Below are 60948 nucleotides of genomic sequence, written 5' to 3'. Positions count from 1 at the left end.
CGAGAGATTTATCAGAACTTCAAATAAAAAAAATGACAACACTAGCTCATAATTTACATTGTTCACATTACTGCAGCAAAATTATTCCAGTAACATTAACAAGTTGTTGGAGAACATTTGCAAATCCACCTCAAAACGCTAGAAATCATTCAGATCCCCGTCGCAGTCTTTATGACGTCATATATACTCGTTTGAAGCAGAATAAAAGTACTCGGTGAATCAGATTTCATTTTCACAACAAAAATGCTTCACAAGGGAACTTACAACAGAACAAAGAATGAAATAAAAACTATACAAATAATTGAAAATGAAATTAAAACAACAAATATAAGTTCTTATATTATTTAAAATGACGCACGCGCGCACACAAATTACATGCCAAATTTTATGCAGGTCCCCCTCGTGCCGGCAAAACAGCGCAAACTGAGAAATTTGGGAATGGGAAAGGTTTCCTATTTCAGGTTCTGGTCCTCAACAATTATTGGCATGCAGATTTTTTTTTAGCATTCTACAAAATCATGTTTTTGAGTGTACTAAACTGAACAATAATGTATATAGGCTAAAACCCAAAAAATAAAAACCTACTTTTTGTAAAAAAATAAATGAAAGTGTTATAATAGCAATTACATAAATATTTTACTTTAAAAAAAAAAAAAAAGACAGCTGAAGTGAATCATTTCCTTGAACTGGTTCATTTGCAGTATATGATTCATCCGAACAAAACTATTTACTAAAATGAATGGGACAATTCAAAGCTACCAAATCAGTGTTGGGAGGGTTACTTTTGAAATGTACTCCCCTGCAGATACATGCTATAAAATATCATTTGTAGTGTATTCCATTAGATTACTCCAATGTAATCTAAATACTTTGGATTACTTCTTCAGCACTGGTAGATTTTTTTTCACTTGTTTGGACTATAAAAACTGTCAGTACAGTAAGACAGAAGACACATGTTAAAAATACATTCTCTGAAACACCAAATATCTTATGCAGTGTTCCTAAAACAAGATTAATCAAATTGATCTTGTTTTAAGGATTTTTAGATATTTTTACAGGAAAACAATACAAAAATGATCAAGAATGTGATTTTTGCTCCAATATCAAAAGGTTTTACTAGAAAAAAAAAAAAATGTATGATCCAACGTGAATTTTCTTGATAAAATATGATCGTGTCTGGTAACATGTGCATGTATAATGGCTAGAAATAGCATTTTAGCTTAGCGTAAAGCTGACAATTACACAAGGTTTATTTCCATTTCTTCTGCTCCAAACTTACTTCTTTGTACAGAGGAAGCAGAGCGTCTTTTGCTTTGCTCATGTGGTAATTACTACAAGCATGGTGACAAGCTTTGTCGGCTACTCTCTCACCAAACTGCTAATCATTTTATAAATCTGATTGTAAAGTCTTGTGGAATGCTAACGTCTGACCCAGTGGAAATAAACAACATTCAAATCCTATTCCTCATACGAATTTACTCCAGTATTTTACTCCAAGCTGGCCCCATTACTTCGGTCTGTATATGAGTAATCACTAGAATGAGGCATGCTCCCACTTACACTGAGACAAGCGTGCGACTCTGTTGCTAAAAGATGCCTCCACACACGCTAGGTCTCCACAGTAATGTGCTCAACAAGTCACATGATAAGATGCGCGGATTGATGGGCTAAGAACTGAGATTCGTCCTCCACCACCCGGATTGAGGAGTGGCGCTATGCCACCACGAGGACTTGGGAATTCCAAAATGGGGAATTTTTTTTCCATAATTATGGCCAATATGGTTGGGTTAGGTGGGAAGGGGAGTGAGAGTTTGGGATGGGGTGTGTTAAAAGCATATATTTTGTAGTTTACGCTGTCCTGAGTATTCAGAAGTGTTCAATAAAAATACCATGGTACAAAAAGGCTTTAATACATAAGAATATAGCCATAGGAAAACATTTAGGTAATTCCTTTTAGTGAGAGCAGAAAGAGGAATGAAAAATTCTGAAAAAGCCAATTAAAGCAATATCGGCTGACTGAACTTAACCAACCAGTAGGCTAATAGTTTTCTATTGATCCTAGCCTACTGTCATTCAACAGCTTACGGTCATTTGACCGCTTTTATGGCAAGTATGTTCTGTAAAATATTGTTAATGCATAAGATTGGATCCATGAGAATAAATGATTATAATTCCATAGTGACAGAAGGGAGCAAAATTCTGAGCTTTGTAAATAGATTTATGAGATTAAAAATCTTCATAAATCTGACAGTTGTCAATGGATCCTGCCATTTGCCAAAGCGGCTGGTCACGTGACCTGCCAACAGCTGGCTGCCTCCTGCCAGTATGGACTGGCAGGTCTTAAGCGGCCACTGTCGTCTCCCCAGCTGCCAGTGGTTGGTGGCAGGTCACATGATCCACAAGTGGTGGCTCCAGCAACCCAGTAAGAGATTAAACCCCTACTGCAAAATTAAGACCTGCCATGAGGTGAAAACGGTTATGGTGTCTTAACTATTTATAAAGTGTCTTTGTACATTTGCAAACATGCAAATTCCATTTATGTTGCTTTGTTGGGCTTTTAAAGACTGACTTAAATGCGAGCCAACAGCATTCGAGAGCGCATGTGAAGGTTTGACCTCTGGTTTGCATGTCACTCACATGTAAGCCAATGCAGCAACCAGAAACACATTTCTGTGATTATATAATGTAGCCCTTTATGATTATCCCAACACTGCGTGTACTGTGAGGTATGGAGGAGGTTAATAACCACAAGATTGTGGCGAGATGAGTTTTATTTATTAAAGAGCATATGAAGTAATTACAAATCACAATACAAGAGCATATGTATGAGGTACTTATTAAATCACAAGATTTTAGGGAGGCACAGAGGTGTTTAGGTTTCTTCAGAGGGAATCCTGAAAAAAAAATAAAAAAATAACTGCATGTGACGAAAATAAAATAATTCATTCCTGACATAAGAGAAAAATATCAGCATAATCTAAAGACATCACTATTTATAGAACATTATGAATTCATGTTCAGTTCATTATAAAGAGACAAACCTTCGAGTGGCATGTAGACTCACGGGAGGGTCACAACCCAGGAACGCTCTGTTATCATGAGAGTACTGCAGTAAGGCACTGAAACATGGGTCCTGTACACACACACACACACACACACACACACACACACACACTCTTTTCTAACTATGTAGGCCAGCAGTCATCATGCACTCTTGACCAGGTCTGGTGCTAAAATAACAGTACTCATGATACAGTTTTTTGTTTTCCTGAAATCCCAATTCAACAAGTTTATTTACATGTTATCAATAAATAAATGAACTCATTAAAACTTTAAATCAAATGAAAATAGAACAATTCATTTTCAACATATTATATTATTTTTTCAATTTAAGTGCTTTTATACTGAACATCACAGCACAATCCAAAATGGGAGTTCTTTTTGTCAAAAAGGTGTTGCATAACAGACCATCACAGATGCAAGATAAATAATGAGCTTTAATAATAATAATACAATTACTATTGATTTATTATTATTAGTAGTAGTAGTAGTATTATAGTGAATATTCCATAACTACACAGTAGTGATCTACCTTTGTTATTAAAAACAAAATGGCATTAAATGGCACTTTTATTTTGGCAGAAGCTTTTATTTTGAAAGTGAAATCCTTTCAGTTGTGTATTTTTGACGAGACCTGCTGGCTTCACAAATCCACTTTGAAGCTGAATGCTTAGGCAATGACATTCGTACATCAGATGTTATTTGGTTTTTGGTATTTGAGCATTTTTTTTTTTTACGAGTAAAAAGCATAGGCACAGTATCGGACCGGATTCCGATACCAGTCTCGGGACATCCCTAGTTCTCAACCTTTTTGACTCCATGGTCCAATTACATCGCCAAATAAGTTTATGCTTAAAACATTAAAGTCCCCAGATACATAAGTCAGGCGTATGTCACTTAGATTCTGAACTTTTCATATAAACACCATTTCTGAATTTGTTATAATAAATAAAAAAATAAGACCTGAAATCATCCTCATCATAAATAAGCACCACCTTGAGGTCATGTGGAAGAAATATTAATAAGAATATATAAAGTCTTTCAAATAGCACTTAAAAGGATTATTTCACCCAAAAATGTAAATCCTCTCATTATGCACTTAACTTTCTTCAGCAAAACACAAATAACGACTTTTAGAAGAACATAGATCGTCAGTGAGTTCACATGAGAATTCGAAAGCAGCTCTTATTTACAATAGAAGAACGAATGTCACGTGAGAGTTCGGCCATTGCAAACAGCATCAGAGCCCTGGATGGAAGCGCCAATTTAATGTTAAAAACATTTTAAATATCGACTTGTTTCTTACATAAACGTATCGATTCGCTTCAGAAGACATTCATCGATCGAGTCGTGTGGATTACTTTTATGCTGCCTAAATGTGACTTTTGGACCGTCAAAGTGCTGGCACCAGTTTACTTTGATAATAAGGACCTGACAGAGACCAATATTCTTCTAAAAATCTTCATTTGTGTTCTGCTGAAGAAAGACAGTCATACATCAGGGGAAGTGAATAATGAGAACATTTTCATTTTGGGTGAACTATACCTTTAAATGGGTAAATAGGCTTAACTAGGGAGGTCATATATCAAATGAAAGCTCTCATTCTCAGGAATACAACTATAGTTTTTTTGTTGCCCTAATACCACAGTTTAATATGTTTTTTTCTAAGGAATCACAAAGTAAAATTTCTGTAAGACATCAAATACAAACGTCTCTTTTATATGCGGATCACAATCAATCAATCTTTATTTATAAAGCACATTTAAAAACGACCATGGTTGACCAAAGTGCTGTACAAGGTAAAATGGTTATTACAGGAAATAAAATAAAAAAAAAGATAAAACCAGTCACAATATTTAAAGAATATTGAAAGCTAAAGAGCAAAATATATGTCTTCAGAGAAGACTTAAGTTGAAATTGAGGGAGCTAATCTTATATATAGAGGTAGACTATTTCATAGTTTCGGTCCAGTGACTCTCTAGGCAAAGAGAGTAAACCAAAATCTAAAGATCTCAGAGTTCTAGAAGGAATAATATATGGCTGAAGCAAGTTTGACAGATACTTGTGGGCCAAATTATGTAGTGCTTTGTAAACAAAGAGTACAATTTTGAAGTCAATTCTGTACTTGACAGGAAGCCAATGCAAAGCAATTCGAATAGGTGTAACTGACTCGTACTTGCGAGTCCCCGTGATAAGTCTGGCAGCAGCATTCTGTACCAGCTGTAGATGAGAGAGTGAAGACTGAGACACCGTAGTAAAGCGAGTCACAATAATCTAATAAACGAGTTGTTACCAAAGCATGAATCACAGTTTGAAAGTTGCATGTAGATAAAAAAGGTTTTACTTTTGTGAGAAGGCGAAGATGATAAAAGCATGACTTTACAACCACTCTAATTTTTTATCAAATTTAAAATTGTTATCAAATTGTACACCCAGGTTTCTGGTGCTTTGTGTTTTATATGGGGCAAGAGAACCTAGGTCGAGGTCAGCAGCACAATTTTCCTTGGGCCCAAATAAAATCAATTCTGTTTTACCTTCATTTAGATTCAAGAAGTTATTTGCAAGCCATAGCTTAAACTCTAGTAGACAATCCAACAAGGGTTGTAAGGCTGATTTATCATTATGTTTTAGGAAGATAGGATCACTGCTGTTGTAAGCCCAAAAAAGCTACAATCTATATATCTGCGCTTACCTAAGGCAGTTTTCTACAAAATGAGCAATTATTATTTGTCTGAGCTTTCTGTGAATAATTTTATATCTTGGATGTCTAGAACAAAATATGCAGTCCAGAAGTAAAAGCATGCTAAAGAAACCATTGGAAAAACATGTTATTGAAAACTGATCATAAAAATGTATTGTATACATATTATTGCAAAGGGGATGATCTAGATCAGTGGTTCTCAACCAGGGGGGCACGAGTAGGCTACAATGGAAGGGGAAAAAAAACTGGAAAAAAAAGTTTTTTGAGCACATTTTTTTAATCACTAAACTACTGTCATAAAAAGTTATAGTTTTGGATATACATAACTCCTGAATAAAAATTAAAATGTGTTTGGACTGATTTAAAAAAATCAGTTTGTGGATAGTGAGCGCAAATCCAGGTGATAAGCATAAGCGGTTTCATTAAGCGAGTCATTGAGTCGTTCATTCAAACGATTCGTTCAAACGGCCGATTCATCAAGAATGAGACAGATGTTTGTAAATGGGTCATTGAATCTTTGACTCAACCGATTCGTTCACAACACTGAATCATTCAAAACACGATTGAGTATTGCTGTGAGATGTGCTATGCTAAATAAATAACAATACATTGTTGTAACAGCAATATCTCCAAGTTTTGTTTTTCACTTTTTTTTGTCAAAAGCGACAAATCCAGCGACTTTTACTGGTGTTTTTGGAGACTTTTGTGGTGTTTGGAGACTCGAAAGCACGAATCACTCTGCAGTTAGGCCTACGAACAGCAGGTCCTGCCGTGAGCCCCTCTCCCGTCCAAAAGCACTCACAGGCGGTCAGTCTCTCAGTAGCCTCGCGCAGCAGTCAGAGCAGAGAGGAGACACACACCCCTCCGCGCCCAGGCTGCAAATGAATCGCGCATGCGCATGGCCGCCGCTGTTCCCGCCCTGGCTTAGAGCGGGGTATAAATGTAAATGTTCACTCACTCTCACACAAAAATAAATCACTGCATTTAAATTGACTCACGACATAGCTTTCCATTCACTCTAGTCTAGTCTCTTGCCAAGTTCGCGTGTGCCAGCTCTCGCTAGTCTTATCAATCTCGATTTACATAGGCCTTTACTAAAAAAAAAACCATTCTTTTTAAGGACTAAACCCACAAACATTCTTTTTTAAGATTAGATCAAATCTCAGCCCTAGCCAGTATTTTTTTTTTTAACTGCTAGGCAGTAGCTACACTTAGCTAAAACTACCCACACTAAGACACACACACACGCACACACACACACACACACACACACACACACACACACACACACACACTGACGAGGACTACAATCGTTAAGTATTAAAATAAAATCTTAATTGTCTGCAAAATAATTATTTTGTTTGTTTAATTAAAGATTGTGCCTAAGTCTCGACTGATTAGCCCCTGATACGTCTCTCAACATACACCACACACACAGTTACATATTGCCTAAACTTTATTGAAAACACATCAAAATGGAGAAATTTCTTGTGAGGACCAACAAGCCAACCGACGCACCACCAGCTGCAAAAAAGCTTCGAAGGTACGATGAAGCATACCTGCAATTTGGGTTTACAGTCACGGCTGATCTGAGACCTCAGTGTGTCGTGTGTGCCGAGGTGCTGGCAAACGACAGTATGCAGCCCTGCAAATTAAAAAGGCACCTCGAAACAAAGCATGCTGGCATTAAAAATAAACCAGCTGAATATTTTAAAAGAAAGCTTGATGGCCTCCATCAGCAACAAGCAACCATTTCAGTGCACAGCACTGTGTCTAAACAGTGTTTGGAGGCATCGTATGTAGTGGCCAAAAGGATCGGTAAACTGGGTAAACCGCATACAATCGCCGAGACTCATTTTGCCGGCAGCGCAAGACGTGCAGAATAATGATAGGCGATAGTGCAGCAGCCAAACTCGGTGCAGTACCACTGTCCAATGACACAGTCGCTAGGAGAATTGTAGACATGTCCAATGATATCAGAGAGCAACTGATAGAGTTCGTAAAAAAAAAAAAAAAGTCCTTTAGGGAGGCACAGAGGTGTTTAGGTTTCTTCAGAGGGAATCCTGAAAAAAAGTAAAAAAATAACTGCATGTGATGAAAATAAAATAATTCATTCCTGACATTAGATTATGCTGATATTTTTCTCTTAAGACATCACTATTCGTCCTTACTACGCGCTGCAGCTGGACGAATCCACTGATATTGCTGGGCAGGCACAGCTCCTCACCTATGTCAGTCGCACACTACAGGAGAAGCCATTTTCAATGTCCTTGATATTTTTATCCGTGAAAATGGTTTGGCTTGGGACCGATGCGTTGGCCTATGCACGGATGGTGCGCAGGCAATGACGGGGCGTGAGCGTCGCCTAGCTGCTCGCGTTCAGCAAGTAGCTCCACTTGTGAAATGGACACATTGCATGGTCCATCGTGAAGCACTAGCTGCTAAAAAAATGCCGGTTCTCTTTGACTCCGTACTGAACCAATCCGTGAAAATAATAAATCTCATAAAATCACGGCCGCTAAACTCTCGCTTGTTTGGGGTCCTCTGCCAGGAGATGGGGTCAGGGCACGAACAGCTGCTTCTGCACACTGAAGTTCGCTGGCTCTCCAGGGGGCGGGTGTTACCACGTTGTATGAGCTGCGAGAGGAGGTGAAGTTGTTTTCATATTTTGAAACTCAAATATCGCGAAACTCATATTTTGCTCCTTGCAGACAAAGTGCACGCCTTCACACAAAAGTCGAGGGAACTGCGACATGTTCCCCAGCCTTGCAGACTTTATCACTGATGCAGGCACGTCACGCGATTTCTCCTCCCTATTTCAATCAGCGTCTGAGCACCTGTCAGCAATGAGAAAACAATTTGCGACGTACTTTAAAGAGGATTATCGCTCTTTTGCATGGGTTTGAGATCCGTTTGTGTGCACAGCAAACGAGCTATCAATTGATATGCAGGAACAGCTTATTGAGCTGAAGAGTGACAGTAGACTGAAGGAACTCTTTAGCTCCTGCCCTCTTTCGTCATTCTGGGCAGCATTGATGCAGGAATACCCTGAACTCTGTGACGTCGCCTTGAAGATTCTCCTTCCTTTCGCGTCGACATATTTGTGTGAGGCAGGATTCTCAAAAATGACTGCACTCAAAACGAAATACCGCAATCGTGCACAAATCGAGGATGATTTGAGGCTATGTTTATCAAACATTGAGCCAAGAATTGAGGATCTTTGCAAGGCAAAGCAGGCTCAGGTCTCACATTAACATCACCTACAAGCAAGCTTCTGTAAAAAATGCAGATGATGCCTACTATTAGGCCTAGTAATAATAACAATAATAAAGCATAAATTAATATCAGAGGTCTGGTGCCAATTCCCAATTATAGCAATAGCCTAGTAATGATAATAGGCCTACTGATGATAACAACAACAATAAAGCATGTAACCTCATATAATTATATAGCTATAGCCTAGTAATGATGATAGGCCTACTACTACTCATAATAATAATGCCTGCAAGCTCACATTAGAAGTCTGGTGCTACTGCCAACAACAACAACAAAGCATGGGGCGGGGGGCACTGGGGCCCCAACTGCAGTGAACCAGCTTTGGGGGGGCCCAGCTTGCAAAAGGTTGAGAACCCCTGATCTAGATTGAGCTTCTAGTCCACTCAGAGGCCGAGATATTAGACGAAAATATTGGGGTGATTCATGAACTGAAAATTAGACTTAATATCTATGGACCAGCACATCTGTGAGGGCTGAGATGCGTTAGAGCAACACCTACATTTCAGATCTGCATATTGTGATGGAAGGTGATAAGTTCTAGTACTAGCTGCCAACAAGTGGAACAAAAGACTTACAGAACCAGAATTACATGCTAACAAATTTAGGACAATTTTAGTTTCTATTCATCATAATATTGTTAATTTATTTAATCCTTTTTTCAAATGGGGGTTGTTTTTGAAGAATGAGATACATTTTTTTGCAATTAGTCCACAGTACGTCTGAATGGTTGTCTTTTAAATTTGAGTGTGAAAAACTGCAGGTGGCAACCAAAAATGCTCAAGTATTTTCATTTTGGAAAAATGAATGATGTTTGATTCGTGATGAAACGATTCTTCATGAAACGACTTAAATTATAAAAATAAATTTCCTCAATAAAATGATTGAGGCACCTTGTGATTCAGACTGATCTGGTCGCAGAGCTTTTCAAGTAAACAACTCACTGACTTGATGCTGTCGAGACTGGCCTCAAATTAGCAACTCTCTCAATTGATCTCTCAGTGTTGGCCGACTCTTAGTGAGCGGAGAACCTGGAGTAATATGATACTCGGAGCTTGAATATATGAAGGATTTGACTAATAGCCAAGTAATAAATTACAAATACTCACATTACTGTAATTAAGTATTTTTTCCACAGAAATTGTACTTTTTAATTAAAATTTTTTATACTTTTACTCAAGTAAATTTTAAGTGCTGTAACTGTACTTTTACTGCACTATTTTCCCTCAATCTGTGTTCAATATTTCCCTGTCCTGATTTTATTTTGATTATCAACATGATTGACTAGGGAGTCTCGTGACCCCGTCATATCAAATCACATGTATAAAAGAACGGCAGCAGTAGATCGGATGCCAACTGTAATGGATGTGGAGAATGCCAGTTTACAGCTGAACATCACGGCTGCACCTGGAAGGGCTTTTCACAGTGGAAAAAGTCCAATTGCTTGTTTGTGTCATGTGAGTTTAACTTGCTCAAGCCAGATATCAGCATTAATCCTGCCTCTAATTTGAAGAAACGTATCGAGATGCATTTAATATTTCTTCTTACTAGTTTGTGTCTATAATGTAGCCTGTAAATGAACTCTCTATGAATGAGATTTTTGGGTTGATATGATAGATTCATGTAATGTTATCAATAAGGCTGGGCAAGAAAATCTTGATGTTTATCTGAAAAGAAAAAGAAAGAAAGAAAGAAAAGAAAGAAAAGAGAGAGTCCAGTATCAATGTCCTCGATACTGATGATAAACTTTTGAGCCTCCGTTTACATCTAGAACAAAAAGTACAATCCCATTCAGAAATAAGCGAAATTTAGACCCTGCACAAACTAAATTTAATGTAATTGTTTCATACATTATATTGAAAATAACTTATCGTTTCTGTAATCATGTTGCCCTTTTATTTTATTAAATCAGATTTTACAGTATCATAGATAAGTGATTTAATTTAAAAGTTGTCAGTCACAAACACCTATAAAATACCTATATTTGTTATTCTTTCTGGCAAACGTAGGGAATGTAAATTATGGTATGTGTGCAGCCGTGGCCAAAAGTATTGGCAGTGACATAAATTGTGTGCTTTGCAAAGTTTGCTGCTTCAGTGTTTGTAGATAATTTTTTCACATGTTTCTATGGTATACTGGAAAACAATGATAACTATTTCATAAGTTTGAAAGGCTTTTATTGGCAAAAACATTCAATATATGCAGAGAGTCAATATTTAGTGTTGACCCTTGTTCTTCATAACCTCTGCAATTCACTCTGGCATGCTGGACATCAGCTTCTGGGTCAAATCTTGACTGATGGAGATCCATTCTCACCTTATTAGTGCTCGGAGTTGCAACTTGTGGGCTTCTGCTTGTCCACTCGCCTTTTGAGGATTGACCACAGGGTTCTCTATGGAATAAAGATCCAAAAAGTTCCCTGGTCACATCCAAAATGTCAATTTAATGATCTTTGAGCCACTTCATTTTCACTCTTGCCTTGTGACATGGTGCTCCATCATGCTGGAAAATGCACGGATCATCACCAAATTTCTCATGGATTGTTGGGAGAAGTTGCTATTGCAGGACGTTTTGATACCATTCTTTATTCATGCCAGTGTTTTTGTGCAGAATTGTGAGAGGTCCCACTCTCTTGGCTGAAAAGAAACCCCACACATGGATGGTCTCAGGATGGTTTCACTGTTGACACGACACATGACTCATGGTAGCATTTACCTTTTCTTCTCCGGACAATTGATTTTCCAGAAGTCAATTTCCTTGCATGTGAGGACATTTTGATGCAAAGCGATGATGGCTGCACATCTTTCTTTAGAGGTAATCATTGCTAACAAGAACACAATGATTGGAAGCACTTCTTCCCTCCTTTTATAGCAATCTGTCTGCTCTTATAATCCATTCATAAGGATAGAGTGATTTCACCTGACTAGTACTCGTTCACACTTTCTCAGGTGCTGCTGATATGATTAGTGAAATGATGTTAGCTGGTCATTTTGAGCCAGGACCAAAAAAATCTATTTATATGTGTGATAAAGTACATTTGTTTTGGCCAATGAAATTATTTAAAATGCATCTGATCACTCTGCACAATAATCTAGAAACAATGTGAATCATCACCACAACAACTGAAGCAGGAAAATGTGTGAAACACAAAATTCATGTCAATAAATGTAAATACATTTTTTATTATAAAGGGGCATAGCTTTCGCAACTCTGCACTCAATACTCACTACTAATGAGTACTTTCAAATGAGCTACTCTTTTACTCTTATTTGAGTAGTTTTCAGGACAGGTACTTTTACTCTACTCAGACTACATTTTTTAAGTACTCTTTCCATACCTGGTTACTATTAGGATACATTTAGGTGCTTTTTTTTTTTAGACATTGACAGCCCTTGTCCTTATACAGTTCCATTATATGGATTTTTTTAAATGTAATTTTTGTTCCACAGCAGAAAGTGATTCAGGTTTGGAATGACAGAAGGGTGACTAAAAATGAAACATTTTTATTTTGGGGTGAAGTTTTCAGTTATTTAAATATTTAACTAAATTGGGCCTTAAATCTCACCTTGATCAGCACATGTGGGTTTCCAACAATGATGAGGAGCGCTTTGGCTCGTGTGATGGCAACGTTAAAACGTTTGGGGTTGCAGAGAAATCCCAGGATGTTTTGCAGATCTTCATTCAGCAAGGCCTCATTGGAACGGACCTGCAATATTTTACAATCTGTTTTTTCATCTGTGAGAACTACATCAATTGTCTATAACTGAACCCACTTTTTAAGACCACCATTTCTATAGAACAACATGGCAAGCTTAGTATGGGGTGTACTGATTTAAATGTTTATCATGCACCTTAATTCATGGATCGTTTTTTGCTTGATTTTTGTTGGTCAATCTTTTATCTTCGTTTTTGAGAAATGCCATTTAAATAAGGTTTAATTTATAACTATTCGACCCCCTCTCAATCAGAGATTTCTGGCTCCCAGGTGTCTTTATACAGGTAACGAGCTGAGACTCTTAAAGGGAGTGCTCCTAATATCAGTTTGTTACCTGTATAAAAGACACCTGTTCACAGAAGCAATCAATCAATCAGATTCCAAAATCTCCACCATGGCCAAGACCAAAGAGCTGTCCAAGGATGTCAGGGACAAGATTGTAGATCTACACAAGGCTGGAATGGATTACAAGACCATCACCAAGCAGCTTGGTGAGAAGGTGACAACAGTCGATGCGATTATTCACAAATGGAAGAAACACAAAAGAAGTCAATTTCCTCGGTCTGGGGCTCCATGCAGGATCTCACGATGTGGAGTTGCAATGATCACGAGAACGGTGAGGAATCAGCCCAGAACTACACGGGAGGATCTTGTCAATGATCTTAAGGCAGCTGGGACCATAGTCACCAAGAAAACAATTGGTAACACACTACGCCATGAAGGACTGAAATCCTGCAGCGCCCGCAAGGTACCCCTGCTCAAGAAAGCACATGTACAGGCCCGTCTGCAGTTCGCCAATGAACATCTGAATGATTCAGAGGAGAACTGGGTGGAAGTGTTGTGGTCAGATGAGACCAAAATCTAGCTCTTTGGCATCAATTCGCCGTGTTTGGAGGAGGAGGAATGCTGCCTATGACTCCAAGAACACCATCCCCACCGTCAAACATTGAGGTGGAAGCATTATGCTTTGGGGGTGTTTTTCTGCTAAGGGGACAGGACAACTTCACCGCATCAAAAGGGATGATGGACGGGGCCATGTACCGTCAAATCTTGGGTGAGAACCTCCTTCCCTCAGCCAGGGTATTGAAAATGGGTCATGGATGGGTATTCTAGCATGACAATGACCCAAAACACACGGCCAAGGCAACAAAGATGTGGCTCAAGAAGAAGCACATTAAGGTCCTGGAGTGGCCTAGCCAGTCTTCAGACCTTAATCCCATTGAAAATCTGTGGAGGGAGCTGAAGGTTAGAGTTGCCAAACGTCAGCCTCGAAACCTTAATGACTTGGAGAAGATCTGCAAAGAGAAGTGGGACAAAATCCCTCCTGAGATGTGTGCAAACCTGGTGGCCAACTATAAGATGTCTGACCTCTGTGATTGCCAACAAGGGTTTTACCACAAGTACCAAGTCATGTTTTGCAGAGGGGTTGAATACTTATTTCCCGCATTAAAATGCAATTCAATTTATAACATTTTTGACATGTGTTTTTCTGGATTTTTTTGTTGTTATTCTGTCTCTCACTGTTCAAATTAACCTACCATTAAAATTATAGACTGATCATTTGTTTGTCAGTGGGCAAACGTACTATATCAGCAGGGGATAAAATACTTTTTTCCCCTCACTGTAATTGCAAATTTTTTGATATTCTATCTAGGCCAGGAGCAAGCATGGTCACCCCAAGTCAGGTCTGTACAGTTTTGCCTGCATTACTGATTACAAATATAAATAGCAAATACTAATTTAGCCCATTCGCATATGTTAATTTTATTTCTGCCAAAAAACAGTTACAAAGAACATACAATGGGCCTCATTCATGAAACTTTTGTCAAATTGTGTAAATTGGGAGTAATTTCAGGTAAAAATTGACCTTCCCAAAAACATTCTGCTGGATTCATGAACTCTGCATACATCCCAGATTTGTTTGTTAAATCGGTTCTTATTAGAGAATCGCAAACATTCGTTAATATGCAACACATGAACGCTCATTCACAGTGATCATAGTCCACACCCATGAAAACACCATTTGAGAAAGGCATCAGACTCGATGGTAAATAGCATCAGTGCCAACGTGTCTAGCGTTTCTTGCTAAAGGACACAAAACAAATGGAGCACAATTTTGACCTCAGCAAGCTACAATTAAACATCCCAGTTGCTCATAACTCTAAACATTGATGGATGTACCCTTTTCCACAATTCACAGAATTCACTAGTTACCGTAGACAGGATGACGACAAGGTACTCCTGACCCTGGAACTCCTCCACCGAGCCCACCTTCACCTCCGCCAGCCCCACCCGGTGCAGCAGCACTCGGATCTTCTCCACCTGACAACATAGATGGACAGATGGATGGATGCAAATGCAGAGACTCAGTGGATTGTCTTAAATGCTTCTACCACTTTCACAAAAGATCTTGTGAGTCTCAAAAGACTGAAACCTGGATTATTGTGAGAATACGGAACAAGATGTGACCCAAATGAGTCAAGGTGAGGAAGAACTTGTTAGTGGGCTAAACGCAAAGCAGACAATTAGAATAGAGTCAACACATCTTCCATAATGTTTGTTTTCTCATTTTGAGTCTTTTAAGTGTCACAATGCAATTTATTATAAAGCAATTTGTAAACCTTTTGGAATTTTGTAAAAAATTTAAAAGCTTGCTAGTGAATCCATTCCATTTTGAAAACACTGGTTTCTGTTTTTATGCGTAGCGCATCTATTTGCTAAAGAAAACCTTCAAAGTTCAATGAGTCACGCTTTCTGCTTCACTCTGGTCCATTGCGGACCCTGGCAAAGGAGGCATATTCAAGAGCAGCACAGTTTTCTCGAAGAGCATGAGACATGGTGACTCCAATTTTAGTGTTGCCCAACCTCTAAAATCCCAATTTCACCCCTGCCTATCAAATATATCAACCAGTTTTTTGTTGATTTCCTGCACTAATAACTATATTGTGTTATACTATTAATGTAATATAAATATTTGGTCATATTGCCATAAAAATATGTACTAGATATGGTTTATACATTATTTGTAAATGGAAGCATGAATAAAGTAACTAGACTCATCTGACATTTCCACATTAAAAGGAATATTCCAGGTTCAATACAAGTTAAGCTCAATTGACAGCATTTGTTGAAATATATTGATTACCACAAAAATGAATTCAGACTCATCCCTCCTTTTCTTAAAAAAAAAAAAAAAAAAAAAACTATCTGGGTCACAGTGAGACACAATGGAGGCAATTTTTGGACTTTAAAATGCTCAACATTTCAAAAGTTGCACCACAAGACGTAAAAATTGAGAGTAGGTGATTTAATCATATTCAAACCGCATCTGTGTAAAGTTATGGACAATTTTACAACTTCATTACCATGATGATGTAATGTCAACAAACCAGTTGAAATAAACATCTCAGTTTTACCAGAATAATTAATGAGTGCTTTTATAAAAATTGTAAGATTCACATTTCTGCATTTAAACTCTCCAAAAATTGGTCACATTGACTTCCATTGAAAGTGTCTCACTGTAACCTCGATTATTGCTTTTTTAAAGGAGGGACAAGTCAAATTGTATGTTTGTGGTTATTAACATCATGTCACAAAGCTTAACTTGTATTGAACCCAGAACAGTCCTTTAATTGCATCTGTGCCACGTGCAAAGGCTTACCTGTTTTCTATAGGGGGCAATGATGCCGATGTCTGTGGCTGGTATAGGGTTGTACAGTCTTTTTGCTAGCTGGCAACAGTACAGCATCACTTGCACTGCCTCAGCAGGATTAAACCAGGATGGATTACTGCCCTCTCTCATCTCAGTTCCCTTCCACAGATAATCCACAGAATACATTAGACAAAAACACACGGCATGAAGGCAAATACATGGCACTCGAGTCTGCACTCACTCGGACTCCATGAAAGATCAGCGGGAAGCCTTTAGTAGGAAGTCTGTTCCAGTGGCATAGCGCGTCCACAACAGCTCTCTGGGAGCGCACACACAGCTCACCGGCATAAAACAGACGCGACGGCAACTCCAGCAAAGCCTCGTGGGATCGGTAGTTATACACCAGCTTTGTCACCTGCAGAATGTTCTGGCTTAGAACAGTAGTTGATAAAAGGGATGCTACGCTCAAGTCATTTACAATGAAATAAAGAATCACTGATGGCAGACAAGGGGAGTGTTCAGAAGATCTATGTGAAAATGTATTCTGTGTGTTATTTTAGCATTTGCTCAACAGCCCTAAAAGGAAATTCTGTTTGGAACAACCAACGCATGGATCGTGCTCTCTTCAAAGTGCCCAGAGAAGCCATCATCTGCGCTGGTGAGAATATGGGGGAAGGGTATGTTCTCGTTCTAAAAAGCATTTGATTCGACAATTTCGTGAAGCTCTGTGAAGTCATGAACTTTCCTGGAACTGCAGATTTGAAATGCACACATATCTGCTGAAAGTCAATTTTGTCAAACTTAAGTACACCATCATATAGATGACCTTAAGTAACGAAACAAAGGGGAGAGCAGGTTTGGTTTATTGACTGGACTGAAGGCGATCTTGTCTCCTCACCACTAATGGATTATAGCCTCGCTCACTGTAGCTGTACAGTTGAGTTCCCATCAGTCTCTCAAGAAATGAAACTCCCAGTCCAAACGCAGCCGCCAGTTTGGACTTCATCACTGGCCCAAGCTGCTTCGGATCACCAGCCAATACAATCTACAGTGGAATGCAAGCGAAGATATTTTGATGGTGATATAATGTAAATATTTAAAAGCAGTGCAAGTCAATGGGGTCCAACACTTTCAAGCTCCAAAAAGGACAGAGGTAACATTTGGTTCATGCAAAAATATTCTGCCTAACATCTCCTTTTGTGATAAAAGGATTTTCATTTTTGAGAATTATACCTTGAACAGAAACATGGTTGGGTATTACCTGCCCACTTTCTTCTGAGAGTAATCCCAGAGGAATCAGAGTTTCAGGTTCGGTAGCCTGACCAGCTTCATCCAGAAACACATGAGTAAAATGACCAACACTAAAAAAAAACAGAAAATACACATGTACTTAAATAGTGGCACATAGTAGTATTTAGACCTTTAAACTATTGTTGCATTAGATTAAAAAAAATTGTATTCTAAGCATGTGCCATTTAAGCACTTAAATAGCAAGACCTTTTGACATTCAATAACATGAAGAATGAGAACTACAATTACATTTTCACACATTAAAATGCAAATCTTGATATCAGTAAGTAACTATATCTACATTAGTAAAACGCTTTCATTCTTGATGTGATAAATATACTTTTCAATTAGTAAAAAATAAGTAATTCTATTTCTGATATCAGGAATGGACAATTAATATCATTTTTGAAACCTAAAACTAAACCTAGTACAACCTCAATATATTTGGGAATGTTGCAAAATGCTGATAAAACCAAAAAGTTGTGATTTGTAAATGCGGTTCACCCTGTGCTATATTGAAAGCAGTACAACCATTTATTTCATGTTTTACCTTGTGGATTTAATGGTCATTTTGAAAATATTCTATAATATCATTTCAAATCTGATGATTGTAACACACCCCCAAAAAGTTGACATGGTCTGGATGAAAATTAGGCTCCAATTTGTACATATCCCTCACAGACGTGAGTTCCCACTGTGAAAACACAGTTCTACTTTAAGTTGGCAGTGATTCTGAACATTGTTGATATATGGCTTCTCCTTTGCATAGTTAAGCATTCAGTGGTTTTCGGTCTTGCCCTTTATGAACGTTCTTGTGTACCGAGGGTGAAATGCCCAAAATCCTTCCAATTTGTCTTTGGGAAACATTGATCTCAAAGCGCTGGATTATTTGCAAGCCTCGTCCCATCACTGCTCTTTAAGTACTAGGCTTTATTTGAAGGCTCCTTCAAAAACTGTAAGATGATTGCCTGTTTAACATCTCCTGTTTCTCATTGTCTTATTTCAAATTGAGCTGGGCTTGTACATTTCTAATATGTGAAAGTGGAATTTCAACTAGCATAAAATTTAGTCTGGAGATCTGTAATTGTGTTTTGAACAGGAGTGAATGACAAATCATTATGAAATTCTACTATTGAAAATGCAATTACAGATTTCAATAATTATGTTTTTTGCCAAAATCACAAATGGGTATTTTCCACAGTAATTACATCATTTTTGACATCAAGAATTAGCACTAGTAGTAATTCCATTGCAGATATCAATAATGACCATTTTAACAAGTGAACATGTACTTGTAGAGGTCTAGAATTAATATCCTGCAAAAGAATAAATGGTGGAAAGGCTTGTAATACATGCACACTTTTCAACATTTCACTAAAAGACGTTTGTTGGGTTTTAAATGATAAAACAATATTGACACATTATGGTTGTTGAACATTAGAGGAACAAGTTCACAGTTAACTGATTACACCTGTGGTGACTCGTCTAGTTTAAACTTGAGGGGAAATGACTTCATACTTCCACTAAAAATCACATCGACTCTAGTTGCTTAGGTCATTGCATGTTTGATATTTTTTAATTTAATGCCACAAATATAGTATATTTTTTTGAGAATTTAAGGGAGTTCACCCAAAAATGAAAATTCTCTTATCATTTACTCACCCTCATGGCATCCCAGATGTGTATGACTTTCTTCTGCTGAACACAATCGAAGACTTTTAGAAGAATATCTCAGCTCTGTAGGTCCAAACAATGTGAATGGGTGCCAAACATTTTTTAACTCCAAAATCCACATAAGGGCAACATAAAAGTTCTCCATACGACTCCAGTGGCTAAATCCATGTTCAGAAATGATATATGAGAAGATATATGTGTGGGTGAGAAACAGATCAACAAGATTTAACCACTGGAGTTGTATGGAGAACTTTTATGTTGCCCTTATGTGGATTTTGGAGTTTCAAAATTTCAGCACCCATTCACATGCATTATATGAACCAAAATAGCTGAAATATTCTTCCAAAAATTCTTTAAAACAGTAAATGATGAGAGAATTTCCTTTAAAATGTGCTATATTTAATATTTTTACTGTACTAAATCATAAAATGACCATAATATGTCATTTGTGAATTTGGAAAGTTTAAATAAGCCAAGTATAAATATTGGCTTCTCCGATAACAAGGCTACAGCCAGTATATTCTACTTGAAGTTTCCATTCTGGGCCAGACTTTCCATTTATGTTTTGGCCCGCCCACTCACCAATAGTATTTCGACACAGCCGGGTTGCCAGATTTGAATAAGTTTGCAGGCAAACAACACTGCGTGCTGCAGCCATGGAATCCAGCAAACTAACTGGATCAGCGAGAACAGATTCCACCCGACCTAAAAAGCCTCACCATCTGTCTAAAAACCACCATGACCAGAGGTGTAGTAAAACAAGGATAAATACTGGAGATGCATTTGGAAGTTGGAGACAGCTTAAAGCCCAAATATCTTTTAAAACAGATGCCGAGTTGGCTAATTTGCATGTCAACATTCTGGCAACCCACATGAGCTCAGAGTCTGGGGCGGGGCAGACAACTCACCAATATTTTGAATTTGGACTGCAGTAACCATTTCAAATGCTTGTCGTCAATATTACATATAGCACCTTTAAGTGTCCAAATACATTTTGGGGGGCCACTGTACATGTGCAATATTTTATAAAGTATAGTTGTGAATAAAAGCATGAAGTATATCAACATCAACATGTAATTCATTAATTTTATTTGATATTCAAAATGCTGCAGATTTGAACTTAACTGACAGTCTGATGAACGTAATAAAGCATGAATAGTTGATATCTCACCGCAGGCCGATCTGGTAGAACATTCCAGCGCTGGAACAAGTGCTGACAACAATACGATGAAAACTGGCATTTCGAATATCTTCTCCAGCTCTGGCATACTGACGCAACTCCTCTTGCATGGACTGCACAACACAACACAAATATCACCATTACAAATGCCTCTTAGGTGTTGTAATGAATTACATTATGTAATAACTCAAGGACCAGGCAATTATCTTTTTCTAACTTATGCGTTCCCCCGATGAAATATTGGCACTCCCTCTCAAAAAGCTACATTTGCATTTTCACCAGACATTCTGTGGGTCGTGGTGTGTTCATTTCAATGACTCACTCATAAAACACTCACTTGTCACCACCTACTGGCGTAATTCTAATCACTGCATCTTCTCACTTTTCTTATGTAAAATGCACTGGCAAATTGCAAATGTGACGGTCCACAGAGCATTCAAGTGCAGGAATTTACGAGAGCACTCGGAAGTAAAAACAAAGCTTTTAAAACTTTTTCTAAAACAAAGTGATAAAAGCAACAATTTGTTTATTTTTTCCTCCATCACCACATTCCCTAATAGGTGCTCATTACTCAGCCATATAAGAACACAAGCTTTTAAAGAGAACCGTTATGCCATTACACAACCTGCATCACTAGAAAATCTAATTATTGATTCAAGTTCATCGAGTACGTTCACATTTCTGATATAAAAAAAAAAGCACTTATCAAACTCAAACACCTTGTAAACAATCTGTTTTCCGACAGCCTGATAAAAGACCTGCTGTTTGCTTTTACTCTCGGACATTTCATCAAACCAGCAAATCAAATGATTATCTTTAGTAAGTGAAAGTGAGCGGCTACAATGACAGACAGTACAGCACCTCCTCTGGCCTGCAGGTGGCGTTGACACGGGCCAGACTGGCAGCATGCAGGTATCCGCTCTCGTGCAAGCGCAAGCAGATGAGGTCAGCGGCGCTATTTGAGGGCGTGCACACGAGCACACGACTGTAGGGGATCCGGTGATGCACCTACGCATACAGATACAGTAGAAATCCACCAGCTCACACCACATGAACACAAAATGTGTGGAATTTTTGAAAGTTTCTGGTTTAATAGAATCCTATCTAACCAGAACTCACTCTGACAAGCAGATTTCCAGCTAGTTAAGTTCTGGAGTACCTGCAGTATAGCTTCTATGAGCGTAATGGTTTTGCCCGTGCCAGGAGGGCCGAACAGAATGTAGGGTGTGGGGCGACAGTCTCCACTCAGAATGTGTTTAACTGCCTCTTTCTGGGCAGAATTCAGATCCCGGTTGAAGACCTGGCCAAGGGTTGGGATGCACTTTGCAGTCATTGACAAATCTGAAAATAGAGATGTTCATAACGTGACTAGAATCATGACAGAGCAATCCAAAAGGTAAACCGGTAAAACTGCTAAACTAAATCCATCACAGCATCTTGTTTTTCTAGTTACCGGTTTTAGTTTGTGTGGCCACCGACACCATATCGACAGTCAGTGAAGACGGCCCTTCCATTGATTGAGTGGTTGCATCATTCTATGTCAATCAGTAAAACACATAAATATCAGATCTACAAAACTCTTGATCAGTACCACCAGACTATGGTATAATATGGCACAAGTCATCGAATACAACACTCATTACAACCAATGCGTTTAATTATTTTTTTTTTTTTATGTTTTTAATTTTAACCCCTTTTTTTCTCCCATTTTAGAATGCTCAATTCCCACTACTTAGCAGGTCCTCGTAGTGGCGCAGCTTCTCACCTCAATCCAGGTGGTGGACGACAATTCTCAGTTGCCTCCGCTTCTGAGAAGGTCAATCCGCGCATCTTATCACGTGACTCGTTGTGCATGACACCGCAGCAACTCACAGCATGTGGAGGCTCATGCTACCCTCCTCGATCCACACACAACTCACCACATGCCCCATTGAGAGCGAGAACCACTAATCACCACCACGAGGAGGTTACCCCATGTGACTCTACCCACCCTAGCAACCAGGCCAATTTGGTTGCTAAGGAGACCTTGCTGGAGTCACTCAGCACACCCTGGATTCGAACTCACAACCCCAGGGTGGTAGTCAGCATCAATACTCGCTGAGATACCCAGACCCCAACCAATGCTGTTTTGCATCATTGACGTCAAACATGCTGCAATGCATGCCAGTTTAAATACATGGGATGGAGAATGAGATCAGAGATAATGTCACTGGAACTACATCCTTGTGTGAAGAAGAGCTACAGAATTCATTAAATCAACACAGCAACAACAGGGTTTGGAACAACATTAACAAGAGTGAAGAAATAATGAACCATTCCTTTAATTAAAACCTATTGGCTCTAGGTGTGTTTGTGTCATTTGGTGCGTGGAAGTGCTGAATTAGTAGCCACGTTCTCAGTCTACCTCACCTCCTCTGGCAGATGTTTGTCGTCGTCTTGTGTCTTCCACTCTCCACTCCACTGCGGCTGCTGCAGTGTGAGCGTGCTGGGAAACAGAACTCACAACACACAGCAAATCTAAACAAATGTTCCTCCATACAAAACAATTATTTTGATTTGGGGGTTTCCTGAAATGGGCCGTCACCTCTTTACATTTGGGTATTTTTAGTTCAAATGTAAATTCATGTTCCATTTGATGTTTACAAGGTCTCTAACGTTACACTTGAAACTATCAACAAGGAACCAATACCATGATATTTGTGTGTATATAAAAATTCTATTAACTTCTAATACTATTATTTATTTTTTTACACATTGCTTAAGAAATAACAAAAATATATATTTTTAAATAGCTTATATGCGTTACTACCAACTGTTCAGCTATAATTATTAAATAGTAGGAATGCAGGATTTGCCCCACAGATCAGACACATTACAACCACCTGCCTAATTTCCTATAGTCCACCTCGTGCCGCCAAAAGGTTGCCAAAAGTAAAAGTCAGTATCTGGTGTGGCCACCAGCTGCATTAAGCACTGCAGTGCATCTCCTCCTCATGGACTAAACCAGATTTGCCAGTTCTTGATGTGAGAAGTTACCCCACTCTTCCACCAAGGCACTTGCAAGTTCCCAGACATTTCTGGGGGGAATGGCCCTAGCCCTAACCCTCTGATTCAACAGGTCCCAGACATGCTCAATGGGATTGAGATCCAGGCTCTTCGCTGGCCATGGCAAAACACTGACATTCCTGTCTTGCTGGTAATCCCTCACAGAACGTGCAGTATGGCTGGTGGCATTGTCATGCTGGAGGGTCATGTCAGGATGAGTCTGCAGGAAGGGTACCACATGAGGGAGGGTGTCTTCCCTGTAACACACAGCATTGAGATTGCCTGCAATAACAACAAGCTCAGCCCGATGATGCTGTGACACCGCCCCAGACCATGATGGACCCTCCACCTCCAAATCAATCCCGCTCCAGAGTACAGGACTCAGTGTTACGCTCATTCCTTTGATGATAAGCAGAGTCCGACCATCACACCTGGTGAGACACCGCGACTCGTCAGTGAAGAGCACTTCTTGCCTGTCCTGTCTGGTCCAGCGAAGGTGGGTTTGTGCCCATAGGCAATGTTGTTACTGGTGATGTCTTGTAAGGACCTACCTTACAACAGGCCTACAAGCCCTCAGTCCAGCCTCTCTCAGTCTATTGCAGTATTGTGCATTCCTGGTGTCACTCAGGCAGTTGTTGCCATCCTGTACCTGTCCCGCAGGTATAATATTTGGATGTACCGATCCTGTGCAGGTGTCGTTTCATATGGTCTGTCACCGCAAGGACAATCAGCAGTCTTTCCTGTCTCCCTGTAGTGCTGTCTTAGGCGTCTCACAGTACGGACATTGCAATTTATTGCCCTGGCCACATCTGCAGTTCTCATGCCACCATGCAGCATGCCAAAGGCACATTCACGCAGATGAGCAGGACCCTGGGCATCTTTCTTTTGGTGTTTGTCAGAGTTAGTAGAAAGGTCTCTTTAGTGTCCTAATTTTTTTATTACTGCGACCTTAATTGCCTACCGTCTGTAAGCGTCTTAATGACCTTTCCACAGGTGCATGTTCATTAATTGTTTATTGTCCATTGAACACGGAAAACATAGTTTAAACCCTTTACAATAAAGATCTGTAAAGTTATTTGGATTTTTACAAAATTATATATAAAATACAGTGTCCTGAAAAAGGGACATTTATTTTTTTGCTGAGTTTATATAGCGTGGCTCTCTGGAATACTCTTATGATTGTTCAATGGCACCATCTAATGGTCTGATATTTCTCAGTGACAACTGCACATCCACGTATCAGACATCTGGTATTTGAGAGTCATCTTTACTACTTCTTGGATCACTGTGCAATCTCCACAAGTAAGCTAAAAAAAAAATTAAATATTTCGTGTGCATTTATTTATTTATTTGGCAAGTATTCTTGTAATAGTCTGAATAATGAGGAGTCAGACGGTCATTTTTACAAAGTAAACACCAACCTCCAGTTTGCGTCGGCATGCTGTTGAGAGATATATATTTTACAAACACACACACACACACACACACACACACACACACACACACACACACACCCATTTCTCCACGAACCTGTACCTACCTGTTCTTCTGAATGCACCTTCCTCAAAAGGCCGCCACCCTTACCATCCCTGAGCAACACTCCCGAAAAGAGGGCGCACCAGCCAACCTCCAGCCCCCCAAAATGACCCGCCTGGTGATGACGACACTGGCCAATACCAAACTCTCGATGTATCTACTTTCAAAGTCGATGACCACCCCATCGCCCAAGAGACAGAGCCTGGGGAAAAATGACACCTGAGTGCCCAACACGTCGCACACCAGACTCTGAACCTACAACCAAAACTTCTCTCTCAACACACCCCCAAAAGACATGGGTTATATCTCCATCCTCTGATTGGCATTACCAGCAGGTGGGTGTGTCTTCAAGACCAAGCCTATACAATTGAGAAGGGGTCCAATAGAACCAATGTAAAATCTTAAATTGTATAAGGTGCACCCTTGCGTCTCTAGATGCCGTTTCTATAAATCCTAGCCAATTCTCCCTCCTCCAATTCAAAGTTTTAATCTTTCACCCATAATCTCGAGTGGTTGAGACTCCGTCCTCCCGACACCGAATTAATGGGGAGTAATACACGGATGTGACCTTTTCCAAAAGCAGTAATCACCTCTCCTAGAGTATCTGCTGCTTTAGAGGAGTGTATGTTACTCCAAAACAGCACAGAGCAAGCGGCGCAGCTGCAAACACCTAAAAACCTGAGACCTGGGGATCCCAAAATACCAAACCTTCAAAAGGATCTCAACACACCACTCTCATATAGGTCACCGAGTGTATTAACCTCCCCCACAATCCACTCTGACCAAAAAAAAGGGGACTTATTAATGCAGTTTGGGGTTTAGCCATAAGCTAGAGGCAACATTTAGATAAATATCTGAATAAACACTCTGGACACTTTTGTCAATACTGAGTGCAAATGTGAGATTACGGGGTGTAAATTAACTTCTCTGGTTAGTTTAATAGAAAGGCTTTGCAATGGCAAAATAGGGGCAAGAACATCCTGTTCAATACAGAACCAGGGAGGGGCTCTCTCAGGTGGAAGCGACCAATGGGCCAAATGCAGGGGTGGAAATAGTACTGAAAAATAATACTCAACTAAAAGTACTGTTACTTCTTAAAAATTGTAGTTTGAGTAGAGTAAAAGTACCTGTCCTAAAAACTAAGAGAAAAGAGTAGCTCATTTAAAAGTACTCGAGTAGTGAGTATTGAGTTATGAAAGCTATCCCCCTTAATAATAAAAACTCTATGCTGCAATTTGAAAATGTAGCACACATACCGTAATTTACATTCCCTTTTATGGCTGTTTGCCAGAAAGAATAAAAAATACAGGTATTTTATAGGTGTTTGTGACTGACAACTTTTAAAATACATCACTTATCTAGGATACTGTAAACTCTACATGAATCTGATTTAAAAAAAAAAAAAAAAAAAGAAAAAAAATGATTATAGAAATGATATATAGATTTTCTTTTTTGAAGTTTTTTCAACATCAAAATGTATGAAAATTACAATTCAATTCAGTTTCTGTGCAGGGTCTAAATTTCCCTTAATGCCGACTGAGAGAGTTAATGTTGCGCATAAAACATGTTCAAAACAATGAAAGGAATGCCAAAAAAAAGCAGGGTCACTTGTCACAATAGCAGGCGGTTGAGCAGTTGTTTGGTACAGGGGCCACATCGGGCTTTAAAGAATTAATTCACACAAAAATGAAAATTCTCATCTTATTTCTCTTAATTAAAAATTCTCTTATTTTCCAAATCTTCCAGTTTCTCCAAAATGCCTTCCAGGTCTATTTTGGTCACGGGCGGATAATTCCCTCTCTGATGACTCCAGATAATCTATCCGTTTCTCAACATCTGCCACTCTTGTAACCGACTCAGAGAATTGTGTTTCCATCTGCGTAATTGAGCGAGATCCTTCAAGTCAGCAAAAACCTTCGTCAGCATCACAAACATGTTGGACTGTTGACGCTGAATTTCCCAGGCCGTGCCATCCAAATGGAGTCCCCGCAGGACTCTGCAGGTGTCTTTTAATGTCTTCAGGGCCCGAGGATTTTGACTTCTTTGCCATGTTTACCTCAAAGAGCAAACAGGTGTATCCGAATCTCACCGGATTCAAACATTAAAATATTTTAAAAACTAGCGAAGTGACCAGGGCTCATCTTTACATGTCGCATGGCGCCACGTGACCTCTCATAATTACATGATTTCAATACAAATCAATATTGTATCCCCATGCATTTATTTATTTGGTTAGAAGCAATGTAATAAGTGGGATAACCTACAGTCTGTTATCGCAAAATAAACCCCTTCAGGATGATACAAGAGTTGTCCGTTTCGTGTCCTGATCACCCTGTCTGGGTTTATTTTGTACAAACCAGTTAACTGCACATTATCCTTACTATACATATATCGGCGGTCAATCTATTTAAATTTGAAATCAAATTAATGACATGATATGCAGATTAATTTTATTAATTACATTAATAATTTTTGCTGAGAAAGCCCCTAAATAAAGATGAAATATAAATACAGTACTTCGTAAAAATCTTATGTTTTACAAAACACGTCTCAAGATGGTCATTTATTTCTTAAATTTTAGTGTCAATAGGAAACATTTTAGACTCCCAACCATTCCTTTTGCTAACTGAATAGAATAACTGGGAGCCCTGCAACAGATGGCACTGCCCCCACTGAGCATCGAGTCGAGTTTGGTGCTATTTTGAAGGCAAAGGTGGCCACACCAAATATTGATTTAGCTTTATGTATTGTATGATGTTAACTAATAAATGAAAACTATTTATGGCATTATTTTTGAAGACATCCTAACTATGCAACATTTTTCACAAGTGCCAAAACCTTTGCACAGTACTGTATGTGACAATAAAAATTATGATAAATATGCATGGTCTATAAATATAATTTAGATAGAAATCTATTGCACTGTTATAGCAGACAAGTAAAGCACTTAGACAATACAAAAAGTATTGTCTGCAAAAAGTATACCCTGCATCTCTAGGACACTGGATGAAGTGAAAAGTAGATGAAACTTTGAGAAATCGCATCTCAAGATCCCGATAATCTTGTCAATAATGCATCCTGTGTGACCGGCTCAGACTGCCCACTGCTGACGTGGCCGGTAAATCCAAGTTACATGCACTTCAATCTTGAATTGCTCTGATGGTAGCTAAAACATATAGTTTTATCACAGAATTGACATACTGGTCACGGTGCATGATTAATTGCATTATTAAATTATAAACTAATTTAACTACTATGGAAATAAGGTAAACCTGCACCGCACAATTAAAACCTGCTAAACCTGGATTTAAAAAAAAGTCCATATCTCAGAGCCATTGCTGAAACTTTGCTAACAGCATTGTATATATATTTTAATTAGAATATACAATATATTGTTTCTTACTGTTGTCTCCAAAATGTTTGATCTGTTCCAAAGCACAATGGCACCTCCTCATGGTCAACCTGGATATAACATCATATTCCATGCCAAAATTCCAGTTCAGACATAAGCAATGAAAGTGCTGTAAAGGGGAAGTGAGACATAAGCACCTGTTGAAAGTGAACTCCACATCTAGAGGTTCTCCAAGATATCCATTCTGAAAGTCAGAGTTCACTCGTAAACTCACATCCTCTTCTGAGATCTGTGACAATCAATGATCAGAACTTACCAACAGCTGTCAATCAAATAACAGGAAACATTACAAAGTGTCTTTCACAAGAACAATGCATTACACAAACATTTATTTAGGGCTGCAATTACTAATCGATTAAATCAGGCAATCTGTCAGTGACTTCACTTTACGGCTGTTAAAAACGGATTTCTAAAAAATGTGAGAGAAAATATTTGATTGAGGATGAAATTTTTTTCCCCAAATTGAAAATGAACTTTTCAATTGAAATCTCACAAATACCACAAAAGAAATGATATTGTTAAGCAGTGTAACTGTAAAAGGTTTTGGGGATTAAAAAAAAAGTGAAATGACAGTAATTTGTCACCATGTTCATAGGAGTGCATGTGTGTGTTCCTGCAGGACTTCCACTTGCCAGTTAACATTCAGATTGTGCTCTTGATTTTCTTTATCATTTTTAATAAAATGTTATTAAGGCCATGTGCACAATAATACATTGAATTCTGAAAATGTTCAGTTTCTTAACGTTATAATTCTTGATTTCTTAATGTCATAGGTTTTGCAGAAGTGTGCAGTAATAGTGATTTTGAAATGCTCCTTTTTCAGTGGTTTTAAATGGTGTTCTAGTGTCCATGGGAGGCCTAATGTAGCGTAATGCTTCATAAATAATTAACAGATCAATCAATTATTAAAATAATCATTAGCTGCAGCCCTAAAGCTGTAGAATAATATGAAGATAAAGAAATGTTGATAAGTGAACTGTACCTCCATGACATAAGCTATATACTCAATTACAATTTCTGCACCACATGGTTTCTTCAGAACAACTTTATCACCTATAGGAGGATTAAACAAAGAAACAAAATCACATTTTTAAAAAGTCAAACTTTTTAGCTCACAAATAAATACAACTGTAATTCTCCAAGACCCACTTGGTGATTTGATCACTTTAAAAACCAAATGAACCTCCTGAGACACAAGCGTGACTGCTGTGTGCATTTCCCATTTTCATTTGGAACTAGTAGCACCTAATAATAAAGCAAAAATAAAAAGGTTTTTGGAACAATTTACAGTATGTCCTCGTATGTGGACAGCGGGACCAAGTTTGACATTTTAAATAAGCTACAGAAAGTCAGATTTGTTTTATGAAATTGTTGTTTATGTTTCTAGGAGTGTTGATTATTCATGTTTTTAGACGTTACAGACATTGAATTAGAATTATTTATGCCAATTTCTGATGTAAAGTAACTCCCAGCATTACCCAATCACTGTCAACCATGTTCAAATAAAATGTTCCATTAGAAATGTTGAATCTATGTCCTGATGACCATTGTCCCATGTGTGTCAAACATGTTGAGTGATCCAAACATCATCTGCAGCCTGAAACTGAACTTTGGATCAGATTTTAAGAGTGAACGCACTTAACTGCATAGAGAGCTATAGGATGCTCCCTTGCTCCCTATTTAGTGCATTACTTAACCTCCAGTGTGCCGTCTGTCTGCACTGGTCTCAGAACAGTTATAGGATGCTCCCTTGCTCCCTATTTAGTGCATTACTTAACCTCCAGTGTGCCGTCTGTCTGCACTGGTCTCAGAACAGTTATAGGAGAGCTATAGGATGCTCCCTTGTTCCCTATTTAGTGCATTACTTAACCTCCAGTGTGCCGTCTGTCTGCACTGGTCTCAGAACAGTTATAGGATGCTCCCTTGCTCCCTATTTAGTGCATTACTTAACCTCCAGTGTGCCGTCTGTCTGCACTGGTCTCAGAACAGTTATAGGATGCTCCCTTGCTCCCTATTTAGTGAATGACTTAGCCTCCAGTGTGCTGTCTATCTGCACTGGTCTCAGAACAGTTTGAAATGCATCTTATTTTCATCGTAACTCCATATAAAGCCTCTGAAAGACACATTTTCAGCTTTTGGAAGAATGCATTTATTCGCAATATGAAAATTCACAGTAAACAGGATTTCTAAGGGGAAAAACAAACACTACAGTCCACATCAGCAGTCGTGGCATTTTGCGATAACTGAAATTTTCATAATGGCACATTCGATGAAACTAGAGACTCAGTTTTCAATGTAAAAACTTAATGAGGTTTCTTTCCAGATGTGGAAATAATTTTGTTGTTGGTACTTGTTGGCATTTCTCCCAAAGACAAACTCCACTGTGATCAGCGCAAAATTGTTTTTGTCACATGACTTCAGGTCTGTCAAAATTTAACCCTTTACTGACAGCCCAGAGTGTCCCGAACGGAGATCAGTCAGTGGATTTAAAAATGGATTTAAATAATGCCTTGTGTATAGCAAAGCCGAAATACCACGTCCATGTGTACACGAGGTACACGAGGTTAAAAACCAGGTGAGGGGGTTTATTGGGAACAAGTTGACCACATTCAATAAAGATGTAAATGCAAATATGTTTGTCACCCAAATTCAAGTACGTAATTAATGTAATGAGCTTGTGCTACAATCCATATCGAACAGTTTGTGGGTTTTTGGCTTCTTTTATTCATTCTGCTCACACAAAGCATGTTTCTTGGTGGCATACCAGCTTCCATGGCAAAACAAGTAAAAGGTATAATGATACCGATTTGTGAACTTATTGATATTGGTATGGACAAATGAGTTTGAGTACTGTTTGTACTTCTAACCGTGGCCAGTCTAAGGGCCCCAAAGTGAGAACCAATGCCAACCCTTAAGGTCAAAATACGAGGTCCGCTCGTAACACATCTAAGAAATAAATTTGTCGCCACCTACAAGAGTAAATGTATAATGTCATTGTGTGATGAATCAAAATCAACACCTCTAGCTCTCTGTACTGCTCTCAATACTCTAGTTTGGAACGTCACGAACACAAGAGTGATACAAACAGTAAAGAGATACTTTTCATGTTTTATCCGTCATAATAAATGGAAAGCATCTAAATCATCTTAACGTTTTTAAGAAAAGGTGCAGTGACTGCTTCTTACTGTACTTAGTAAATAAATTGTTATTAATTGATAAATAAAAAATAATTATGGCACTTTTGTTGAAAACATCCTCACTATATATTTCATTTTCCCTAAAACTTTTGCACAGTACTGTAGACTACACATGAGATAAACAAAACAGCCACTTCCCTGCTGTTGTTTACATTTCACAGGATATTGCAAGTTATTGACAACATTATTATATCTATGCTTGAATTTTTGCCAAATGTGTACAGGTCAAACCATACATTTCTTTCAGAGTTGTAGGAGTAATACAAAAAAATAAGAGTGTTAGGGGGCCACAAATTGAGCGGTGTTCCTCACCAATGAATAGGCTTGGTCGGCCTTCAGCGAGTCCAGGCACCTCTAGGTGTAGATATACTGCCCCCTTCCTGAGGATAGCGCCGGTGAGACTGAACTCTCTGATCTCGCTCTCAGCCTGTAGCTCCTCCAACCACAGAAGAGCAGAGAAACGTGGAGACATCGACGACAAACTCAATGGCTGTCAAAAGGGAGAACAGGAATTAGCAACCTTAATGAGAAGTCGTCTCTGATGCACTTCTAATATGCATCAAAATCAGCTCCCTAGTTTAGTAGTCAGAGCACTGGCCAATCCATATTTAGGTCTGACCCCTTCGCAAAATTATTCCAGTGAGGACACGTTGACTCCTCGCAAAATCCCAGAATGCACCGTAAAAACCAGGGAGCATCATTGCTCACCATGTTCCAGAAATGTTGTCATGTCTTCCACAGTCTCTCAAGTCAAAGGACAAGTGCTAGCAATAATTTAAACCCAAATCTTATGTTCTGTCTTTAAATTTGGAATTATCTTTCTTCCCTAATTTACATAAAGGGACAATCCTGCAAACTATTAAATAGCTTTACATGATAACTTGTAAATGTACCCCCCCCATCAAAAAAATATTTTACTCCTAAAAGAAATTAACTGTAATTTTGAAACCTATATGGTTGAAGTCAGAAGTTTACATACACCTTAGCCAAATCCATTTAAACTCCATTTTTCACAATTCCTGACATTTAACAGTAGAAAACATTCCCTGTCTTAGGTCAGTTAGGATCACTACTTTATTTTAAGAATGTGAAATAATAGTAGAGAGATTTATTTCAGCTTTCATCACATTCCCAGTGGGTCAGAAATTTACATATACTTGCTTCTCAATTCTGGCCCATTCCTCCAGACAGAACTGGTGTAACAGAGTCAGGATTGTAGGCCTCCTTGCTCGCACATGCTTTTTCAATTCTGCCCATAAACTTTATATTGAATTTAGGTGAGTGCTTGTGATGGCCACTCCAATACCTTAACTTTGTTGTCCTTAAGCCATTTTGCCACATCTTTGGAGGTATGCTTGTGGTCATTGTCCATTTGGAAGACACATTTGTGACAGAGCTTTAACTTCCTGGCTGATGTCTTGAGATGTTGCTTAAATATATCCACATAATTTTCCTTCCTCATGATGTCATCTATTTTGTGAAGTGCACCAGTCCCTCCTGCAGCAAAGCACTCGAACAACATGATGCTGCCACCCCCATGCTTCACGGTTGGGATGGTGTTCTTCAGATTGCAAGCCTCACCCTTTTTCCTCCAAACATAACAATGGTCATTATGGCTAAAAAGTAAAATTTTTGTTTCATCCAACCAGAGGACATTTCTCCAAAAAGGAAGTTCTTTGTCCCCATGTGCACTTGCAAACTGTAGTCTGTCTTTAATGGCGGTTTTGGAGCAGTGGCTGAGCAGACTTTCAGGTTATGTTGATATAGAGCTCATTTTTACTGTGGATATAGATACTCGTCTACCTGTTTCCTCCAGCATTTTCACAGGGTCCTTTGCTGTTGTTATTTTCGCACCAAACTACGTTCATCTCTAGGAGACAGAATGAGTCTCCTTCCTGAGCGGTACTTACAGGTGTTAGGTGTTGCTCCCAAGGATGAACAAGATTACAGAGAGATTGCATAGAGAATTACTAGGTGGCTGCCACAGTCAAATTTCGTGCCACCTCCAGCTGTCAACAAAACTCTGGTGGGTGTCTTTGTGGAAAACACAAACAAACGTTGCACTCGATGGATTGTCATTTGTAACTACAAATCTCGGCAATAATAATGAAATAATTCTTTTGTCGAATAGTCCCTTGATGATATTTAACATAACATGAGATCATAGAAAAACTAAAATGATGACACAAGACGAGAGGAGCGCTGCAGCTCAAGTGTCTGATAGAAACACAGATCACAGCTTGGCGATATATCTTTATTTCATCCTTAATTAAAGTTCATATAATATGGGAGCATGACATGTAAATAAGCACAAACTCCAAAACTGTCATTCTCTGTGCGGCCAGGAAGTGAAGTGACCCAATCTGAGCGGGAGTCGAGACACGCCGGCTGATGTGCACCAACAAGGAGACACACACCTAAAGGATTATTAGGAACACCACAATTTCTCATTAATGCAATTATCTAATCAACCAATCACATGGCAGTTGCAAGACAATCGTGGTCAAGACAATCTCCTGAACTCCAAACTGAATGTCAGAATGGGAAAGAAAGGTGATTTAAGCAATTCTGAGCGTGGCATGGTTGTTGGTGCCAGACGGGCCGGTCTGAGTATTTCACAATCTGCTCAGTTACTGGGATTTTCACGCACAACCATTTCTAGGGTTTACAAAGAATGGTGTGAAAAGGGAAAAACATCCAGTATGCGGCAGTCCTGTGGGCGAAAATGCCTTGTTGATGCTAGAGGTCAGAGGAGAATGGGCCGACTGATCCAAGCTGATAGAAGAGCAACTTTGCCTGAAATAACCACTCGTTACAACCGAGGTATGCAGTAAAGCATTTGTGAAGCCACAACACGCACAACCTTGAGGCGGATGGGCTACAACAGCAGAAGACCTCACCGGGTACCACTCATCTCCACTACAAATAGGAAAAAGAGGCTACAATTTGCAAGAGCTCACCAAAATTGGACAGTTGAAGACTGGAAAAATGTTGCCTGGTCTGATGAGTCTCGATTTCTGTTGAGACATTCAGATGGTAGAGTCAGAATTTGGCGTAAACAGAATGAGAACATGGATCCATCGTGCCTTGTTACCACTGTGCAGGCTGGTGGTGGTGGTGTAATGGTGTGGGGGATGTTTTCTTGGCACACTTTAGGCCCCTTAGTGCCAATCGGGCATCGATTAAATGCCACGGCCTACCTGAGCATTGTTTCTGACCATGTCCATCCCTTTATGGCCACCATGTACCCATCCTCTGATGGCTACTTCCAGCAGGATAATGCACCATGTCACAAAGCTCGAATCATTTCAAATTGGTTTCTTGAACATGACAATGAGTTCACTGTACTAAAATGGCCCCCACAGTCACCAGATCTCAACCCAATAGAGCATCTTTGGGATGTGGTGGAACGGGAGCTTCGTGCCCTGGATGTGCATCCCACAAATCTCCATCAACTGCAAGATGCTATCCTATCAATATGGGCCAACATTTCTAAAGAATGCTTTCAGCACCTTGTTGAATCAATGCCACGTAGAATTAAGGCAGTTCTGAAGGCGAAAGGGGGCCAAACCCAGTATTAGTATGGTGTTCCTAATAATCCTTTAGGTGAGTGTATATTGGTTAGACTAGATGCTTATCAATAATAATCTTTATCGTTAAAAATGTTTACAGTGTTCAATGACTAAATGTTACCAAAATATGACTAAAAGGTCAACAGTTTACATTGACTAAAATGACATTTTAAGCCAGGAAAAACCCTGGATTTGTGGAGGTCCTCAATTTTTTTTCTGAGGTCTTGGCTGATTACTTCTGATGTTTCCCATGATGTCAAGCAAAGAGGCACTGAGTTTGAAGGTAGGCCTTCAAATACATCCATATGTACACAACCAATTCAGTACACCTCCTGTCAGAAGCTAATTGTATAAAGGCTTGACAACATTTTCTGGAATTTTCCAAGCTGTAAACTGTAGTTTGCTAATATGAAATCTATGGAGTGGTTAAAAAATTAGTTTTAATGATTTCAACCTAAGTGTATGTAAATTTCTGACTTCAACTCTATATAAAATCATGAGGACTTATGAGAGGAGGACTCTAGTCATATCAGTAACCTTATAAAAGCAATTTTTGTATCACGCAACCAGCTGAATACTACTCGCTTAATCGCAGTAACTTGTTATTGGACACTTTCACTCTGATTTAACCAATCATGACTGATTGTGAATTTCTACAATGGCATCTGTAACTGAAAAAGATTGATTTGGAATGATGCAGCATCTAGGCCACTAGGAATCACTTTAAGTCCAAGATGACACGAACAAAGTTACTGAGTGCACCTTAAAGAACATATTTTTTCCCCTTTTACACTAGAATAGGCCTAAATGTTATTTTTTGGTTTTGGTGGCAATGTTAATCTCAGATATCTGGAAATGGATTTCAGATATCATAAAACTGAACAGTACTAAAGCTATCTTAAAAGGTGTTCTTACTAGTTACATTCACATTACAGGTATCAAATTAACTTTGTAACTATTGAAAAATTCATTTCAGATGTTAAGTTTAAAAAACAAAATTCAAGCTGTAATTTAATTGCTGAAATCAGAAATGGAAATTTTCACTAGTAACCATTAGTGTTGTCACAATACCAAAATTTCAGTAGTCGGAACCGATACCAGTAAATCTTACGGTTCTCGATACCAATTACCATAGCTAATTTGGCAATGTGCTACTGAACATACTTGTTTAGCCTTTTAAATTAAACATTTTCAATGTAAATAATAAATTAAAACAAAATGCATGTCCTTCCAAGTGTCTCATTTTGTTTTCATTTTACTAAATTTTTTTGAATTCCAAGCTTTTCAATTTATATTTAGGTTTGTATTTAATCATCAAAAAAAAAAAAGGTCTAATAAAATTAATTCCTAAAACGTTTAACCAATGAACTTTTCAACATACCATTGTTTTTATAAAAAAAAAAAAACTATTATTCAGTACAACAGCACTCCTGCTTGCAAGATATTGCTCAATATTACCATTTTACTACCGCTACAGTGAATATTACATTATGCGTAAGTGTATAGTGGCCAGATCTTTAAAGCTCCAAAAAGCACATAAATGCAGCATAAGAGTAATCCATAAGTTATTTTTCCTAGTACAAACTGAATTACTGATATAAAGAATGAGCATTTTCACTAGTGAAGTTTAATATCCTGCACAAGTTTTAATGTTGAAAGGGGTTGTGTTAGGTCCTTTACCTCTGCCAGAGCCGGCTGGACAACCAGCACATCTCTCTGGGCTTCAACACAATCTCTGAAAGCCTGCGGTACTGCGTAGTTCCCCAAGAAGTTTGGCAGATGTCGCCTTACAAGCCTGTCAAAAAAAAAAAAATGCTTTTCCAAACACTAAAGATTCGAAACATTTCTTGAGTCACAGTTCACACCCCCCCCCCCCCAACACACACAAAAAAGTCTCACAAATCCTGCAGAAGCGGAACAGTAAAAACACAGCATCTAATATGACTTTAAAGTCCAAACATACTTCAAGCAAGTACCAATCCAAGAATGAAATGTACACAATTTCCAGAAAGGCGAATGCCTTTTGAGCACAAACCCCATAATTCAACACTCTGCTATTGTGGTTTTGATGAGTGAACCTCAGGTAATTAGTCCCACCTGAGAGGAGCCGCAGGTGCTGTAACAGTGAGCACCTTTACATGCCGCTGTTGTGGTAATGCTGTTACGGGACAGTAGGGGGCACTGGGTTTGAGCAGACTCTCCTCTGAGCTGCTCACCAGCACCTCCAGACGCCTCCCGATGGTGAAAGAGGAGAAATGCAGGAGCAGCAGCTCAGCAGAGTGACCCAGACTCCTAGAAAAAATACACACACACACACACACACACACACACACACACACACACACACACACACACACACACACACCCACCCTTAAGCAACAGTTATTTCCGTTCTTGAATATGATTGCCATTTATTTTGCCATTTCTGTGAGTATTTGATGGTAGTATCTCACCTCCAGATAAACAGTTTGCTACATGGCCCATTGTGATTATTGATCCCTATAAAACTGTGATTTAATTTAATAAATACATAGTCTGTATGTGCTGTGCACTTCAAAGTGCTCTACTCACTGTTATCTCTCACAAACAAGAGCATGCATGATGAGGTGTTTTCAGTGTATGAACAGCTGGCTCCACACATTCATTTTGAAAGCACGCAGCACTTGCAGACAATATATTTATTGTGGATTAATAATCATACTAAGCCAGTGTTTCCCACACTTTTTACGACTAAAAAAATTATACGGCACACCACTATCCTACATAGGCTAACCATCATCAATATTTTTCCTTTTCAAGAAGTTGTCCATGTTTTCTGTCCATTTTAGTAGCGGGTTTACTTGTAATGTTTAATCGAGGGGCGATTTTACCAGTTTTCCATAAAAAAGCAGGAGGTGTGCAAAATAAACATTGAAAACATGTATTTGGAAGAGAGAAAAAAAGCTTGCAGTTGCAGAAATTATGAGACTTTCGATGTCTCTTCACAAATTAGTTTTATTAAATGTTTCTAAACATGTCTTGTTGCTTAGTACTCTAAGACATTATTGGTGAAGCAAAAACGTGTGTGTGAAAAACACTTTGGTGTGACGTCACTTTATAGACTTCAGTGAATTCTGCAGCGCTAACTTGAGTCATGTGATGACCCCTTAACGTGTATAAATATCAGTCACTTTTGCACATTAATCATTGCTCTTCACAATTACAAAAGTGACTGATTATGGTTTGAAAACAACATGCGGTGAGGAGTATGGATCCCTGAAATTATATATTTTTTTTCATGCATTAATTTATTTTGTGGAATTTGATAATTATCCACAGCACACCTGACAGCCTTTCACGGCACACTAGTGTGCCTTGGCACAGTGTTTGGGAAACACTGCACTAAGCCATATTGTGAGTTTAATTTGATTAAATGTACATTTAAACATACATTTTCATCCAAATGTCAAATTCTATGACATTCTGCGTTTTACAGCTATTGCCATTTTTATGACTAATTAATATGATTCCGTACGTACTTGAAGGTAATTGCGGCGGATCAGAATGCTACTAACTCAGGGTGTAAATTTAAGGTTAAATAAAAGGTTTTCCAGGAAGTGTTGGAACCCTGCTTTCAATAACTTTTGCATTCACTGGCGATACCCTTATCGATCACTAACAAAAACTTGCTCTAGTTTTACTACAGTAACTATGAATCGTAAAGTACAATATCAAATGCAATCCCTCACCTGGCTTGACAGTTGATGGTAACGGACACCCTGTCTGCAGGTTTGATCTCCAGGTTTTTCTCGAGCGTCCTCACAGCAGGAGTCTCCACACAATCTTCATAGATGCCACCTGATGCAGATGTGCTGTTCCAGCGTTTCTCAGAGCTGTTACACATCGGGCTGAGAGAGAACTGCTGCTCCGAGTCCCATCCAGCAAACTCACAACACTTCAGCCGGTGGATCTCTGAACCTGCATTTCTGTTCAAATCAACACGCAGAAAAGCAACATTTACATCATTTATGTGACTTAATAACCAAGCAGATGTGTAGCACAACAATGCCATCCTATTATATGGTGTTAAAGACACACCATTAAAGTGATTCAAGTTCACCCAAAAACGAAAATTCTCCAAATCATTCACTCACCCTCATGTCATCTCAGATGTGCATGACTTTCTTCTGCTGAACACAAAGGAAGATTTTTTGAAAACATTTCAGCTTTAAAAGGTCCATACAATGCAAGTGAATGGGTGCAAAAAAAATAAAATCACATAAATCAGCATAAAAGTAATCCATAAAACTCAAGTGGTTCAATCAATGTCTTCAGAAGCAATATGATAGGTGTGGGTGAGAAACAGATCATGTTCACATTTTTCTTGTATTTTTGGTGATTCACATTCTTCATGCATATCAACCCCTTCTGGGTAGGGAGAATGATTTGTTTTTCACCCACACCCATCATATCACTTCTGAAGACATGGATTAAAACATTGGAGTTATATGGAGTACTTGTATGTTGCCTTTGTGCTTTTTGGACCGTCAAACGTTTTGGCAGCCATTCACTTGCATTGTATGGACCTGCAGAGCTGAAATATTCTTCCATAAATCTGTTTTCAGCAAAAGATTAAAAGTCAAACACATCTGGGATGGCATGCGGGTGAGTTAATGAAGGTTTATGGGTGAACAAACACTTCGATAAATTAAAGCTTTAAATGGTTAGTTCACCCCAAAATGAAAATTCTCATCATTTATTCGATCTGATGTCATTTCAAACCCATATGACTTTCTTCAGTAGAGCACAAGAAAAAAATTGACTTGCTTGTGTGCTATATTCTAAGTCTTCTGAAACCAAACATTTGTGAGGAACAGACCCAAATTTAAGTCATTATCCACTGAAAATTCCTTCTTTCATCTCGAATCTCATTCAAAGTACACTTGAAAAACGGCATTTCACATCATTGGCATCAATCACAGTCAGTCAGTGTTTAAGATTTCATAACTAAATTGCAGTCTGTTCCTTACACACAGCCATTGTATAGCTCCAGAAGACTAGGAATACAGCGCATGAGTCATACAAACGTTTTTACTCCAGTTTTACTGTGCTTTTTTGACAGCGTAGTCCCCAATTAATTTCACTGTATGAAAATAGTGCCACAGACATTCGGCTAAACATCTCCTTTTTTGGGTGAACTTTTCTGAGTAAGTGATATCCAAATTATTCTAAACAATTTATCATGCAAGTGTCCATGTGTGAACTCACTGAATCCAGACCAGTAGCTCTTTGCTGTTTCCGAGGAGGAGAGAGCCAAAGTGTGTCTCCTGACTCACCTGAAGCCCACCCTTATTCTCCAACAAGCTCCGAATCTCACCGTCTGGCATATTAACAGCTGCAGCATTTGGACTTTTAGAAACATAAGACACAAAGAGGAATTCTTGACTGTGATATAGTGAACACAACAACTCATTCTTTAAGTTAGAATCACCCAAGTGTTACTGTTCTTGAATAGGGGAGAGTGGGGTAAGTTGTGCCAACTTTTAAGCGCTCTTCTAGGCAAGGAGAAATGAGACTGAGGTAACTATGTTTCAGGGTGTCTGCTATCAACTGAAATAAGGAGAAAGTGTTTATAACATACAGTAGGGCATTAGAAATGTCATGCCAGAGGAGGTCACATGACGCCATGTGAGGATAGGACAAGTGGAGGCGAGCTCTGCGCACTTTGGTTTGTCATTTAAAAGGGTTCAAACTAGCAGTGAGATTTGATACACTCTGTTCCATAACTGTTCTAGGAGGACAATGTCAAAGAATTCAAAATCCTCGGGCTCTGGAGACATTAAGTGTCTGAAGACACTTTCGTGCTCAAGCTGACACCCCTGAGCAGGCCGCAAGCCTGGGAGTTGATTTATTCGGAGAGGTGCGGGAAATGCAGCGAGAGATGCTGAACATGTCGGCAATGCCGATGAAGGTTGTTGCTGCGTCGATCACTGCCATGGAGGTGAAGTTCACCGAGGTGGTTACAAGAGTGTGGGATGTAGAGAAACTGATCGATTACCTGGATCATCGGAGAGGGAATTATCTGCAAATCCGCTATCAACTTAGGTGGATTTGGAGCATGTCTAGGAGAAGTTGGAGGACATGGAGAACCGTAGCCGATGGAAAAATGTCTGTATCGTTGGGATTCCTGAGGGCAAAGAGGGACAGGATATAGTGAAATTCCTGGATGGGCTCCTTCCGAATCTGCTCAACATAGCAGGCCATAAACTGGAAAACGAGCAAGCTCATAGGGTTCCTGCTCGGCGATCCACTGAGTGAGTAAAGGAAGGCTTTCTTGGAAAAACCACAGCATTTCCTTGTTCCCAGACTTTGCGAATTCGATAAGAGAGAAACGTGATCAATTCAAGGAATGCAAGAAACATTTAGATCAACAGAAGGTCACTTTTGCACTGATATTCCTGGCCAAATTGAGAATAGATGCCAAGGATGGCCGTACAACATTCACATGTCCACAGCAAGCCATGTCCTTCATAAAGTCAATGGAGTAATTCATCTTGTGGTACTCACGTTGCAGCAGAGTGGACCGGCTCACTGAACATTCACTTGACTGATTGAGGAAACGGAGCACTTTTTTGTGTAGGCCATCTTTTGCCATGTAATTCTGTCGCACACTATTTGTATAGAAATACCAAACTTGAGTAATCCAACAGCAAAGTTGTCGTGGGAGTTCTCAAAGGTGTACATGGACTAGAGTTTGGAGGGATGGAAGCCAGCTGGCGCTGTTGTGAGCGCGGTTAATGCGCACGTTTTCTTTTTTCTGTTTTGGTGGACGTTCGGGTTTTGATGGTTGAACTAATGTTGGAATGCGGTCTATATAATCTTGTTTTTGACATGCAATCTATTTTTTCCTTATATGTCAAAATGTAAAATGTTAATATGAGTGGATTGTCTCTCTCCAAGTGGAATGTGAATGGGTTGGGGCACCCTATAAAAAGAAGCAAGGTTATTTCCCTTCTTAAGCGTAAGAAATATGATAGCGTTTCTTCAAGATACGCATCTTTCTCCGCCGGAAGTGGAAAAATTTGGGATGATATAAAGCTGGTGCATTTTCAATAGTGCTGGCTCGAGTAAGAGCAGGGGGGTCATTACGCTGATAAGTAACCATCTACAATTCAAATGTCTAAAACTGATTAAAGATAAATTAGGAAGAGCCATTATTGATTAAGCTGCTATTCAGGGACAAAGTCTTATTTTGGCTAATATTTACGCACCTAACTTTTATGATCAGGGCTTTTTTATAGATCTTGAAGGGATGTTCCAAGCCGCTGGCACCCCTGAAATAATATTGAGAGGAGATTAACATTTTTTTTTTATGGACTCAGTCCTTGATCATAGTGACGCAAAAGTGTGCAGGCCCCCTAGAGCAACATTGATGCTTCACAGGATGTGTAAAAATCTTGGTCTTACAGATATTTGGAGACTTTGAACCCATCTGGGAGGGACTACACATTTTTTCATCAGTAAATCTGAAATCTGAGAGTAGATTTACTCTAGAATAGATTTTTTTTTTATATTGAAGTCCCTCAATTCATCAATTGCTTATTGCTCAATTGGAAACAATTTAGTCTCAGATCACACCCTGGTGTGTTTAGAGGTGTTGCCACATATGGAGAAAAGGAAATCATAAAGTTGGCACTTTAAATGCATCCCTTTTGGAAAATCCTGAATTCCAAAAAATGTTAAAGGCTGAAATCAATGTCTACATGGAGACCAACTCTTCCTCGTTATCCTCTGTGGGCATGGCTTGGGAGGCACTTATCCTGTTGATACGCAGTTAAGGTAGTGACGTCACTCTGCTTACAATTACAAATATATGATTTACCATCAATAAATGTAATTAATGTTAACAAATTACACATCTTTTCAAAGTTCTAAGGGTTCAACATTGATATCTGATCTCTGCTTCGCGATACCAATGCTCCAGAAACAGCAATTTAGTTATTTGTGCAGGAGTACAAATGAAAACATGCAATATCAAAACAGGACTTCATACCTTTGTTATGAAAACACGATCGCCAGATGAATCCAGTTCAATACACTTGGGTCAATCATCAAGTGTTCATTGAAAAACATCCAATAGCACATTTTGTCCATAAAAGTGATAAATCTGAGAAATATTGATATATTCTCCATTGTTTACATGAGATCTCGCCTGAATTACCAGTCGTCATCGTTCAACAAACTATGCAGCTTTCATGTTGTAAAACTGTATATTATCTTATATATTAGAGCAGGGTTTCCCGCAGCACTTTGAAACTAAGGCGGCCACCTAAGCAACACACGCCTGCCGCCTTAACTACGTCGTCAAAAAAATATATATGAGCGATATTCGCCGTGTTACTCTGTCCTGTTTTCTCCCTTTCCATCTTTAAATATGTGATAAGCCTTCGTGTTCGCTTCAGTCTTGTTATCAGCGCGTTCTTCCGCAGCGGCGCCGAGCGTGTGCGTGTGTGTGTGTGTGTGTTCATCTGAGCCTCATTGGTCTGTCACTGCTCGTCAATGTCAGAATATTTGAGATGACCAATCAAATCAAAGTAGGCGGGCTTTATGTTCACAGCGCAAATTTTAGCAGAGCGACTCGACGCGCTTCAGTTTACGGTCGGTCAAGTGCTACATAAGATGCAAGTTGCTAAATTAAACATTTGCTATTTGACTTTTTTTAGGTCATAAATGTTATTTATGAAAATATGCATAAATGGTCCACTCGTAAAAGACTGCAATTACCAAAGGGCCCTTGAAATGTTTTTTTTTTCTAAACCAAGGAGGATAGCCTGTAGCGATGCTAGGTGTCAGCTCTGCCATAAGCAGTGATTGTAATAAGCTTTGCACATTTTGACGGACTATTAGATGTAATGTTATTACCTTGACAAACTAATACATCATTAAAAAGATATGACTCAAGTTTCAGTATTTGTCTTAATTTGTGTCAGGAGTTATGCAATCCCCCCCCCCACCACCTTAACTAACAAATTTTCTGCGGGAAACCCTGTTAGTCTCATAAACAAAACGAGCCTGTCTCTGAAGTCTATTTTTAAAAATACGGCATAGTTTTATTTATAATAGTCAAGCAGTTGCAGTCAGATTTTGTCATCTTGAAAGGCGGAGCCTTAATTTTACTCCTTACACTGGTAGTGATTTTACAGAGAAAAAAGCTCGTAGGAACCTAATTTTTTGTTAGATCATCTTTAAATTTGAAACGTAACTTCTTTAGACATGTGGCTTTGAGAATATTGTATTTCTGGGTTGTCTTGGCACTTTTATTGTAGTATTTTTAGATAATGAATACATATTCAGCACAAAATATTTCCATTACTATAAAATTCAGCTTCTTCAACTTTAAAAAAATAACATATATTAATTCTGAAACTTGAGAAATAAAGCCCAAAGTGTCTTTCAAAAGATTCTATAACTGTGTCCATACTCTCAAAAGTAAATACAATCATTTATGTTCAGACATGTCATTTTCATGGTTTGTGCTCAAAAAGGGTGTGCATATAAAAAAAAAAATCTATAGGCTTTAAAAAGCTTAATTTGGTAGATACTTAAACATTTAAACAAAGCCAAGTCTCTGTCAATTCAAAATAAGAGTCCTGAAATAAGCAGGTTTATAGTATTTCTTGTTTATAGTTAAAAGTCCTGCTTTATGCACCAAATAATCATTTTTCTTCTGGTTATTATTGGGGTTTTTGTTGCACAATTAACTGAATCATATTCATTTTGGCCTTGTAGCCTCTGTTTCTGTGCCCGTCATAGTAAGGAAACAATAAAACCCATTTTTTTATCATTCAATAAATTGAATTAAAGGTGCAGTATGTAAGATTCAAAACAATGAAGTAACGTACAAAGAACCTGAACATGATCCACCGGTATCGTGCCGACAGATGAGGTAGCATAATTAAAATTACACAGTTATGATTGTTTTACTACAAACTTTGAGACTAAACTAAAACTACTTATCAGCTAACAGCATACTGATACACACATACAGCTACAAACTACCCCAGACACTTTACTGTTGCACTGCATTGTTATGTTGCACTATTGTATGTCATATGTTGTAACCAGCATATTTGCTTACATTTATCCTGTATACCTGACTTTTAGTATAAAGAGAAGATCATTGAAATTATTTGAACGTTACAAAGCAAGGTATCTTGGTAGCAAGTTGGCTAAAATGACACAGATCAGTCCTTATGGCACTTATATTTCACATGCTTTGCAGTTATGCAAGCTTACCTGTACAATTAGAAGAATGCCAATTCAGGGTCAGTTTTGATCCCCAAAATCGAATGAAAGTCTCTCCAGGAATTTCCAAAAAAAGGCGAATATTACATGAAAATTGTTACATGCTGCACCTTTAAACTATTGATCGATTCATCTGTTATTGACCTTTTCCCACCACCTCAGTTATCGGTTATATTCACTATCAGCCAAATTCTAGAATGTTCAAAGGTTTGATTAGTGCAGCTGAATGTTTTGATCACCTGTGCTGTACAGGGGTCATACAGAGCGCTCTCCAACAGTACAGTGACTGACTGCTCTCCAGGACCACCACATTCACCAAGGCCCCTTGAGCAGGTCTGAAGCCAGGCGGCACAATCAGAGACTCCAGAGTGAAAAACACACTGTCTTCCACCACACCGCTGTTGCCAAACACACTCGTCACGCACACCTGAGAGACAGCAGGTTGACTCTGGGTCATCTATATGAAACAGCTTTTACATTCACCATCATTGTTGGTTAAATTAAGATTACAGATCAGATTACACTACTCATCAGATTACTAATTAGTTTGACGTTACTTTCTAAAACCCCTAACACTTTTCACATTATGATTTGTAAACAAAGTAATGTAGGCTAATTGTAACTTAACTGAAAGAATTTTAAATGTAATCTGTCACATTACTTTTGGACTAAAATAAAAGTAACTAGTTACTTTGTAATCAAATTACTCCCAACACTATAAAAAAAATAAATTAAAAGTGCATTAATTTTATGAATTTTAATTGTATTTCTATGATTCTCTGATATTTCCAGGTTTTCCACAGCAGCGGAAACCCGGATCCATTCACAGTGTGATAACTAACCCCGTCCATGCGGCGATATCTCAGAGGAGAAACAGTTCGGGCCTGACTGCTCCATTGTGTTGGACACACAAAATACTTTGCCATCACCCAGTCCCCTTTCATTGGCTCAAATCCTAAAACACAAACACCATTAACAGGCACTGTAGGTCACTTATTGCATTTCTTAAAGGGGTCATTTCATGATTTTTTTTGCCAAATCATTTACTACTTATAATGCAAATAAGATTGACACAAATGGTCATGACCGTTGTCCACCAATTCAAATAATTGGGCCATTTTTTGATGCTGCACCTTTAAGACTTTTCTCTGCTGGTGTTGTTGGTCGTAACGCAAATTTATGGCTTCAACAGAAGCACATACAACATCGGAGCTCACCAAACTATTGCGCTCTATAAGTGCCATTGTTGAGCTAATGTGGACGTTCATGTTGTTGATGCACTCATCCAAGTGACACCACACATTTTTGGAAGTGCAGAATGAGTAATGTTTGCACCTTCTATTCCTCACACAGGAAGTTTTAGGTTGTAGCATGTTTTATCAAATATCAAGCTCTTTATCTTCAATTTTGATCCTTATATGACCCCTTAAATAAAACTGTCTGTAAGCTGCTTCAGGGGTGAAACTGCTCTTCAGACCTTCACACAGTGCTGATCGGGGGAAATATGTTGTTTGGTTTATAAATCCTCCATCTCGATCACATGACGTCACTGTTCCAATCAGAGGCTTGAGTTCAGCCACGTCCCCTTTGAGTGGCTCGCTGACTCCATTCTCCCACACATCTTTCTGTCGCTCCACCTGAAAAAAAGAGTGCAAGTTGTTTTTACAACAATATTCCAGTGGAATTCTTAACAAATATAACAAAAACACTACAAATATTAGTGCTCTCAATTGGGAGAAGAAATGAATGGAACCACATACTCAATTAAAATTGACAAACTAATAAGGAATTTTGATTAAAACCAATCATCTCCAACAGTTTGAGTAACTCTGACCCCAAATATATATATTTTAAGTTCTATGGACTAAAATAAAAGTCTCACATTTCTAATTATAACCATAATTCTAATCCAAACCATTCCCCAAATATATTAAAAGGATAGTTCGCCTAAAAAGAATATCTCAGCTCTGAAGGTCCTCACAATGCCAGTGAATGGTGACCAAAACTTTAAAACTATATAAATCACAAAAGGGCAGCATACAAGTAATCCAATAACTCCAATGGTTTAATCCATGTCTTCAGAAGTGAAATACTATAAATTATAAAAACTATAAATTCTCCTCCCTGATCAGTAGGGGGCAATATACATGAAGAATGGGAATAACCAAAAACACAAGAAGAATGTGAATGAGAAAGTATTGATTTATATAGTTGAACAAGGACTTAAATATTGATCTGTCTCTCACCCATACCCATTATATCACTTAAAAATACATGGATTTAACCACCAGAGTCTTATGGGTTACTTTTATGCAGCCTTTATGTGATTTTTGGAGCTTCAAAGTTCAGATCATCATACACTTGCATTGTATGGACCTACAGAGCAGAGATATTCTCTTAATCTTAATTTGGGGTCAGCAGAAGAAAGTCATACACATCTAGAATGGCATGAGGGCGAGTAAATGATGAGAGAATTTTCATTTTGGGGTGAAATATTACTTTAATGTTACTGATCGATTCAGATCTCACCCTAAGTGCCTTCCACCCTCCTTGAGCTCCTTCACGCACGGCCAGGGCCTGGACAGCGTCTCCCACATGCAACACAACTCCTCCTAAAACAACTCCAGATGTGAAATACACAGCATGATCAATGAGACCATAGTCGGCACACAGCTGCGTCACGATGCCCGTCTTCACCTGCCGAATGGCCTCCACACCTGGGCACAGATGCTCGGTTACAGATACTTGCAGTACTCCCATAGTATTTCATGAGATCACAATATATACAGATGAATACAAACAAAAAAAATAATATATTTAGCCATTTTGACATGATTGTCATTGGTAAACTGCGCCAGAATCTCTTGAGTCAGTTCCAATATGAGCCTTGTCATGGAAGCCACTGATTATAAATATCTGAATTGTTAGACTGTAGTGCAGCTTATTAGAAGTGTTAGCTGTTCATGAAAGATGGCCTAAAGGCGAAAACAAAACTCACCTGTGCGCACCGGCCTACTTTAAAACACTCACTGAGGTGCACATCTGTTATCTACTTGCCTCCAAAACACTGATGATCCTCCTCTTCCTCATCCTCCTCATCTGCTCTGCGCCACAGGGGTGAAAGCAGCTTGGACATGAAGCACTGCACGACACTCGCCATGTCAATTTACCGTCTGCAATCAAACAGAGACGTTTATGAATATCACTGCAGTTTAACGCGCTTTAGTCGTACTTCAGCACGAACTAAAATTGTAATTAACTGTTAAATAATCAAACATAAGCATGTGGACTGTTATTTTTGAAGCTCGCGGCAAAATGAGACCATACCTGTCTAAAAATGGACAAAAACCTTCGCACGTGTTTACGTTCACACGCTTGATAAAGCTAACGCAACTAACACGTGATGACAGCGAGCTGGAGCTGCACCGCCTCAGCATTACGAATTTAAGAACTAAAAATGCAAATAAACCACTTTAAATATAAATCGACATAATGAAAGTTATTTCGACCAATTCTTGTTTATGAAATAGAATTCTTGTGCAACAATACAATATTACAGTTTTTTTTTTATAAGATATAATGCTTCGCAATGGGCGTTTTGCAGACCAATTCATTTGAGCGAATGTGTTCGTTTCAACCGGTTCAAAATACGATTCACAACTATTTGGTAGATTTACTTATATTTTATTTAGCTGACACTTTTATCCAAAGCGACTTCAAAATGAGGAAGGATACAACATCGATTCATACTAAGGAGACAATTGTACGTAAAGTGCTGCTTTACAAAGTTGCAACTGATTAGAAAATACTAGAGTGCAATATTTTCTATTGTTTTTGTTGTTGTTGTTGTTGTTTTGTTTGTTTTTTACAGTTAGTGCAACAGTGTAACCATGGCTGGACTGGGAAGAGAAATCGGCCCGGGATGACATTACCAGTCCAACCCTGAGTGTAACTAAAACTGATATTAACTTAAATTGTTTAATGTTAATAATGTGAACATAAGGGAGTCGCGTGATGCCATGCGAGGTTCGGACATGTGACCGGCGAGCTCTGTGCACTTTGCTAGTTTTTAATACTTTTTATGTCATAAGCCGGCGAGATTCGATACACCCTGATTCTTAACTCTTTTATGAAGACATTATTTCAAATAATTCAAAATCCTCGGGCTCTGAAGATATTAAAAGACACGTAGCTGCTACCCCCTGACAGGCGTATTAATGTAAACACGTGCTAATGTTTTTGTCACTTTTAGACAGGTATGTGCTCCTTTTGCCATGAGCTTCAAAAATAACAGTCTGCATGCTTATGTTTGATTATTTAACAATTAAATACAGTTTTAGTTCGGGCTGAAGTACTGTACAACTAAAATGTGTTAAACTGCAGTGATTCAGTATTCTGTTTGACAAGGACTCACTTTGGACAATGCGGTGGGAGAAATTCAGCGTCAGCTGTCCTGCATGTCTGCAATGCTGGCGAAGGTTGTTGCAGACTTTGAGGATCTGGCTGTAATACGTCGATCGATCACATCCATGGAGATGAAATTCATGAAATTTGTAATCGACGAAACAACGTCCGAATTGTTGGAATTCCTAAGCGTGAGGAAGGCCGAGATATGGTGAAATTCCTAGACGAGCTCTTCCCGAGTCTGCTTGACATAACAGGCTATAAGCTGGAAATCGAGTGAGCTCACAGAGACCCAGTTCAGAGATCCGCTGAGGGAGACAGACCCCTATCAATTCTGGCCAAATTTCTGAGATCATCCGATATAGATCTCTTGTTACGCGAGGTGAGGAGCAAAGGAAAGCTTTCTTGGCGGAACCATAGCATTTTCTTGTTCCCAGACTTTAAGATAGAAACGTGATCAATTCAAGGAATGCAAGTATCTCTTACATCAACGGAAGGTCACTTTTACACTGATGTTTCCGGCCAAACTTAGAATAAATACTAAGGATGGCTGTAGAGAATTTACATGCCCACAGCAAGCATTGTCTTTCATAAAGACATTGGTGTGAGTAAGCCATTTGGTGATTTTCATGTTGCTGCCTAATGGACCTACACTTGACTGGCTGAGGAAGCTAGGCGCCTTCTTTGTTTCTTTCTGTGCTGGTTCCACCTAGCGGCTGGAGTTTGTTTTGTGTAATATAATTTCTTTGGGACAGCTTGTGGATAAATCTGCACGTTTTTGGTGATTATGCCTTCTGTGGCCTGGAGTATGTTTTGTGGAATATTTATTGTAGGACATTGGAGTGCTTGGGTCTTTTGTTGTACTCATGTATCGGCGGAATGGGCCAGCTTACTGAACATTAATTTGACTGCCGAAGAACTGAACCTTTTTTTTTGTGCTGGTTCCGCTAACAGCTGGAGCTTGTTCTGTGGAGGAAAATATCTTCGGGACAGTTATATGGATGAATCTACAAGTTTTTTTTTTGTTGTTTATTCCGCTTATTGGCTGGAGTTTGTTTTATAGACAATGTTTTTCTGTGTAATTCTAACAAAATTTGTATAGAAGCACTGGACTTGAGCAATCTGATGGCAGAGCTGCCGCGGGGACTCTCATAGGTGTACATGGACTGTTTGAGTTTAGAGGGATGGATGCCAGTTGGCGCTGTCGTGCACGGGGTAAATGTGCACGTTTATCTTTTTTCTGTTTGTTTTTTTGGGGGGGAAGTTCGGGGTTTGATTGTTACACTAATGTTGGAATGTGGTCTTTACAATATTGTTTTTGACACACAATCTATATTTTCTAATATGTCAAATGTTAATATGAGTGGATTGTATCTCTCCACGTGGAATGTGAATGGGCTGGGGCACCCCATAAAAAGAAGCAAGGTTATTTCTTTTCTTAAATGTAAGAAATATGATATAGTATTTCATCAATAAACGCATCTTTCCCCGCAGAAAGCTGAACATTTTTGGAAGATATGGGGTGGACATGTTTTCTTTAGTGTTGGCTCGAGTAAGAGCAGGGGAGTATATATTATCATTGATAAGTAAACATCTACAATTCAAATGTCTCAAACAGATTTAAAGATAAATTAAGAAGAGTCATTATTGTTTTAGCAGAAATTCTTGGCCAAAGGTTGATTTTGGCTAATATTTACGCACCTAACCAGGGCTTTTTTTATAGATCTTGAAGGGATATTGCATGCCACTGTCACCCCTCATAATATAATATTGGGAGGAGACTTCAATCTTTTGATGGACGCAGTCCTTGATCATAGTGAAGCAAAAGTGTGCAAGCCCCCTAGAGCTACATTAACACTTCACAGGATGTGTACAAATCTTGGCCTTACAGATATTTGGAGACTTGAACCCAACTGGTAGGGACTACACATTGTTTTTATACCTAAGTCCCTCATTTCATCTGTTGTTGATTGCTCATTTGGAAACATATTTGTCTCAGATCACACCCTGGTGAGTTTAGAGGTGTTCCCACATATACCTCAGTATACCTCTGGACGTTAGGTCTGCCCCGACCATTCCTGTTTTTAAATCACGCATGAAGACTATATTCCTTGGCTTTTACATGAATGTTTATTGTAGACTATATGGGAAATTTCTTGTTTTGTGTTATTTTTCAAATTAGTCTTTTATTCCTCTGTGTCCTGTTATTGTTTCATTTGCGTATGTACAGCACATTGGTATACACTAGTGTTCTTAAATGTGCTATATAAATAAATTGACCTTGACATATGGGAAAAAAAAATATATTGTTGGTTTGTAAAGGGGGTTGCAAGGGAAAGGAGGAGGCGAGAACCGGCTTGACAATATAAATAAAGTTATATAGAGGTTGATTCCGAGATGGTTGATTCCTGCACTTTATGGTTGCTATCGATGTACCTCAGCACAAGCACCAGCTGTGTCTGTGTAGAAACGTCCGTGGTCTCATCAGCTTGGATGGCTACGAAGTTCGCCGACTTCACCTCCTCCACAATATGTTCCCTCACGACCGCTAGCATACACTCCAGTAGCTCGTTTTGAATGGTCTTTGATGTGCCTTTGAAAACTTTAGCATTTTTAAGATGCCCATCAAACACCTCATCTAACTGTGCCACAAAGTTGACCAGTCCAAGAAAAATACCAGGGTTGGTGGAGCCCTCAGTTTCATCTTTGCCTCGCAAAGCACACTCAAGTGGTGCTGTCTGCCGTGCCGCCTTCAGGGTGAAAAAGGGAGGGGTAGCAGAAGACTGCATTGGCTACGTCGCAGCCTGCTAACCAGGTTTTTCGTTCGTACCAATTTTTGGAAAATCCTCGGGTGTAGGACTTTCCCCCTTTTGTAGAAACCTGTTGAATGATTAGATTTGGTCTGGGAGGTCCTAATTGTTTCGTTATCGTTATCTTGATTTGTTTGCAGACTAAAAGGAACTTCTTTCAAAGAGACAATCGAGTTGCACTGAACGCTAGCCATCTTGACAGTAGTACGTGAATTGATTGACGCTGCTACCCGCTCTTTTCTTAGTTACGCTCATGGTTACATTACGTATGATGAAAGTGTGTAAGTGCAACCATTTCAGACCCTGACCATACAACCATTTCAGACCCTGAAGGCCGTTTTATCATTATTAACATTTCAATCAATAATAATCCAATCACAATTGGCAACATTTATGGACCAAACTCTGATGATCCCTCCTGCTTTTTAAATTTCTTTTCCTCTTTTTCAAACTTTTCCAGCGGTCCAATAATTATAGGGGGAGACTATAACACTGTAATCAATCCATCATTGGACAGGTCAAAACATACAGGGAAATCCTGGCAGTCCTCCAAAACAATAAAACAGTTCATGAGTGATTTTGGTCTTGGTGATGGTTGGAGGCTACAACACCCACTCGCCAGAGAATACACTTTTTATTCTAATGTCCACAAAACCTACTCCTGCATTGATTTCTTTCTAACCAGTAATTCAATCATACCAAATATCATAGAAACCAAAATTCATCCCATCATTATTAGTGATCATTCTCCGGTAACTCTCACATGGAACCCACCTGCAATACAGAGGCACCCCACCAGATGGCGTTTTAATACATCTCTCTTGAAAGATCTAGAATTTGACAGCTACTTCAGGAGAGAGTGGACGTCCTTCCTTGAAATAAATGACTCTCCAAAGTCACCAGCATCACTGCTCTGGGAAACATGGAAAGTAGTATTACGGGGAAAAATTATATCATATTCAGTCCATAAAAAAAAGAAGGACAAAGAAAAAGAAGACCAACTGGAAGAAAAAATAAAAAATTTAGAAATTTTACATGCAAATAACCAATCAAAAACCATCTATAAAGAACTAAGAAAAAATAAATTTTTGCTTAATGAAATAATAAACAAAAGAAACCAGTTTCTGATTCACAGACTTCGTCAAGAAACTTTCCACCATAGCAATAAATCCGGAAAATATCTAGCCAGTCAAATTAAAAGAAATAAAGAAAAAACAGCTATAACCTCCATTAGAAACTCAGCAGGGAAGCTAACTAATTCACCAATTGAGATAAACAAAATATTTAAAGAATACTATACAAAATTATATTCATCTGATCTGGACCCAAACCAAGAAGACATAACCCAATTCCTCGATAACACCATTCTACCAAAACTTAATCTGGAACAAATGAACTCTCTCGAATTACCAATCACTGAAAAAGAACTTCACTCTGCGCTAAAACACATGCAAAATAATAAAGCACCAGGACCGGATGGCTTCCCTGCTGAGTTCTACGAACATTTTTGGTCAGTTTTATACCCACTATTTAGTAGAACAATAACGGAAATAAAACATAATGCAGAATTCCCATTCCACATGAATACAGCGCTCATATCACTCATTCCTAAACCTAACAAAGACCACACCCTTACATCTAACTACCGTCCTTTTTCACTTATAAATGTCGACATAAAAATTATTAGCAAAGCATTATCCCATAGAATTGAAAAAATTATACCTTATATCATCCACCCTGATCAGACCGGCTTTATAAAAGGCAGACACGCATCCAACAATACCCGCAGGTTATTCAATTTAATGCATTACTCATCAGTACAACAGAAAGATACTTTCATTGCCACATTAGACGCTGAAAAAGCTTTTGATAGGGTCAACTGGAAATTTTTATTCACCACATTACAAAAATTTGGCTTTGGAGAGTCATTTATTAACTGGATCAAGATTTTATACACATCAACATCTGCCACAGTCACAACCAATGGACTAACCTCACAAAGCTTCACACTGTACAGGGGGACGAGGCAGGGATGTCCACTCTCTCCATCCCTATTCACTATTTTTATTGAACCCTTAGCAGCAGCTATCCGCCAAAACCCAGCAATCAAAGGTATTGAAACACTACAACAAACACATAAAATTTCACTTTATGCAGATGATATTCTACTATTTATACAAGAACCTCTAGCATCTACTCAAGAAATAATTAAAACAATCCAGTCCTTTTCAAAAATATCAGATTATGCAATAAACTGGAATAAATCTTCCGTCCTCCCTTTACATAAAACCAAATGGGATATGGCACCCCACCAATCACCTATACCTATATGTCATGATTACATCACTTACTTAGGCATTAAGATTTCCTCCAGACTGTCAGAGTTGGTAACACTCAACTTCACACCACTGCTAAAAAAAATAGAAGACGATTTGCTTCGATGGCTCAACCTTCCAATCTCCATAATTGGCAGGATAGCAGTAATAAAAATGACGACTTTACCAAAAATTAATTATCTATTTTCAATGATTCCAACCCACCCCACACTCACCTGGTTTAAATCACTAGACTCCATTATCACTCACTTCTACTGGAAAAATAAAACACCAAGGATAAAACTCACTACACTACAAAAAAACAAGGTTCAAGGAGGACTAGAAGCACCACATTTTTATTATTACTCAATGGCTAACCAACTGCAATACATATACAAATGGATCCACCCCCAATCCGATACTATATGGCTAGATATAGAACAATCACTATGCAAAGAATTAAATATAGCTGACATACCATTCCTCACCAAATCAATCAAATAACACACGTTTTAATGCAGTAACTATAGCTGCCACTCTGACAGCCTGGTGGAAATTTCACCAAATCACAAATTCTATACTAGCTCCATCTAACCTCACCCCACTGTGGAATAACCGTGACTTCATAAGCAATAAGAAAACACTGAATTTTGGCACATGGGCTGAAAGGGGTATCACCCACATTAACCATATTTTCAAAACTAACACATTAACAACATTTCCGCAATTGGCCCAGGAGTTTGGCATCGGGAGCAATGAATTTTTAAAATACTTACAACTCAAATCTTCTGTTCTGGCAAAAATAAACATCAGAGCCACAAATCTAGAACTTCCACCGGCAATATCAGACTTGGTTAACATTTCCTCTCCAAAGAAACTTCTCTCTAAAATATACAAAATGATTTCAAATCAACTTCAGACCATAGACTTACCAACAATAAAATGGGAAAACGATCTTTCAATAGCTCCTGATACCAACTTCTGGACCCAAATCTGTAAAAACATCTTTCTCATGTCCAAAAATGCAAATCTTCAATTAATACAATACAAAACACTTCATAGAACACATTACACGGGCAATAGATTAGCCAAAATGGGTTTCACATCAGAAGTTTGCACACATTGCAATCACAATTCTATAGATACATACATCCATGCAACCTGGCACTGCACTCCAATCAAGCACTTTTGGGAAGAGGTCACACAGTCACTATCCACTATGGTCGGCTACCACATCCCACTATCGCCCTCTCTTTGCTTGTTGGGGGACCTCACAATAATCACTGATAAAACTATAAACTCTAAAATGCTCCTCATAGCTCTAACCATCGCAAAGAAAACTATCCTCATGAACTGGAAAACTCGTAACAAAATACACATTAACCATTGGAAAAATCTTATTACAGACTTCATTACAATGGAATACACATCTCCCCCCTTATAATTACGCATCTGAAACCGACCTCTGCCATCCAACACTTTCTGATCTCTTACAACTATGAATCCTCTCTCTCCTTTCAACTTCGACTCCTCCCTCCTTTTTAATCAACCCACGGATATTACTATATTTTTGTCATCATTGCCATTATTATCATTATTGTTACTGTTATGATTACTATATATATATAATGTTTTTTTTTTGAAAAAACATTATATATATAAAATGTTTTTTTCTGTTGTTATTGTCATTGCTCTCATCATTGCTATCACCATTGCCATCATTGTCATCAGTATCATTATTGGTATTATTAATACTATTATTATTATTACCATTGTTAGTACTGTTTTGGAATTACTAACCTGGTGTTTTCACTACTGCTGTAGTTAAATTAATTGATTGTTTCCAAAATTCCCCCCTAATCTTTTCATGTGTTTTTAATGCATCACAACGTAGAATAGAGAGGAAAAGTTTCATTTTAAAATAAAATGTATGTATGTATATATACACTGAAAAACCTCAAACACTTAGGCAGGCAAGACAGGAGAGAAGTGGTTTCCATGGGACAGCATCTCTGTCCCAAGTTGAGACACTCTCACACTGTACCCCTTGTTTTAATGCACATTAAACACTACACATAACATACAGAGAGAAAAATAAAATAAAATAAAAAAAAATTTTTTTTAGGAGAAAATAGGGATTGAAGAGATGTGGGGGGAGGGTTATCTTATATTATCTTATTAAAGTATCTTTTATTTTTGAAGAGTGCTGACAATGGTAATTGTTACATAGGAGGAAAGATGGAAATAAGAATAGAAATAAAAATTGACTGATACAATGTTGGCAGCATGTTGGTAGTGAGGAGTGGTGGTGGTGATGGTAATGATGATGGTAATAAATAATAAATGGTTATTTTGCTTATGCACACACACACACACACACACACACACACACACAGTTATTTTCACTTCTGGAATTATGGAATTACTATATTGTTCGTTAATGCACTATTTTGGTTTGTATGTCTGTCTGTTAATAAAATAAATAAATAATAAAAAAATTTAAAAAAAAAAAGAAAGAAATTGTGTATGTGCAAGCCCTCCCGGAACCCATAGAGATTGTATTGAAAGCTCTTATATTTGAAAAAACATTTTTTACATGAGAGTCTATGAGAGACTTCTGGGGCGATTTTCAATCTGACTGAAATCGCCCCAAAAGGGGCAGGGCCATTTTAAGCACTTTAGCCTGATTGGCAGATCAGATGTCTAGATTAGAACACTGATAACGACTGTTGCCGTGATAGAATTGGTTAGAAAAAAAATCCCTTCCTTTTCCCGTTTGGCAGTGCGTCGCCCATATCGCTCATAATGAACATACCGCCCCTTCCCACACCCCTCTTTAGCTATACAGGGGCCAGCACTTGAATATAGTTTATTGTCATTTATTTTGTTTGCAACCTGGGCTTACATAAAGATTAAAATATCCACTTGAGCTCTAAGAATAATGTTTGTAGTCTTTAATGTATTGTAGGTGGTGGTAAAGCTGCGTACACACTGCCAGCGACTTTATCGCTGCAGGTCGCCAGTGGCTGGCGGTGAAGTCGCTAGTGGGTGTTCCCACTACTGGTTGCCTAGTAACGTTTATAAATGACATTCACGGATGTCATTCCATTGCTGTTGACAGCGAATCTCTTTTCTTGCCACTAAAAACAAACATTTTGTAGGGAAAAGACTAAATATAAATGGAATCAGTACATAAAATGCTTTATATCAAAGATGAATGAGAAACAAGGCGTGCTGTTTGCCAGAGCGGCTGTTTATCTGCGGCGAAAATGCAAATGTCGGTCTGTCTGGGTCCATAAAATCCCCGCGATCTCAGATACACCTTTCCACGCAGTATTTTTCTTTAAAATGTCCTTGTACGTGGGAAGAGACATATCATAGAGCACTGGAACATTTCTAACAGCAAGAATTAGCCTTTCATCCATCTTTCCGTTACTGCAGGAGCTGAGAGAAGAGAGAAGGGTCACGTGAGCTCTCCCGTCGTCTCTCCTATTGGCTGTCAGCTTCCGTTAGTACGCTCCAAAGTTGAAAGGTGCGTACACACTGCCAGCGACATCGCAGCGACAGCGACTCAATACCATTCATTTTCAATGCGAGCACAGCGACTTCGGCGATCTGAGCTGTCGCGACCGTTGGCGCTAGATGTGGGCGTGTCAGCGACGCGACAAAGTTGAAAAAGTTCAACTTTGGGCGACTAACGAAGCGACAGCCAATAGGAGAGACGGCGGGAGAGCTCACGTGATCCTTCTCTTTCTCTCAGCTCCTGCAGTAGCGGAAAGATGGATGAAAGGCTAATTCTTGCTGTTAGAAATGTTCCAGTGCTCTATGATATGTCTCTTCCCGTACAAGGACATTTTAAAGAAAAATACTGCGTGGAAAGGTGTATCTGAGATCGCGAGGATTTATGGACCCATACAGACCGACATTTGCATTTTAGCCGCAGATAAACAGCCGCTCTGGCAAACAGCACGCTTGTTTCTCATTCATCTTTGATATAAAGCATTTTATGTACTGATTCCATTTATATTTAGTCTTTTCCTACAAAATGTTTGTTTTAGTGGCAAGAAAAGAGATTCAGCTGTCAACAGCAATGGAATGACATCCGTGAATGTCATTTATAAACGTTACTAGGCAACCAGTAGTGGGAACACCCACTAGCGACTTCACCGCCAGCCACTGGCGACCTGCAGCGATAAAGTCGCTGGCAGTGTGTACGTAGCTGAACTTTTCTCAACTTTGTCGCGTCGCTGGACACGCCCACATCTAGCGCCAACGGTCGCGACAGCTCGTATCGCCGGAAGTCGCTGTGCTCGCATTGAAAATGAATGGTATTGAGTCGCTGTCGCGCGCGATGTCGCTGGCAGTGTGTACGTACCTTAACGCTCCATTGGTGTGGGCATCCATTAAACAAGAAGAATAAAGGTGCGTACACACTGCCAGCGATTTTATCGCTCCAGGTCGCCAGTGGCTGGCGGTGAGGTCGCTAGTGGGCGTTCCCACTACTGGTTGCCTAGTAACATTTATAAATGACATTCACGGATGCCATTCCATTGCTGTTGACAGCGAATCTCTTTTCTTGCCACTAAAAACAAACATTTTGGAGGGAAAAGACTAAATATAAATGGAATCAGTACGTAAAATGCTTTAAATCAAAGATGAATGAGAAACAAGGCGTGCTGTTTGCCATAGCGGCTGTTTATCTGCGGCGAAAATGCAAATGCCGTTCTGTCTGGGTCCATAAAATCCCCGCGATATCAGATACACCTTTCCACGCAGTATTTTTCTTAAAAATGTCCTTGTACGTGGGAAGAGACATATCATAGAGCACTGGAACATTTCTAACAGCAAGAATTAGCCTTTCATCCATCTTTCCGTTACTGCAGGAGCTGAGAGAAAGAGAGAAGGATCACGTGAGCTCTCCCGTCGTCTCTCCTATTGGCTGTCGCTTCCGTTAGTCGCTCCAAAGTTGAACTTTTCTCAACTTTGTCGCGTCGCTGGACATGCCCACATCTAGCGCCAACGGTCACGACAGCTCGTGTCGCCGGAAGTCGCTGTGCTCGCATTAAAAATGAATGGTATTGAGTTGCTGTCGCGCGCGATGTCGCTGGCAGTGTGTACACACCTTAAATGATTCCACACTCCAATCCAGTTGGTGGCAGTACCTTCATCGGGTTTCCCAAGCGCCATAAATAAAGAAGAACAATTCCAAACGCGCTAAACACATCTTTTCAAACAAACAAGATTTAAGAACTGAATCTGTGTAATAAACAGCTGTAAAGATGGAGTTTATTAAAGTGGAGCTCGTGGATATGAGTGATCAAGAAGCATCACGCAAAATGCAATGTGAGGATGATGAGAAGCAAAGAGGTGGGCTTACCTTCTTAATTCTTTATTTGTGACTGCTGAGGAAATTCAAAGTAACAAACCAAAGGCAGTTCGTAAGATTTATAGTTTTAAACTGAAAAAACAGATAAAATATATTAAAGGTGCCGTACACAAGCAATATTAGCCATTTTGCTGTAATGAATGGATTAGCTTACCGTTTACTTTTTTATTTAATATTTTAATTATTAAATGATCCAGATGGCATTCTTTTATATCCCCTTTAAATAGTAAATGCAGCATTGGCTTGAACTGTGTGTATGTGTAATAGGCCAATGTGTAACAGTTAAATTATTATTATTATTATTATTAGGGATGCACCAATATGAAAAGTTTTGGATGATACCGTTTTTAACAAATTATTTTCCAATATTTATATTTTACCAGTTGTGTACCTTGTGTCATTAGATTACCCTTTTGCTCTGGAATTATGTTTTTTAAAATGT

At 38.8% G+C, this 60948-nt stretch overlaps 1 protein-coding gene across 1 annotated transcript; it reads right to left on the bottom strand.

Annotated features, from left to right (window-relative positions):
- Nucleotides 1–2756: 2756 nt before the first annotated feature.
- Nucleotides 2757–48751, bottom strand: mov10l1 (Mov10 like RISC complex RNA helicase 1). Its single transcript, XM_052129409.1, has 26 exons — nt 48649–48751; nt 48121–48308; nt 47069–47228; nt 46434–46546; nt 45831–46018; nt 40555–40695; nt 39036–39272; nt 37405–37599; nt 36988–37102; nt 32048–32225; nt 29521–29591; nt 28676–28767; nt 28530–28588; nt 22955–23043; nt 21999–22080; nt 21705–21886; nt 21407–21553; nt 20537–20658; nt 17663–17762; nt 17300–17446; nt 16643–16816; nt 16411–16560; nt 14964–15071; nt 12600–12740; nt 3042–3133; nt 2757–2894 (listed from the first exon to the last, which is right to left on the bottom strand). The coding sequence occupies exons 1-26, from the start codon at nt 48749–48751 to the stop codon at nt 2873–2875; spliced, it is 3396 nt and encodes a 1131-aa protein (XP_051985369.1). The 3' UTR covers nt 2757–2872.
- Nucleotides 48752–60948: the final 12197 nt, after the last annotated feature.

This window comes from Xyrauchen texanus, chromosome 6 (genome assembly GCF_025860055.1).
Source record: "Xyrauchen texanus isolate HMW12.3.18 chromosome 6, RBS_HiC_50CHRs, whole genome shotgun sequence".
In the NCBI taxonomy this organism is placed as follows: domain Eukaryota; kingdom Metazoa; phylum Chordata; class Actinopteri; order Cypriniformes; family Catostomidae; genus Xyrauchen; species Xyrauchen texanus.
The sequence above is the reverse complement of the archived record's forward strand: the minus strand, read 5'-3'. Positions and strand labels throughout refer to the sequence as shown.

Excerpts from the sequence above, each read along its gene's own strand:
- mov10l1 (XM_052129409.1), bottom strand. The coding sequence starts at position 48,751 with ATGGCGAGTGTCGTGCAGTGCTTCATGTCCAAGCTGCTTTCACCCCTG. Across the intron at positions 21,554-21,704 it reads TCATAGAAGCTATACTGCAG|GTGCATCACCGGATCCCCTA; the intron begins GTACTCCAGAAC and ends CTGTATGCGTAG. Across the intron at positions 16,817-17,299 it reads GAGGCTATAATCCATTAGTG|GTGACAAAGCTGGTGTATAA; the intron begins GTGAGGAGACAA and ends AACATTCTGCAG.